The following is a 60,948-nucleotide window of genomic DNA, read 5'->3' as shown; positions in this document are numbered from 1 at the left end:
CATGGTTGGATTCAGGGTCTCTTTGCCTACATCATGCTGCTCTCAGATGAGGTAGCAAAATCCTGTTGCCATTTTTTTTTTAGCTTCCAGCTTACTGCTGAAAGCTGTCAGATATTGCTTTATGTTTCCCTGGTTTAGGTCTGTGGTTCTTTTGGTGGTTTTCTGTTCTGACCTTCACTTTTTTATTGACGTTTCTCGTACCAAACAATTTTGTATCTTTGCTGCCCTCTTGGCTTTGACCCTGCTAAATGTGAAGGCCAAGGCAACATCTGAGCTCTGGGAAACAGAGCGCTTACCCTGTTTGTGGGTAGCATGGTAGCATGTTTAAGCAACGCAGGCTGCTCACAGTAGCATGAGCAAAATAGGACCTGTCATCATAGTGTTGAAAAATGGCTCTTGGGACACTTTGTAAAAATGGCTGCATCACTGTTTTCACAACCAAGTTAATGTAATGCCGAGCTGATAGTGTCCTGGAATGCAGATTAGAGGGGCCTGGCAATTGTACATTATTTCACTCTAAACCATAATCCCAGTAGTAGAACTGTTGTGACCTCCATTCCATCATCCATTGCTATCATGCTTTGCACCACTATAGCAGTTGCAAGAAGTGATGTGAGGTCAATGGAACTCATGTAGCTGGACGTCTATCTCGTAGCTCAATGTTTACTCCAAACACTTTCTGATATTTTGTGTAGATACTGTTTGATGCCTAAAGGGCCTTTTACACATAGCGAGATCGCTAGCGATATCGCTAAAGCGTCACCGATTTTGTGACGCAACAGCGATATCGCTAGCGATCTCGCTTTGTGTGACACGTACCTGCGACCGCCCCCCCCCCTGGATATCGCTGATCGCGCTCGAATGTCCTGGGCTATTTCTTACTCGATGGCATCCCGCTGACGCCGACTAGCGATGCATGGACGCAGGTGGATGTGACAGGTAAGAGCGACTGACGGATCGCTTATCGCTGCTGTGTCGCTGGTGAAATCTGCCTGTTTGGCAGCTCACTAGCAACCATTTAGCGATGCACCAGCGATCCTGACCAGGTTGTATCGTTGTCGGGATAGCTGGGGCATCGCTAAATGTAACGGGACCCTTAGTCTTGGTATGGAACATCCTATTTCACTTGCAATACAGAATGAATCAATCGTGAAACTAGTTGTATAGCCATTTGGTCAAAAGTGTTCAAGGAGACATTTTTGAATATGACAAAGCAAGGTTGTTGCCCAAGAATGAAGACTAAAGTGGTCCAGCTACCGTACATTATGCTATGACAAAACAATGCCAGGTGTAGGACCAATGTGATGTTCCGTCCTGAAGTCCTCCCACATTTCCCGTGTTGGTCTCCATCCAATCTCTGGCTATCATTGCATCCAAGACAAAGGTTGGAGAGGTTGGTTGAAGAGGATAGCTCTCCACTGCTCCATTCCAACCTCCAGTGTCAAACTGGAGACCATGTGGGTAACCCTAAGAAAAGGCCTTCACAAGGGAATGACACATTGGTCCTACTTCTGAGATTATAATGAACCCTGGCCTGACCCCTCTATTCTTTGTTTCAGCTCAGCATTACATTGATTTGGTCATGGAACCAGTGGTATGGCCATTTGTGCAAATGCGTGACCTAAATATGCTTCCACAGTCTGCAGGGTCTCTGGACTGTTTCCCTTTGATCACATCTGTAACGGGAGTGGTGGAACCACTGTGACATGGTCCGAGGAGAGCCTTGAGGGGTGTAGCTAGGTGAAGAGCTGACTCTTCACTAGAGTTAGACTTGGCTTCAGATGGACACCAGTTGCTACACCAGGATAGACCTCAGTCGCACATTAGCTGACTCCCAAGGGACAGGAAGCTGGACCAGCCAAGATGGGAAAGCTAAGCTGGCACAGGCAGGCACGACAGGAATCCAGAAACGGCAAATGCTGGTGGGCTCGGCTGGTAGACAGGCAGGCACTGGCAGGTGCAGAACAGTGATGACTGGTATACAGGTGGGCGCAGGCAGGTACGGTTGGAATACAGGTGGGCACAGGCAGGTGCAGGCAAGTATGACTGGTATACAGACTGGCACTGGCAGGTGCAGGAAGGTATGGCTGATGTACAGGTGAGCACAACCAGGTGCTGGCAGGTACGTCTGGTATACAGTCTGGTATACTGGTGGGCACAGGCAAGTGCAGGCAGGTACAGCTGGTATATAGGTGGGCACAGGCCGATATGCTGGAAGGCACAAGCGGGAACAAGAAGAGCAAGTGGATTCAGGTAGGTACTAGCGGTTATGCGCAGACAGGGGACCTGAGAACTAGCAAGAGTGCAAACTAACTGACTAAACACGTAGCTCAGGCACCTCCCACCAAGTCGAGGTGCCTTAAAAAGTATCTCCCAGCCATCGGCTGGGGACACTTTAGGACGGCACCCTGCCCCTTTAAGATGGTGAGAGCGCACGCCCTAAGCACAGTGTCTGGGGATCTGCGAGCTGTGCAGACTCCAGGCAGCAACAGAAGGAGAAGTGAGTACAAGGCAGGAGCCACAGCGATGAGTAAGTCGCGCCCCTGCCGGGGGAGGGAGGAAGTGTGCAGGGATGGCAGTGGTAATGTGGCGCCCCTGAGGGTCCGGTTGCCACAGGGGTACTGCACCTCATCCAGAGGTATGGTATCCCACTCTCAGGTAAGGAGGGAGCACTACTCAGGACTCTAACACTTGCACCCAACACACACCAGTTCAGTCATGGCATCTGAGTGTACCCTTAGGGAGGATGGCCTCATCCAAGGATGGCTAGGAATGGGTGTTGGGGAGTGAGTCTGGAAGGTAGGAAAAAGTGGAGGAGCTTAGAAGATGAGAGTGAGTCAGCAGTGACAGTTAGTGGGAGGAGTTAGTGCTGAGGTAAAAAGATTGTTCTGGAAGTATTCAGTCAGTCAGAGGGGGGTGAGAGAAGGAGTGAGGGTTGACAGAGTCTGAGGAGAGTTGGTGAGAAGACGGAGAAGGACTGCAGTGGGAAGAGCTAGAGAGAGTTGTGAGGGGAGCCTGAAGGAAGCTCCTGGGAGAACAGAAGGGGTCCTTGGGGCACGGGAAGTGCGGAAGCCACCTGTGGGGCCCATATCCAAAAGTGGAGGGACTAGGTCGCAGCAGGGGAACCGACCCCTAAGACTAGTGGAGGACTACAAAACTCAAGCTAGCATGCCAGAGGCTGAGGTAACTGTACGTACCTCAGCCGCAACCACATCCATTCACCGAACAGGCAGCCATATAGGAGCAAGGGGACTCAGAGAACATCGCCCGATAAGGTCTGCGGCTGCTGGCTTGGGGACACTGTTTGTGAAGGTGCTGGGCAGAAGAAGTGGCAACCAGTACAGTGAGATGGCGAGGAGCGAAGTACAAAGAAGGGAGTCCTGGAAAGGTGTATCCCAATCTATCTGGGAGTTTGCTGGACCCCTCCCCTGAAGGACACGGCACAAAGCAGGCACTTGCGCATGAGAGAACTGTGAGTAAAATATTGGAAATTGCACCCTGCTGTGTCCTCTGTGTCATTCGTGTCTCACCTGCCCTGCACCGCACTCACAACAGCCACCATCTCTAATTATAACATCCTAACTGCCCTGAGACACAGCTCTACCCGTGGAGAGCTTAACCATTTTTGCTGCCCTAACACCATCCCAGAGGATCTGCATTGCAGCGTCGGCTACCCTTACCGAATACCACGGGTGGCATCATGACTAAATCCCCTACTAACTACCCTATCATCATCATTCTTTTATTCATTTTAATGGACGCCCAGGGCCACGGACCGGGTCATTGCTGCCGTGACATCCCCTTTAAAAACCGACCAGTCCCGTTAACCTAAGGCCCTGTGGGGTGCTCCACTTAGGCTATGTGCACACGTTCGGAATTCCCACGGAAATTTCCGCGGGAATTCCGGAATTCCATGCCACGGGAAATACGCGAGAAATCCACATTTTTAATTTCTGCGTATTTCCCGAGAAAAAATAGCGTTTTGCAAGCCTAAGGAGCTTGCAGAATTCTAGCAATTCTAGCGTTTTCCAAGCGATCTGTAGCATCGCTTGGAAAACTGATTGACAGGTTGGTCACACTCGTCAAACATAGTGTTTGACGAGTGTGACCAACTTTTTGCTATTGAGGCTGCCTATGCAGCAACAGTAGTAAAAAGATCTAATGTTAAAAATAATAAAAAAAAAATCGTGATATTCCCCATTTCCCGCGTTCCTCGCAGCGTCCCCGATCCTCGCAGCGTCCCCGATCCTCGCGATGCTCCCGGCAAGTTCCGTTCTCAGGGATGCTTTGCGACAATGGCCTTTGCTGACGTAGCGGTCTTGCGAGACCGCTACGCCATCAAAGGTCATTGTCGCAAGGCATCGCTGGGACTGGAAGATGCCAGAGCATCGCTGAGGCCTGGAAACGCTGCAAGTGACGCCGGACGGTGAGAATATCACAATTTTTTATTTTAATTCTTTTTTTTACACAGGGATATGGTACCCAGGGCCTGGAGGAGAATCTCCTCTCCTCCAGACCGTGGGTACCATCCGCAAATTTTTCGCTTACTTTGCACATGGTGGGCATAGCCACATGCGGAAAGTGGAACAATGCAATCCTATGTGTGTGGAATTCCCGCGATTCCACATAAATAATGAGCATGCTGCGTATTTTTCCACGATGCGATTGCGCCGCGGAGAAATCCGCAGGATTAGCACAGCATTGCGAAAACCCATAGGATTGCATCGGATGTTTTTTTTTGCGGCATTTTCACGAGTTAAAAAACGCCGCAAAAACGCAAAAAAAAAAACGCTATGTGTGAACGCAGCCTAATACATCTGGGATGTCATTGGTTGGAAGTTGCAAAGAGACATGCCAGCAGTTTGCCCTTAATGATTTACATGCCAAAGTGCATTCAGTGTGGTAGAAAATTCCTCAGACAACCATTAATAACCTCAATGACACCATGCCAAGGCAGTTAAGTGGATAAAATCCGGCATGTGTCTTTCATACTTGATACTTGATAATGAATACATTTTGTTTCCATTTTTTAATCATAATTCGATGACTTTTCGATCTTCAGTTTCAATGTTGAGGCGTGTTTTAGGCTGTTAGTAGATATGATGTTTGCATCCATAATGTGTATGTAGTTTTTCTTGCTGGATATATACAAAGGGTTGCTCCGAAACTTTATTTTAAATCCTAAATGCCTATCTATTTAATGTAAGCTTTAAATGTAATACTATAATGTATGATGATGGAGAACAAAGATCTTGATTCAATAAGTGAATATTTTAATTTGTTCCGGCAAGTAAAGGTCCAACGTTTCAACCAACAACAGTCTTTATCAAGGGCATATTGGCATAAATGAGATTAGAACAAACAAGCCAGCAGAATTATCAAAGGATATCATGTAATCACATATGCGTTGAGGTATGGGGAGTGGAGATTTGTATTGTAGAGAACCCAGGTATGAGGTAGATGTGGCTGTGTGTGGGTCTTGGACTCACTTGTACAAATGTTAGTCTATAGGGCCTGTGGAGAACCACACCTCACAGCTCCGCCTGACATCACTAATACATCAGGGGCCACACAGTACGGTCTCCCCACTTTCACCAACGTGACGTCCTGCACCCCCTCGGGGATACGTACGATCAGCTTCGCACAGTTTTACACAGACACTCTGTCCACACGGGCACAGGGAGTGAGAGAGGGTGGCCAACACGACCGCCAGAGTGGCACAAGACTCGATCACAACCCTGACAGGCTGAGAGTCCCTTTTCACTAGCACCAGTGAAACAGAGCCTTGCCAGCCGAGTAGGACTGCCACCAGTTCCTTGTTAGATATAAGCACAGTCCGTTAGTGGGATTATATCGGGACATAAACAAGCACGGTAGCATGTTTCGTTAAACCGAGAACACGGACATGTAGATTCATGGATCGTGATAAAAGTGCAACCCAAGGTTAAATTGGTTATTTATTCGCTTCAAGGGCACACTAGACAAAACACTATAAACACAACTAACACGAGGTCCGCAACCTCTCCTCATGCTAGTAGTACTACTGGAGCGGAAGGCTCAAACATAGCAACCTCCCATTCGTTCTGGATACGATGTGTAATTAGCTGAGGGGGTTTTGGTCCATCTCAATGGTGAATTGGCGCCAATACAAGTAAGGCTGCAGACACTGCAGGGCCCACACCACGACCTGGCATTTCTTCCCCATCGTGGAGTAGGCCACCTCCCTGAGCAGCAGCTTCTGACTCGATCACAAAACTGCTTCTGGCCCATAGAATTGACCTGGCTGAGCAATGCACCAAGGCCAAAGTCACTGGCGTCTGTCTGTTCTACAAACGGTCAAGTGAAGTCGTCTGCTTGTAGTACCAGGAAGCTGGAAGGGGTGGTCCAATCAACTGCTTAGGGCAGTATCTTCTTTGTGAGGTCCATCAGGGGCTTCACCAGGCTAATATAATGGGGAACAAAAATCCTATAGTACCTGACTCTGATCAGGAAGGACATCACCTGTTTCATGGCATCCATGTTCCAAGGCTCTGATTTCAGAGCCCGCCATCTACTTGGTGCCCCAGATAGTATACCTTGTTTAGGCCCAGCTGGCACTTTTCTCGCTTAAAGGGAATCTGTCACCCCCCAGGCGTTTTTAAGTAAAAGAGCCACCTTGTGCAGCACTAATGCTGCATTTTGTCAAGGTGGCTCTGTTACTTACAGTAGCTTCCGTTCCACCGCAGAAATAATCTTTTATAAAATTGTTCAAAAATACCTGAAATTTGACAGGGGGGCAGGTCTTTCCCCCTCTGACAGACGCCTGCATCCATCACTCATTTCGTATTTGGCGCCGCCTTCTCAGTTTTCTTTTGAAATGCGGCGCCTGCGCTGTACTATATCTTCTTGGGCATGCGCAGTTAGCGCTGCCCGGGCTCTCAGATCACATCCCGGCCTTCATAACGCGCGGCCACAGATCCCGCCCCGCAGTCGCTTATGATTTATTCACACTGCGGGGCTGGGAATCTTGGGCATGAGAGCCGCAGATAACTACTCCAACCAGATCCACAACCACCCACCTTCCTGAAAAGCTCTTCATAATGGGCAGAGTTACCAGTGAGGTTTTGGGGTGTGGCCACACCTTCTCCACCCCCTGACAGATGTAATGAAAGACAGTATGCAGCCATATCAACCCCCATCTTTGGCCAGTAGAAATGCAGGGCTAGCCTGGCTTTTGTCTTATTGACCCCTAGATGTGCGGCCATCAGAATCTCATATGCAATTTGCAACAACTCCACTCTGGACAGATAGGATACCACTAGTTCTTACATCACGCCTACAGACAGCCCTGTTGAAACGCCACCTGGTACAGCCATCCGCTCGAAGTCTGAGTCCGAGGGAGACTGTGCCTCATGCTCCTTGAGAGCTGTTGTTAGTTTCCAACACGGCCTGAAACCCCTGACTGGATGTGGCCAGAAAAGACGAAACCACCGCGTCTTCTGTCAGTTCTCCGGGACCGGTCTGGCCTCTTTCTGACTCAGCAGTCACTTGATCGGGAGGGGGGAGAGGAGCCGTCATACCCCTGAGGAACCCCTGAGACCCCAGGGCTCCCACTGCCTGTGACAGCGGCCACAACTGCTGCATCCATGGTTTGTGCCTGCTTCCCTTCCGCTTCTGACCAAGTCGCCAGTCCAGACTGTCAAACCCGGCCCTTTGACATCCCGGTTGTGGAGGAACCCTGCAACGGGGCCTTACCTGGGAGCCCTACCTCTCCTGGGACAGCCCTGTCCTCAATTGCATGATCCCCCTCAGCAGCTGTCCGCCCCCTTTTTTGTCCCCCCAGTGACAACCTCAGAGGACAAAAAGTTCAAGTATGCTTGCTGGCCACAACCTAAGTCATTGGTACAGCTTACTTGATTGATCTCATTCCCCCAAGGGTAGAGCGCCGAGGGACACATTACCTCATCCACTCCCACATCCCTATCAATAGGCATGTTAATTACATTGATGACATAAATTGCACAACAGGCTTTGGACATTACATTGTCATCTGGGGTATCAAACCTTGGGGCTTCAGTGGCCACATACTGGGACACTAGCCACCCCATGTCTCTACTGAGCAAAACACTTGCAGGAATATTTGATGATACCCCCACCTCCCACATTCCCTCTCTGGCGCCCCAGTCCAAAAACATCTTGGTGATGGGCAGCATTGGTTCGACTCATCCAATCTCGTAGACAGTGAGAGGTTTTCCCAGGCACCAAATCCTGTGGGACACCAGTTCAGGCTGACAAGAATCATCTCAGCACTTGTGTTCCGCAGTCCCATGGCCACAGCCTGGCCTAAAGTTGTCAAGGACCCTACTACCAACCCCAACTACACACAAAACAGTTGACTGTTTCTGGGACTGGGACAGGCCCTTCTAGCGGTGGGGACATATTTCCTTGAAGTGTCCCACCTGTTTGCAAAGGTAGCACAGTCGGAGTTCCTCCACCTATGTTGAGAGGAGAGCATGGGCAGGTGCCCCCTTGAGGGCATGGACAGCAGGAACCACATTTGTCTTACCCCATCTCCAGCCAGCAGGTTTCTTGGCTTTTGGAGTCCTGTTGTTGGAGTACTCATCAGCAAGTGTTGTTGCTGTGTCTTCCGGTCACAGAGATGCTGCTAGAGATCCTATGGGTAGTTCCACAAGAACTGCTCGGTTGCGATGAGCTCTTTCAGCTGCTGGACGTTGGTGAGCTCCAATCCCGTAGGCAATTGGTCAACTACTCTCAATAAGGCCTACATATAATTGGGCTGCATACTCTGAATCTTATTACCGCATGTCTCAGGTGTCAAGATGTACTACTGGACTAGAGCCTACTTGATATCCTCATAGTTTAGGCAGTTTAGGGTGATCTCACTAGGCAGGTGCCCAAAGATTTCCAATGCCTTACCGCTATGGCGAGAGAATTAAGAACTGGACCCACTGGTCCTCAAGCAAATGGTACTGATGACAAGTCTTTTCAAATGCTAGCAAGAAGGTGTCCAAGTCCCCTCCTTTGTCCAGCATGGGAAAGTCCTCCTCTGTTATCTTCGGAACCTAGATCTCAGGGGACTCACTACTGCCTGGGGTTGGGCTGCTGGAGTTGCAGCATTTGTATCTGATGCTCGCGCTCACACTGATGTTCTGCAATGATTATCTTGTAGGTGGCCTGGTCCCCAGTCTGGATACTGTCCAGTTTGCAGAAGGCCATCTGAGCCTGCCTGGCTGGGGGTACAGGCAGGTGGTGAGCAGCCCACTGCGGTGCTGACCGCCTCTGACTGGCTCCTTGGGGAGCCTTCACTGGGCTCCTCTTCATTTTGAACATCGCCTTCCACCTCCTCTCCCCTGTCCATATAATTATCCATCTCCTTAGAGCTGCCCCTGTTGCCACTGCCCATCCTTCAAACCTTTGGATACTGACACAGGGCTGCAGGGACTGACTTCGGATTGTCTAGTGCTGAGTTGATCTTAATACCCCAGCAGCAAAAAGCTACTGCTGTTAGTCTTTAGTGTCTGGGAGTATGGGTCCCACACACACTATTATCTTGATCCCACCGTGCTGCCACCAATATGTGAAGAACTGCACCTCACAGTCCCACCTGATGTCACTAAAATGCGGTACTGTTTCCCCACTTTCACCAATGTGACATTCCGCATCTCCTGAGGGATACATAAGGTCAACTTGGCATAGTTTTACACAGTCACCCTCTGTCCACACGGGCAAAGGGAGGCACAGGGAGTGAGAGGGGGGCCCACACGAACACCGGAGAGACTGAGGCTGAGAGACCCTTTTCACTAGCATCAGTGAAACAGAGCCTTGCCAGCTTGGTAGGACTGCCACTATTTCCTCATTAGACATAAGCCCGGTCCATTAACGGAATTATATCAGGCCACAAACCAGCCCCGGTAGCAAGTGACGTTAAACTGAGAACACAGACATGTGGATTTGTGGATCGAGATAAGTTTAAAGGGAATCTGTCACCCCATTTTTCGACTATCAGCTGCCGGCACCGCCATCAGGGGCTTATCTACAGCATTCTGTAATGCTGTAGAAAAGCCCCCGATGTAACCTGAAGGAGAAGAAAAACGAGTTAGGTCTGGGTCCGGTTCGGGTCCAGAGGGTGTTGTGGTCCGGTCTGGCACCTCCCATCTTCTAACGCTCACGTTCTCTTCTTTGCTTCCCATCGTAGTTCCTGCACAGGCGCACTGCTCTGCCCTTTTGAGGGCAGAGCAGAGTCCTGCAATGCGCAGGTGCCGGACCTCTCTGACCTTTCTCGGTGCATGCGTACTGCAGAACTCTGCTCTGCCCTCAACAGGGCAGAGCAGTTCGCCTGCGCAGGAGCCACGACTGGAAGCAAAGAAGAGGACGTCACTATTAGAAGATGGGAGATGCTGGACCGGACCGCGACACCCATCGGACCAAAACCAAACTGGGACCGCCCCTGGGTGAGTATAATCTAACTCATTTTTCTTCTCTTTCAGGTAAAATCGGGGGCTTATCTACAGCATTAGAGAATGCTGTTAGGTAAGCCCCTGATGGTGGTGTCAGCAGCTGATAGTCGAAAAATGGGGTGACAGATTCACTTTAAAATGGATATTTAATTGCCTTAAGGGCACACTAGACAAAACACCATATACACAATGGACATGTTCTGTCCTCACTAAATGAAGCAGAATTTATGTAGCTATACAGGCAGCTAAACTGCTATACCGGAGTCCAATAAGGAGACTGTAGGTTGAGTCTGTGCTTTTATTGAACTGGATGGTATTTGGATGTGCGGTGAAACTACGGTACAAGCACTCAGTCACTACAGGGTACATCAGGAATTCATATACTCTATCCATAATACATTATAAATCAACATCTGCACTAATAGCTAACCAGGGGAAGGACTAACTAACCAGGCTAAAAGGAGACAGGAATTAGATGAAGGAAGCATAAATACATACCAGCAATGCTATCACAAGGGGAGAAGAGGAATGAGATGCTTCCTGAATGCAGGCAGAAGGAAAATGAAGAACTGTAGGGAAATGGAGGCTGAACTAACCATAATGCTTTGCAAAACCTACCAGAATGCACTGCAACAGAGAGAAAAAATACAAGCATCAAAGTGAAAGTAAAATAACACAATAACACTTCGGTTATGACTCTGGTCACTAGAGGTAGCCAAAAACACTGAAAATATTAACAAGCAGATAATCGAGGATTATAAATCAGATGTTGGAGACAGAACAGGATATACATATACTATGGTTAGATATGCAAATACAGGTGGTAGTACAATAAGCATAAGCAGTTGATACAAAAGTCAGTTATCAGTTGGATGTTAGGCTTTGGTGCTGGCAGCCACATGAGGAATGTGTTTCCAGTTTCTTCCAACACTATACACGGCATGACCTCCCTTAGAAGAGAACAAGGGCCACAGCCTCACACAAGCAATTCTTCCCTTGGTGGATCCCTCCCTTTCCCGCTCCCGGAATAGTCCTAGTCACCCACCCTTTGGGTCTGGTAGCTGAAACTCCAAAACCTATGATGGATCATAACTTCTCAACTGAAGGTTCTAGGGATGCTGTTTTGGCGCCATTTGATCCGACTGGGCCCCCATTACACTTGGAGATCAAACATGTCTTCGCCACATAATTTCCACTAGTTGTTCTACGTATCTTCCCACCCCATGGTGCTAGAACAGGTCGAGACCCCGTTCATTCTGCCCATTCCCGAGATCTCGAAAATGTAACTGGAAAACTGCTATAACGTACAATAGCTCCTTATGGAATGATGGCTCCTATACGTCTGATCTTTGAAGCAGTTAAGCAGGTTGGGCTCCCAGCATGGGATTTGTCTTGCCAGAAAGGCCTTGGTACCAGCTAGGCTGCAAGGCGGTGTGAACTTTTCCACTTGGAGCTTTTGAAGATGGACCACTAGCTGAGCCAGGTGTCCTTTCTCAGCTTCACACTTTGAAGAAGGTCTATAATCTTGGACCGGATATGATAGTCGACCGGCATGAAATTATATCCCCCATATTCTTCACAGGGTTGTACACGTCTGATTTTTTTCCCTGGACAGAGTCTGTCTCGGGGAAAAAAAATTGCAGCATGCCTGAGTTTGACCTGATACTCATATAGCACTTGGCCATTCAAGTCAGTCAGTCCATGGAAACCATTGAACTTTACTCAGATGACATCTGAGTACTGTCTGATTTCCATGGACTGATAGAATGGAGGTGATGAAGAAATGTTTTTCTCCATGTTATCCTCATCCTAGAGCAGTGGTCCCCATCCTTTCTTAGCTTAAGAGCCACAGTAAGGTCTGAGAGAGGGTCGCGAGCCACATCTAGCTCTGAGAGAGGGTCGTGAGCCATGTTCAGCTTTGAGAGATGGTTATGAGCCACATCTGGCTCCCACAGTCCCTCACATTAGTGGGAACCAAAGCCTCTTATGGGTATGATGACAGCCAAAGCTTTTTCACAGAAGAAGTATACCAAGATCCAAGGGTTGCCACAATCCCCCCTTCAGTATTCTCCCACCACATTGTCATATCCAGCTTCAAGCTCCTTCTCTGACCATTAGTATCATCCTGTCTCTAGCACACCATCCTTAAATTATCTCAAAACCCCTAAGACCAGTATACATGCATACAGATCTGCTCTTCTGTGCCGGACTACTCACAAAATTCACCATTTTCAGATGGGCTCTTCATAGCTCTTTGTTAGACCTGGAGCTAATGCACTAAGCTGGCAGACAGCCACAATTCATGGGACCGCAAGCCACGTTGCTCATGAGCTACAGGTTGGGGATCCCTGTCCTAGAGAATCAAGTCACACTCTGATCAGAGTGTGATTTGCATAATCTACCCGATTCTCTCAGATTAGATCATCTACGGCTGTTTGCCCTGGGCGTAATACCTATAAATCGGTTGCAATTTACTCCACTAATGCTGGATCACCGAGTGAAAAACTAAATTCCTTAATTCTGGCTTTGAATAATCAAACAGTCTGATAGTCTGGCAATTGTCTTCAGCATTGAACTAATAAGAATATTTGGGGATTTTGTCTGGCCTAATATTTGATAATCCATAATACAGCGGGTGCAAAATTCTGTCTTTTTTTTCTTGTTCTGCTGAATATGGGTGGCTTTATTACTTTTTGCTGTTTGTGTTAGTGTAAGGGGATGGACCGAATCGCAGGTATCTGCATGCCGGGTCCGGAACCGAAGAGGTTGCATCCTCTGTTCCCGGGGGACAGCCTTGAGGAGGAGGACCTTCCCCTGCGGCCTGAGGGAAGCCCGGGGTGAAGACACCTTCCTGTTGATCGAGGGAGGTGGGAGGAGACTGAGAAAAAGGGCGCGCAGCAGCCAGAAGAGGGCAAAGCGCGCAAAACAGGGGAGTTTGGCGCCAGAGCAGTGTGCAGGAGCGCGATGAGCGACGTGCTCGGCTGCCCCTTCCTCCACTGTGTACCGGCATTGCGGCAGGGTCCGACAGTTTAGAGCGGGACCGCTGCCAGAAGCCGGGTGCAGAACAGTGCAGAGCCGCTGCAGGACAGAGCAGAATCGGTCGTGCTGCAGCCGGAAAGAGAAGTGCTTTGTCCGGGAGGTACCAGTGCCCCGTAGACCAGTGACCGTCATTTCCTACCGCCAGCAGCCGAGGACAGAGAGCGAGAGGGACAAACAGTGGGTGCCGGTGAACGAGATGCAGAGCATTCCGTGTCCGTGAGTACTACACACGTGCCCCATACAAGTGACCGAATACAGGACAGACCCTTGTACCCTGACCGTGCCGTTAAACAACTTCTGAGCCACGTGGGGCCCGCATCAGATCGTGACCCCTTTTACCGTCAGACACTTTGGGTTCGCTTGACTGACACTGTGAGGAGAGTTGTGCAGGAGTCTCGTCCAGCTTAGACAGTAGTCGTGGCCCTTACTGTTGCTTGGTCACTACAGTATATGGACTAGGGGCAGTGGAAGGTACCGTAGACCGACCACTGTCACCAGAAGACGGGGTATTGTTGTCTGCTTGACCCCATTAATGAGAATACTGCGTCGGCCGTTGCTGACACCATTGAGTTCGCAGCAGGAGCTGTAGTATTAGGACTTCCTTATATACGCTTGCTAATATTTGAACCATTGTATTGTACTGTACCTTTAATACTGTTTAACTCTTCACCTCCCTGCGTGGAGTATTTCCCCTGTAAATAAACCTGTTAACCCTTGCTCTGCTGCCTGCGTACCGTCACTGTATACCACGTTCCTGCTTGTTATCCTTTACATTGGCTCTGAGCAGTTTTCCAGTCTATTGTTGCTATGTCTTTTTCTCTTGTTCACTGCAAATATCTCTTACTACCAAGTACATGACGTAGCCGTGAAATGACGTGGATGCTTTCCGTACACATTCCTGCTCATGTACAACGTGTGCCCATGTGATCATTGTGCTGAATTACTGGCTGGCACTGACACACATGATAATGACAGGCAGCAGTGGCCCACACTCACACACACACAGGGAGGCGGATGTGACTGGCAAGCATGATCATGTAAAGTCAGCCTGATCTCCCCCCATCTGATATGGCTGGCAGAGGGTGGGCAGCTCATGTGCCTCACTGGTGCCACCCACTGGGAGGGATCTCCTTCAGCTTAAGTATTAGCTACAGTAGCAGAATCAAGCATAGGGACAAGCTGTGCACTGACTCTGTCCTCATTACAGAGCTGTAGGATCTATGCAGGATCCACAGAGGCAGCTGGAACATCTGGGTAAAGGCTTCTCCTCTCAATGAACAGACATTGATCAAGGGAAGTGCTAGAAAAACTGTGGTGCCAGGGCGATCATCACCCTATTGATGGTATAGCATCAGCCTGTTTCGTCACGACACCTAAGATCAACAAGAAGAAGAAAGTCTTCTATGATCTCAGAGCACAGAGAAAAACTGACATCTCAAGGGTCCGAACCGCGAAGCTGATACGTCACATACCTGACCCAATATCGAAAAAGTTATCCAGCTATGGCATCACTGAAGATATGGGATCACCTTCAGGCTGGAAGCTCAGAGGTGGACTGGTGTGAAGACAATTACAAAATTGTCCCCACTATTGCCGAATTTTACAATACGGTTAGTATTAGACTTTGCGTCATTGTTTTTGTGTCTTGATACATATCATATAGCATTCATAGGGTCTGTGCACACACTGCGGATTGTGCTGCGGATCCGCCGCAGATTCTCCTGCGTTGTACGGTACCATTCTATCCCATGTAAAATAAAAAACGCTGCGGAAAAATCCGCAGCACATACACTGCGGGTTCATTTCCGCAACATGTCAATTCTTTGTGCAGATTCCGCAGCATTTTACACCTCTTCCATTATAGGAATCCGCAGGTGAAATTTGCACTAAATCTGCAGAAAATCAGCAGCAAATCTGCACTAAATCCGCAGGTAAAACGCAGGTCATTTTACCTGCAGATTTAGCAAAATCCGCGCGGAAAAATCCGCAATGGAATCCGCAACGTGTGCACGCAGCCTAAAAGATTCCAAATGCAAGAAGATATTTAATTTCTCTTTCAGACAACTGTATTTTTCATCTGAGTGTGATCCAACAAAACATCGGATCTCACTCAGACCAAGGTTATGCTATGGGGCCAAGCACGTCTGATTTTCTCCTCCGACAGTCTGTCCAAGGAATAAAATCACAGCATGTTCAGTTTGTATCCAATTTTCGGATCACACTCAGTCATGCAAACCAGTGAATACATGTAAATCATTGGACTGCACTCGAATGACATCTGAGCGCAATCCGATTTCCATGGACTGACAAAATGGAGAATTTTTTTTCTCCATCTTCTCTTTATCCGAGAAAATCAGATCACACTATGATCACACTCTGATCAAACACTGATCAGGGTTTGGTCAAAGTGTGATTTGTATAATCCTGCTGATTCTCTCAGATGAGAGTAAATGTTGTCATGTGACCCTAGCCTAATAATGATAAAGTTAAAGTTGAGGTAAGATAGGACCCAACCTAGATATATATTAACCACACCTATCTGTTGTTATCTTTGTGCCACAATTCAATATTTATCTATGGTCATCTTTATTATTCCAGAGTTGGGATTCAGGACCCATATCTTAAAGTATTGTCCAGGTTCTTGATTTTTTTAAATTTAAAACTTAGAATGGTACAAAATATCAAAATGAGTCAGACTTATGTTATTCTTCCCTTGCCACTAGCGAATAGCTTCTGATAAGCTTATCCGAATAGCTATGGCACTCACCAAAGAGCTGCATCGGGTACACGGATACCTGGAGCGCTCCCAATAATCAGTTGTTCGGCGCCGCAGCTGCATGTGTCACATGCATGGAAAGCCCAGCAAACAGGCTCTCTCCATACATGTGTTGTGACAGTCAGCTGATCATCGCGAGCGCTCCAGGTATCCGGGTTCCTGATCCAGCTATTCAGAGTTATCCAAAGCTATCCGCTCATCCCTACTTGCCACCACTGACATTGATCTCAGTATCGTAGTCTACAGTGGTGACATTTCAGCATGGCCATATGACGGTGACCTCAGCAGTGACCCGTTGTGTCCACTGTAGCGAGTGCTTACATGCCCTTACATGGCTGCATTCATAAGGCATCTCAGAAGCTGCGGAAGGTAATCGGTAAAATTAAAAAATTACAAGTGGTGGAGCAACCTTTTTGGTGTCCCCTAACTTGCCATAGAGTATGATTCCTTCTGCAGTGCTTACATAGTTGACAACATTTGGGACACATTGTTATTGGCTACCATATCATATCAGAGCAGCATAAAGCAGTGGATCTGACAGTCTCAGACCTTGTCACATGTTAGTTGGTTTCTTCACACAATAGTCTATTTCCAGTGTGCTTAAAGCCATTCATTATGCCTAATTTTACCCATCAGCAGATTCTGTTTACGTGTGTACCATAGATTGTAATAATGTACCACCAGTGCTTAGTGCTTATGGTGACATGTCTGCTTTTGAAGAGATTGTCCCCTTTTCACTAATTTTATCCAACAGGGTTAGTGACATTTAAAATAACAAACTGGGCTCCTCTTAAGCCCCCGTCACACATAGTGATCTCGCCAGCGATATCGCTGTGTGTGACACTTATCAGTGACCGGCCCGCCTGCCAGGTATCGCTGATCGTCCTGGAATGGCCAGGACATTTTTTTTTATCGCTGGTCTCCCGCTGGACAGCACGCGTCGCTGCGTGTGACAGGCGGGAGACCAGCGATCAGCGAGCAGGAGCTGGTAACTAAGGTAAACGTCGGGCCTCTAAGCTGCGCGCAGCGCTTAGAAACCCAATGTGTACCTTAGTTACCAGCTTCACCAGCGATCAGCACCAGCAACAGGACGGTAACAAGCGACGCACGTCGCTTAGTTACCCACTTTGTACCTTAGTTACCAGCGCGCTGGTGCAGGGAGCTGGTAACCAAGGTACACATTGGGTTTCTAAGCAGCACTTAGAAACCCGATGTGTACCTTGGTTACCAGCTCCCTGCACCAGCAAGCTGGTAACTAAGGTACACATCGGGTTTCTAAGCGCTGCGCGCAGCTTAGAAACCCGACTTTTACCTTAGTTACCAGCTCCTGCTCGCTGATCGCTGGTCTCCCGCCTGCCACACGCAGCGATGCGTGCTGGCCAGCGGGAGACCAGCGATCAAAAAAATGTCCTGGCCATTCCAGGACGATCAGCGATACCCGGCAGGGGGGCCGGTCGCAGGTCAATGTCACACAGTGATCTGGCTGGTGAGATTGCTGTTGCCTCAAAAAACTTGTGACTCAGCAGCAATCTCACTAGCGAGATCGCTATGTGTGACGGGGGCTTAAGTGCCGCGCGCTGCTTAGAAACCCGATGTGTACCTTGGTTACCAGCTCCCTGCACCAGCGCTTCTGGTAACCAAGGTACACAGTGGGTAACTAAGCGACGTGCGTCGCTTGTTACCCTCCTGTCGCTGGTGCTGATCGCTGGTGAAGCTGCCTGTTTGGCAGCTCACCAGCGATCATGTAGTGACACACCAGTGATCCTGACAAGATCATATCGTTGTCGGGATCACTGGTGCGTCGCTTTGTGTGACGGGGCCCTTACCCTCCCCAGGTTATCTCTCTGTTTCTACCACTACTCCTGTCTTTCTAGATCGGTTGCAGAGAAATGGTCATGTAGACCGTGCTCCAGCCAATCAATGAGCTAAGTGGCTTTTGGTGGAGCCACTGAATGAAGTGATATGCTGCGGTGCCATTGAAGTGATATCACTTATGCAGTTAATCACCAACCACCGGCGCAACTGCAGAGACAAAAGGCTGGACCTGGGTATAAATCATTGATCTTCTGGACTAAAAAAAAGTTAAAAGAGGACAATGCCTTTAAGGTCACTTTTACTGTCAGGGCAAGCTCTCAATAGTTTGTGTTTGGGAGCTTGCGTCAAAGATATTTCTGTTCCTTGTTTGCGCCCTCCTCACAATAACCTGTTTGTTTCTTGTTTGAGCCCTCTTCACCATAACCTGTTTGTGTCTTGTTTGCGCCTTCCTCACGATAACCTGTTTGTGTCTTGTTTGGGCCCTCCTCACAATAACCTGTTTGTTTCTTCTTTTGGGCCCTCCTCACCATAACCTGTTTTTGTTTTTTTTTTTCCTTTTGGCCCTCCTCACCATAACCTGTTTTTTTTCCCTTGGGCCCTTCCTCACCATAAAATGTTGTTTTTCTTTGGGCCCTCCGAGTCCTCACCATAACCTGTTTTGATTTTTCCTGAAAAGTTTAAGCAGTGAAGCAATAGAAACATGAATGAACTATTAAAAACACAAGCAATAGTAAGGGTATTAGAGCAAGACCACCTCAAGGCTTACTCACATGTAGTTTATTCACCAGACAAATCTTGCACATAATAACGAACCTTGTGCCTCTGTGAACATGGAACCCTGCTCCTATTGCACACACTCTCTTGAGCTCTGGACCGTTTTGTGAGTAGTATGCCCACAGTGGGCTAAAGTTGTTAGTGCCTCCACTTGTTGGGCATTTAGACCAGAACAAACGTACACTAAGTTTTTTCTTAATTTTCTATCAAAAGACTAGTGGTTCTGATAATATACACTTTTCTACCCAATCAGAGATGGTGGTATCAGGCAGTTCCTGCTCCTTCAAATTTGGCAACTTACATGATCAGCTTAGCGAAATGCACACATACCTCCCAACCTTTGAAGAAGGGAAAGAGGGACAAAGGCTGCGGCGCACGCATCGTACCGCTGCAAACTGCAGGCCATGCCCCAACCACACCCATTTTGCAACTAGTCACACCCATATCTACGCCCAGCCGCACCCATTTAGCACTGCTGATCACACTGACTGGTACTGAGGGCACAGTGGTTGGCATTATGGACACAGTGGCTAGTACTGTGGGCACACTGACTGGTACTAAGGAAAAGAAAGAAAGAAAACAGAGAGAGAGAAAAAAGAAAACGGAGAGTGAGAGAGAAAGAAAGAATGAACAGAGAGAGAAAGAACAGAGAGAAGAAAGAACAGAGAGAAAAAGAAAGAGGGGAAAGAAAGAACAGAGAGAGATAAAGAAAGAGGGGAAAGGAAGAACAGAGAGAGAAATAAAGCAGAAAGAAAGAACAGAGAAAAATAAAGAGGGGAAATAAAGAAAGAACAGAGAAAAAGAAAGAAAGACAGAACACAGAGAGAAAGAAAGGGAACAGAAAAAAGAACAGAGAGAGAGAAAGAAAGAGGGGCAAGAAAGAACAGAGAGAGAACAGATAGAAAGAACAGGAAGAGAAAGGAAGAACAGAGAGAAAGAAAGAGGGGAAAGAAAGAACAGAGAGCAAAAGAAAGAACATAGAGAGAGAAAAAAAGGGATAGAAAGAGCAGAGAGAAAGAAAGAGGGGAAAGAAAAAAAGAAAGAACAGAGAGAGAGAAAGAAAGAGGGGAAAGAAAGAACAGAGAGAGAAAAAGAGGGGACGAAAAAAAGAACAGAGGGAGAGCGAAAGAAAGAGGGGAAAGAAAGAAAGAACAGAGAAAGAAAGAGAGGGAAAGAAAAAACAGAGAGAGAGAGAGAAAAAGAAAGTGAGGGAAAGAAAGAACAGAGAGAGAGAATGAAAGGGGAAAGAAAGAACAGAGAGAAAGAAAGGGGAAAGAACAGAGAGAGGACAGATAGAAAGAACAGAGAGAGAGAAAGGGAAAGGAAGAGCAGAAAGCGAAATAAAGAACAGAGAGAGAAAGAAAGGGGAACAAAAGAACAAAGAAAGAAAGAAAGAGGGGAAAGAAAAAAAGAAAGAACAGAGAGAGAAAGAAAGAGGGGACAGAAAAAAAACAGAGGGAGAGTGAAAGAAAGGGGAAAGAAAGAACAGAGAGAGAAAGAGGGGAAAGAAAGAATAGAGAGAGAGAAAGATAGAAAGAGGGGAAAGAAAGAAAACAAAGCGTTAGAGAGAAAGAAAGAGGGGAGAGAAAGAAAGAGAAAAAAAGAAAGAACCAAGAGAAAGAAAGAAAGAGGGGAGAGAACAGAGAGACAGAGAAAGAACAGAGGGCGAGAGAAAGAAGTAAAGAAAGAACAGAGGGAAAGAAAGAAAGAGAGGAAAGAAAAAGAAAGAAGGGAAAGAACAGAGATATATAGAAAAAAAGAAAGATTAGAGAGAGAAAGAAAGAACAGAGAGAGAAAGAAAAAGAGAGGGAAAGACAGAATAGAGAATGAGAAAGAAATAGAGAGAAAGAAAGAACAGAAAGAAAGAAACAGAGAGAAAGAAAGAAATAAAGAAAGATTCTATAAAGATACTATAGCAGCCCAGCTCCCATTGTAATGCCCACCTGAGCCTCCCAGTGCAGGACGTATCATGATCCCCTCGCATGGCCAGCATCCCCGATTCCAAGGCGATCCAGCTGTCCGCCCTGTCGAAGAAGGACATGGTGATGTATCTGAAGCATTCCTGGTTCCGTCACAATCTCCTCATGAAATTACCTCATTTCCGGTCAGCTTCCAGCACATCACTTCCGGTGGACCATCATGTGCGAGTTTTAAAGTGCTCCTCGGGGCTCCGCGGTTTACTCCTGTGTCCGCGGGAAAAGCCCGCTTTGTATGCCTCGTACACACTTGGCTCCACTCTGTACATCCTAAATACATATGGTTCCACTCCGTACACACATGGCTCCGCTCTGCATACCCCATATACAAGCCGCTCCACTCCGTACACCAAGTACACACACGACTCCGCTCCATACACCTCATACACGCACGGCTCCGCTCCGTACACCTTGTACATGCGCGGCTCCGCTCCGTATGCCCCGTAAACGCGCGGCTCCGCTCCGTACGCCTCATACACACGTAGTTTCGCTCTGTACACCTCATACACACGTGGCTCCGTACACTTCGTACACACGCGGCTCCGCTCCTTACAACTTGTACACGCGCAGCTCCGCTCTGTACACCTCGTACACACATGGCTCCGCTCCATACACCTCATACACGCACGGCTTCGCTCCGTACACCTTGTACATGCGTGGCTCCGCTCCGTATGCCCCGTACACGCGCGGATCCGCTCCGTACGCCACATACACACGTAGTTTCGCTCTGTACACCTCATACTCACGTGGCTCCGTACACTTCGTACACACGCGGCTCCGCTCCGTACACCTTGTACACGCGCAGCTCCGCTCTGTACACCTCGTACACACATGGCTCCGCTCCATACACCTCGTACACACACAGCTCCGCTCCGTACACCAAGTACACACGACTCAGCTCTGTACACCTCGTACACACGGCTCCGCTCTGTACACCTCGCACACACACACGGCTCCGCTCTGTACACCTCGTACACACAGGGCTCCGCTCTGTACACCTCGTACACACACGGCTCCACTCCATACACCTCGTACACACACGGCTCCGCTCCATACACCTCGTACACACACGACTCAGCTCTGTACACCTCGTACACACACGGCTCCGCTCTGTACACCTCACACACACACACGACTCCGCTCCGTACACCTCGCACACACACGTCTCCGCTCCGTACACCTTGTACACACACACATGGCTCCGCTCCGTACACCTCATACACACATGGCTCCGCTCCGTGCACCTCGTACACACAGGGCTCCGCTCCGTACACCTCATACACACATGGCTCCGCTCCGTACACCTCGTACACACACACCTCTGCTTCGTACACCTTGTACACGCGTGGCTCCGCTCTGTACACCTCGTACACGCGTGGCTCCGCTCTGTACACCTCGTACACGCGTGGCTCCGCTCCATACACCTCGTACACGGGTGGCTCCGCTCCGAACACCTCAAACACACACAGCTCTGCTACATCCACACTGTAAACCCCTCCTGACCCCACACAGAAACTTATCCGCATCCAGCAGTGCACCATGACAACCGGCACGGCTGGTGAGAGGAAACCATCCAATTTGAAGGAAATGGAGCAGTTTTACCTTGAGGAATGGGCAAAAATTACAGTAGCAGATGTGGAAAGCAACTTGCTGCTGGAATTGCCGCAAAAGGAGGCTCTACAAAGTACTGATTATAGGGGGGTGAATAATTATGCACACTGAAGTTTTCAGTAATTTTGTCCTATATATTGTTTGCTTCACAATAAAAAGAAAAACAAATGTTAACATGAACTGATGCAAACCCTAAAAATAACAGTGAAATTCCAGGATGTGAGGTAGCAAGACATGAAAAATGCCAGGGGGTGAATACTTTTGCAAGCCACTGTATGCTCTTATATTAATATTGCCCTTCTTCTTACTAGCCGCAGGCGTGCACGGAGTGCACAATTTCTTGATGTATGTGTACAGGTAGTAGTTTTTCCATTCCCACATTGTAAATCACTTCTTCCATACTACACATGATATTCATGTGAAACAAGAATAACAGGTTTTTTATTACAAAGTATCACGACAATAAGGCATTATTAAGCACATATAATCATTTTATCGAGTTGATTAGGTCATTCATATAATCGATAAAAGCCCCATCGGGGACAGTGATGATAATGTGTGCAAACTGTAAAGCGCTGCAGAATATGTTAGCGCTATATAAAAATAAAGATTATTATTATTTGTCGCTTAACCATTTCAGAGCTCAGCTTTCAGTTTCTTAGGCCTGTTTCACACTTCTGTTTTTGACCATCAGTCAAAATCCGCCGTTTAAACAAAAAACGGATCCGCCATTTTTTTGGCGGATCCGTTTTTTTCCCCATTGAGTTGCATTACCGGCGGACCTTGACGGATGGCCATCCGTTTGATCCGCCAAATTTTTTGCATCCGCCGACATGCCCGGACGGACCCTGCAACATTTTGTTTTTCCGCAGGATCCGCATTTTACAGTGCGCATGCCCGGAGGAAAAAAGTCAGCCGGAAATTTAACCCTGAAATCATTTCTGGCGGACGGAAAAAATTCTCTCTCTTCAGCCTGTCTACAAGTCGCAAATCGTGTAGCTGAGACAACGAAAAATAATTCTCTGAGCACGCCAAAATACTCGGAGACCAGCCGAGCATGCTCGGGGAGACCTGAGCAACAAGTATACTCGCTCAGTCTGGACCTGCAATGGAAAATGCAACACTACATCCAGTGCACTTTGTGCTAAAGTTGGCCCGGCAGAAAACCAAGCCTAAAACTCAACAGCTCAAGACATTAAAAAAAAAAAACAGGCAAACTTGACTCTATAGCGATACACCCTTTAACAGACTTTTTCTCCTATTTTTCAGTACTGTGGACATGGCCTAGCATCCCATTTATCGTTCTGTATCGATACTGTACCAAAATCTGCAGAGAATACAGTGTTATGCATGCTAATGTGCATATATAACAAATTTCATGGCTGTAAGATGAAGAATTTTCATGCATAGTTTACTGATCTTGGCTAAGTACTAGCTTGGATGTGAGCTATGTAGACTGTACATTTTTAGATTAATGCAGTACCTCTGTTTAACCACTAGGTGGAGTCACGTTTTAGGGATTTCTCATAGAAGGAGACATTTAGAACTTTGATGTGATTAAAAGATTAGAAACGTCTCTTAGAAATTATTCATACAGTGAACAGTGTTCTGCTCTTTGTGTCCTTTATGTCAGCAGAGCCACAGGAGTTACTTTGTGATTTTATCAGCTTGGCTTTATACCAGATAGACGACAATTGATATCAATGTCAACACTTCCATGGATTTCTTCCTGCCCAGTTAGCCACAAGTTATTTTCTAAGAAAATGACGTCAGCTTGTGTTGTGACTGCTCTGCATTCTTGTCATGAACAGAATCTCAGATTCTATTTAGTAAGAATTATATGGGACCATAATGTACTGTTTTGTCTATGAAGGGTGCGGGTTGTCATACATTACCATGCTTTTTACATGCATAAAGTAATATGAAAGTTATATGCCTTTGCAAAATGAAAATACATGGTAGCTAACACCATAGAGCACTAAAGCACAAAGTCATAATGGTAGATAATAATAGGGTCACATGGCCGTCGATTCTCTCATGCGAGAGAATCGGGGCCGATTATACAAAAACCTTAGAATCAAACTTTATCTGAGTGTCACCTTAGTGTGATCTGATTCGCTAGCATGAGAGAACTGCACCACAAGTGCAGAGAAGACAGAGAAGGGAATGTCTCCATCGCCTTTGTCCACGGTAATTGACTGCACTCGTATGATGTCCGAGTGCAGTCCAATGTTTCACACTCCCCCATACAAGTCTATGAGTCGGTACTCACAGCCACTTGCTGTGATTGTTCTGTCATGCCGAATTGGTGTGAGAAAAAAAAATCACAGATCTGAGCTGCCCCATGGAATAATACTGAGTGCTACGTGATAAAACATTGTGTAGCACTCGTCTGTGCTATACGCTCGTGTGAGCGAGACCTTGAAGGGGTTATCCAATCATAGGCTATATGTCTGCAGTCACTCTTTATAACTGCACGCTGTGAATCCTCAAGTCGCTCACTGCGAGGATTCTCTGGTCCCAACACCAGGAGCAGTGGGCTCGTGACCGAAAGTATATGATTGGCATACATGCTGTCACATGCCGACCAGATGGGCACGGCGTAGCTCAATGCGGGTGTATTGAGGGATGCCTGACACAGTTTAGTCGTAACGTGGCCAGATGTAAGATCACAGGATTAGCAAAAAATTCATAATAGGCTCTGGAAATATATGGGAAAATTATTTCTGCATTTGTGTACTGTTATGGAAACAGAAATAAAAAAATATCACCATTGCCACTCAGGACTGTGGAGTCGGAGTCATGGAGTTGGAGTCAGTGTTCATTTTGGTGGAGTCAGAGTCCGTATAAAATGAACCGACTGATTCCTAAAATTTATGATAAATTGGGTACAGTAGTACAGTGCAGGATGTGCTGTAAATGTTTTCATAAGAATGTGGGAAAGTTATAAAATGTCCTATAAATGTCTGTTCTGTTCCTGATCTAAGAATCGTGGCTTTTAGCTGAGATAAATCTGTGCTGCACTTTCTATACATGCTCAGTAGTGAGGCGGCGCTGCACTTTCTGTACATGCTCAGTAGTGAGGCGGCGCTGCACTTTCTATACATGCTCAGTAGTGAGGCAGTGCTGCCCTTTCTGTACATGCTCAGTAGTGAGGCAGTGCTGCACTTTCTATACATGCTCAGTAGTGAGGCAGTGCTGCCCTTTCTGTACATGCTCAGTAGTGAGGCAGTGCTGCACTTTCTGTACATGCTCAGTAGTGAGGCAGTGCTGCACTTTCTGTACATGCTCAGTAGTGAGGCAGTGCTGCCCTTTCTGTACATGCTCTGTAGTGAGGCAGCGCTGCACTTTCTGTACATGCTCAGTAGTGAGGCAGTGCTGCCCTTTCTGTACATGCTCAGTAGTGAGGCGGCGCTGCACTTTCTGTACATGCTCAGTAGTGAGGCAGTGCTGCCCTTTCTGTACATGCTCTGTAGTGAGGCAGCGCTGCACTTTCTGTACATGCTCAGTAGTGAGGCAGTGCTGCCCTTTCTGTACATGCTCAGTAGTGAGGCGGCGCTGCACTTTCTGTACATGCTCAGTAGTGAGGCGGTGCTGCCCTTTCTGTACATGCTCTGTAGTGAGGCAGCGCTGCACTTTCTGTACATGTTCAGTAGTGAGGCAGTGCTGCACTTTCTGTACATGCTCAGTAGTGAGGCGGCGCTGCACTTTCTGTACATGCTCAGTAGTGAGGCAGTGCTGCCCTTTCTGCACATGCTCAGTAGTGAGGCGGCGCTGCACTTTCTGTACATGCTCAGTAGTGAGGCAGTGCTGCCCTTTCTGTACATGCTCAGTAGTGAGGCGGCGCTGCACTTTCTGTACATGCTCAGTAGTGAGGCAGTGCTGCCCTTTCTGCACATGCTCAGTAGTGAGGCGGCGCTGCACTTTCTGTACATGCTCAGTAGTGAGGCAGTGCTGCCCTTTCTGTACATGCTCAGTAGTGAGGCAGTGCTGCACTTTCTGTACATTATTAATAGTGAGGCAGCGCTGCACTTTCTGTACATGCTCAGTAGTGAGGCGGCGCTGCACCTTCTGTACATGCTCAGTAGTGAGGCAGTGCTGCACTTTCTGTACATGCTCAGTAGTGAGGCAGTGCTGCACTTTCTGTACATGCTCAGTAGTGAGGTGGTGCTGCACTTTCTGTGCATGCTCAGTAGTGAGGCAGTGCTGCCCTTTCTGTACATGCTCAGTAGTGAGGCAGTGCTGCACTTTCTGTACATTATTAATAGTGAGGCAGTGCTGCACTTTCTGTACATGCTCAGTAGTGAGGCGGCACTGCACCTTCTGTACATGCTCAGTAGTGAGGCAGTGCTGCACTTTCTGTACATGCTCAGTAGTGAGGCAGTGCTGCACTTTCTGTACATGCTCAGTAGTGAGGCGGTGCTGCACTTTCTGTGCATGCTCAGTAGTGAGGCGGCGCTGCACTTTCTGTACATGCTCAGTAGTGAGGCAGCGCTGCACTTTCTGTACATGGTCAGTAGTGAGGCAGCGCTGCACTTTCTGTACATGCTCAGTAGTGAGGCGGCGCTGCACTTTCTGTACATGCTCAGTAGTGAGGCAGTGCTGCACTTTCTGTGCATGCTCAGTAGTGAGGCGGTGCTGCACTTTCTGTGCATGCTCAGTAGTGAGGCGGCGCTGCACTTTCTGTACATGCTCAGTAGTGAGGCAGCGCTGCACTTTCTGTACATGGTCAGTAGTGAGGCAGCGCTGCACTTTCTGTACATGCTCAGTAGTGAGGCGGCGCTGCACTTTCTGTACATGCTCAGTAGTGAGGCGGTGCTGCACTTTCTGTGCATGCTCAGTAGTGAGGCGGCGCTGCACTTTCTGTACATGCTCAGTAGTGAGGCAGTGCTGCACTTTCTGTACATGGTCAGTAGTGAGGCAGCGCTGCACTTTCTGTACATGCTCAGTAGTGAGGCGGCGCTGCACTTTCTGTACATGCTCAGTAGTGAGGCAGTGCTGCCCTTTCTGTACATGCTCAGTAGTGAGGCGGCGCTGCCCTTTCTGTACATGCTCAGTAGTGAGGCAGTGCTGCCCTTTCTGTACATGCTCAGTAGTGAGGCAGTGCTGCCCTTTCTGTACATGCTCAGTAGTGAGGCAGTGCTGCACTTTCTGTACATGCTCAGTAGTGAGGCAGTGCTGCACTTTCTGTACATGCTCAGTAGTGAGGCAGTGCTGCACCTTCTGTACATGCTCAGTAGTGAGGCAGTGCTGCACTTTCTGTACATGCTCAGTAGTGAGGCAGTGCTGCCCTTTCTGTACATGCTCAGTAGTGAGGCAGTGCTGCCCTTTCTGTACATGCTCAGTAGTGAGGCAGTGCTGCACTTTCTGTACATGCTCAGTAGTGAGGCGGCGCTGCACCTTCTGTACATGCTCTGTAGTGAGGCAGCGCTGCACTTTCTGTACATGCTCAGTAGTGAGGCAGTGCTGCCCTTTCTGTACGTGCTCAGTAGTGAGGCAGTGCTGCCCTTTCTGTACATTATTAATAGTGAGGCAGTGCTGCCCTTTCTGTACATTCTCATTAGTGAGGCAGTGTTGCCCTTTCTGTACATGCTCAGTAGTGAGGCAGCGCTGCACTTTCTGTACATGCTCAGTAGTGAGGCAGTGCTGCCCTTTCTGTACGTGCTCAGTAGTGAGGCAGTGCTGCCCTTTCTGTACATTATTAATAGTGAGGCAGTGCTGCCCTTTCTGTACATTCTCAGTAGTGAGGCAGTGCTGTGGGGTCAGAGTAAAGGGAAATTGAGGAGTCGGAGTTAGAATCGGAGTCGGGGTTTCGCTTACCGTCTCCACAGTCCTGATATTGCCATACCCTTTAAATGCCCAACACCAGCGACTCTCGATATACACTATTGATGTAATGTGCGATCATCATGCTTCCATCTTGGTGACCTAATAGTGTGGGATGTTGGCTTGTTTGGGAAAAAATAACGGAATCTGCAATGTGAACAGAGCCATATTTGAAATTATGATATGTTCCCCACAAAAGGCAATTCTTCGCTGTGTTAGTCAGCACTGAAGCAGTTTATGAGCTCATTCAGACGTCCAATTTTTTTCATCTAAGAGAAAATTTGACTGATTATTCTGATCAGACTCATCTGGATCAGAATGTGGTCTGATTATTGTCCGATTTTCTCAGAATGCAGTCTGATTTTTTCACAGACCAATTGACTTGCATTGCTGATTTTGATCCAACCCTCACAGGTACGAGTGAAAAACACGGAGAGCACTCCTACGTGAAAATCTGAGGTCTGAATGAACCCTAACAGATAATATGGCACTACATTCCATTTCCATGCTTCTATTTTACTACTTTATTCCTATTATTTTATTTGCTTTAGATTTGTTTATTTGCTTCACTTTTTGATTTTGACTTTCTATCTTATATTATAGATCAGCAACATTTTGTTTTTTGTGCTGCCTCCCATATGCATGTACCTGTTCCGACAATATGCAACTTGCTTCAACAGTGGGATATATTTAATATGGACCCTGCTCGTAGTAGTTGGTAAGTGTGACGCTGGGTGTCGTCTAAACATGACGTGTTTGGGAAAAGATTTCTTATCAGCTTCCTGTTTGCTACGTTTCTCCCATGCAGATATCTCAGGAATGGATTAGTACAGCATGCAGGCGGGTCAGGGTTTACATCCTGGACTACAGTACAGAAAATTCCAGCAAAACAATAGTTCTCACATTGTCTCCTTAGAAGTTCCTGGGTATTGTCAGACTCGTATATTTGACCCAGTACATACGACATGTGACATCTAATGACATCCTTTTTTTATTATTATTGACGCAGTTTCATTCATCACTTGTTTTTTTTTTTGTTACCGCTTAGTAAAAGTATACAGTCCCTTTTCCTTCTGTAATTAACTATTCACTTTCGCAAATTAGATCGTAGCACAGACTGGACTAGGTTTGTTAGGTGAAAGCCTTCAAAATGTCAATGGTTCATTTATATAGTTTAGCATCATTAAAGGGTTTGGAGGACCCCAGCTTAATCATTTGAAGACCCCCAATAAAAAAAAAATAAAGACAATACCGTCTGCAGAGATGCAGTTGCAGCAATGTCTGTGTCGCTGTTCCTGGAGAGTGACTTGATGTGTTGGGTCGTGTCCTGACATGCAGTCAGTCAGTGGCTACAACTCATCAGTATTCCATCATGGTGAACATCCACTCTGATGAAATAGTAGAAGCTGCAGCTGACAAATCTATCCAGAAAACTAGCCTAAATAGCAGCTGAATTCTATTTGAGCGCGTCGCTAGCATAGATTTAATTTTCTGGGCCCATGGATAGCCCATGGACGTGCCAGATTTCTTTAGAGGTGGATTCCAGGTGGCCACAAGTTGTAGTGCAGTGCTGTAAAGCATTATCCTCACAGTGATACTTACATCTTATGACTTGATGATGCTACATATTGAGCTTCAATAGGTAGTGACAGCAACTTGGTGCTTATAATGTATTGCGTCTAATGTATTAGGTCTCTGTGTCCTATGTGTGCGCCACACCTCTGTATACAGAAATACATAAAAAACAAAAAAAATAAAAAACAAATCTGAACTGAGAAAAGTAAGTTAATGTGTATGCACAATGTAAGTGCATATCAACACATAACCATTAACCAGAGAAAACAAAAAGCAAAAAACACAAATATCCTGAACTAAAAAGTAAAAAATGTATACTGCAAATAATGCATAAAGGTAATAATAATAAGGGTATTTAGTAAACATAATTTTGATCAAAATAATGTACAAGCCATCCCGCCACGTCACGGCAACCCTTGTGGGACAGTCTAAATACCCTTATTATTATTACCTTTATGCATTATTTGCAGTATACATTTTTTACTTTTTAGTTCAGGATATTTGTGTTTTTTGCTTTTTGTTTATACAGAAATACATGTCTGCCTGTCAGACATTGCTACATTGGGACTTACCTGACAAGAGTGCAGCTCGTGCTTTCTGTACATGAGGATATATGGAATTCCTGCGACAAACTAGTATGTGTCTTTTGCTTATACAGGCATTGGGTCGGTTTACTTTCATGCAACCCTTAGTTTTCTGGGACAGATGCTTGATGAGTTGGCTATCCTCTGGGTACTTATGTCTGCATTAGCAATGTGGTTTCCTAAAAGACACCTTCCAAGAGTTTTCCGTCATGACAGGTAACTAACAACATAGATAACAGAATTTGTATCTTTACCTTCAATCTCCTATACAGAGCGTTTGCATGTACAGATGACAGTTAACTTTGCTATCCGCCATACTTGCACACCAATTCTAAAATGCTTAATTGGAAGTATTTCCAAATATATATTTGTCAAACATACAAGAAACCACCGCCTATCCATGGACCTGGGATGATTCAGTGGGGTTAGGTTCCAATACAAAAATAAGATTTAGCCATCTTTAAAGCACGAAGGGTCCAGCATGGAGCAAGCACACATATGCAAGTGGTGTAACTAGAGTCCCATGGATACCAAGGCAAAATTTTTACTTGCCCCCTCCCATGCTCCACTCGCATGTTGCTCAGATGTATGTGCCCCAGTATGGTTGATAGATTCTAAAACGCATAACGTCTTAATTCTGAGAGTTTCCTAGGCAAAGCCAGAGGTGTTTTTCTTGAAGCGTCTTTACTGGCGGGTAAGCCGTCATTTCTTGAAGCTGCTCTGCTCATTTCTTTTTCCTATGCTTTCAACTATTAAGAAAGGGTAGCTTCTTAGGGTAAGCTGCCTGAAGAATGAATGTTACTTCTTTTAAAGGCAATCTGTCACCTCATTTTTGGCCTATGGAATGCGGCCACTACCATCAGGGGCTTATCTACAGCATTACAGAATACTGTAGATAAGCCCCTGATGGCGGTGGCTGCATCTCATAGGCCAAAAATGAGGTGACAGAGTCCCTTTAACAGCTTTCAAACCCTAAAGCGGTTAAAAGAAGTAACAAAAGACTGAACATGTGCACAGCAATGTCATTTTGCAGTGCATTATGATTACTTTTGTGGCACTTTTTCAAACGGGTTCCAGGTGGAAACTGCAAATAAAGACATTGTGCGTCCATATTCCCCGATAACTAAATAATACATTTTATAAATGTGAAAGAAAACCATGACGATAAGATAATTTTTAAAGTAATACATCTAAATAATAAAGTCTATAGTTACCAAATAAATATTATCCCCATACTATCGCTGAACAAAGTTCACGATACCCAAACAAATAACACCACATATAAGAGAAAAATACCGCCACACCATGACCATATATAATCATTACATAGTGTCTGAAAATATCTAACCTCCTGTTACAGAAAAAAATCCACAATATAAAGACCAATATACCAAAAATATCACATAGAAGGGATAAATATTGCCATAACATGACCACTCCATAGTGACCAAATAATACCACCATACTGATTATTAATAAAAATCTCTTTAAAAACACCAATAGTATCTCATACAATGACCGAATAGTGGAATCTATGAATATATACATTACTGGTAACTGAAGATACTCACCGGTGACATCTCCAATTGAAGTAATTAATTTTCACTTTTCGGCACACATGGCTATAGTTTCTTCCAGCGAGGACTTGTCAGTGCAAAATGTAACATACAGATATCTGTATCTGATCACTTCTTTATCACCTCTTGCACTTTCCCCCACTTCTACAGTGATGGTCCCCAAAAATAACATATAATATAGGAGTGATGCTCCCCATGTGTCTCACATAAAGTAATAATGATTATGTTCCCTTTTTGCCCAAATACAGTAGAATTTACCCCACCACAGTAACCATATAGTATTTTCCACATATTATACCACCATATAGATGTAATGTGCCTCTTTATGGCCCAAATGTAGTAGGAATTTTTCACTTTTGTCCCATTCATTACTAATATTTCTCTTATGTGACCCCTAAACAGTAATAAAGTCCCCTTATGGAGCCACTGCTGCATGTTTCTGGAAAACACCCATGAGGTCAAAATAGGCATTACTCCTGTAGATAAATTCCCAAAGGGTATAATTTCCAAAATGTGGTCACTTGATGGGGGATTCTCCTCTTTTAGCACTTAGGGGCTCAGTATATGAAGTCCGCAAACTATTCTAGGAAAATCTACACTCCAGGATGCAAATAGCGCTCTGTCACGTCCCTCCCTGGTCTCATCTTATGGCTAAGCAGTACTGTACAGCCACATATGGGGTATTTTTACCTTCAACAGAAATTGTGGGACAAATTTTGGTGCCATTTTTACCCATTTTCTAGTGTGAAAATATAAAGTCTGTGGCTAAAACAAAAGTTTGGTGGTAAAAATGTAATAAACAATGGTATAAAATTCTGTGACACACCTGTAGTGCCAATATGATCACAGCACCCTTAGATGAATTCATTGAGAGGTGTAGTTTTTAAAATGGGGTCACTTATGGGGGGGTTCGGCTGTTCTGGCATCTTAGGGGCTCTGTCAATGTGACATGGCACTCTCAAACCAGTCCTGCAAAATCTAAATTCCATGGTGGTTCTTCCCTTCTGAGCTTTGCATTGTGCCTCAAAAGTACTTTTCGATTACATGTGGTGTATCGGTGTACTGAGGAGAAATTGCTCAACAAATTTTGGTGTCCATTTTCTCCTGCTATCCTTGTGAAAATGAAAAGCTTAGGGCTAAAACAACATTTTTTTTTTTTCATTTTCACAGATCAACATTGTAAATTTCTGTGAAGCACCTGTGGGTTCACAGATCTAGATAAATTCCTTGAGGGATCTAGTTTCCAAAATGTTGTCACTTGTAGGGGGTTTCCATTGTTTATGCACATCAGTGACTCTCCAAACGTGACATGGCGTCTGCTAATGATTCCAACCAATTTTGCTTCCCAAAAGTCAAATGTGCTCTTTCCCTTACAAGCTGTGCTGTGCGCCCAAACAGTAGTTTTTCTCCACATATTAAGTATCAGCGTATTCAGGAGAAATTGCACAACAAATTGTATGGTGTATTTTCTTCTTTTACCCTAAGATACTCACCACACATCTAGATGAGTTCCTTGAGTGGTCTAGTTTCCAAAATGGAGGGTTTCCACTGTTTAACATACCATAAGAAAATAGCCTCACCAAAACCTTGTCAAATGACAAATGCACTGTCAGGATGCAGCAGGCCGCCACTGATAAAGGTAGGGTGAGCAAGGGGGATAAAAAGTGCAATAAAAAATGAAAAAATTAATGCGTATGATAAATACATTAAATGAGGTATTGGTTAATATTTTGGCCAAAATAGATAAGCTTGCAACCCAATGTCAATGGTCCTCAAACTTGCGAGTCCTAACACTAATTTCAAAAACAGCTAACATAGAGAAATTCAGAAAAACATGTGACTGGCATTCTATGCAAGTCCTATTTGTGTGCATTTTTGCTACTAGGCAGCCAACCCCTCCATAATTTTCTAGGTGTGTGGGTGGCTGTTCTCATCAGTAGTTTGCACCTGTACTGCCCCTGCCTTTATTAGTGGGGGCCTGCTGCATCCTGCCAGTGCGTTTGACATTTGACAATGTTTTGGTGAGGCTATTTTCTTATGGCATGTTTTTCTGAATTTCTCTATGTTAGCTGGTTTCCACTGTTTAGGCACATCAGGGGCTCTCCAAACGTGACATGGCATCCATTCATAATGATTCCAGCAAATTTTGCATTTGAAAAGTCAATTGGCGCTTATTCCCTTCCAATCCTTGCCATGCACCCCAAACAGTAGTTTTCCCCCACATACAGGATATTGGAGTACTCAGGGTGAATTGCACAACAAATTTTGAGGTTCATTTTCCCCTGTTACTCTTGTGAAAATAAAAAAATTGCGTCTAAAGTAAAATATTTATGAAAAAAGTTAGATATTCATTTTTTCCTTCCACATTTCTTCAGTTCCTGTGAAGGAACTGAAGGGTTAATAAACTATTTGAATGTGGTTTTGAGAACCTTAAGGAGTGCAGTTTTTAGAATGCTTTCAATTATGAGAATTTTCTGCCACTTACACCCCTCAAAGTCACTTCAAATGTGATGTGGTCCCTAAAAAAATGGTTTTGTACATTTTGTTGTAAAAATGAGAAATCGCTGGTCAACTTTTAACCCTTCTAACTTGCTAACAAAAAAAAAATTCTGTTTAAAAAATTGTGGTAATGTAAAGTAGACATGTGGGAAGTGTTATTTATTAGCTATTTTGTGTGACATAATGCTCTAATTTAACGACATAAAAATTAGTTTGAAAATTGCCAAATTTTAACAATTTTCACCAAATTTCCGATTTCTTCACAAATAAACACAAGTCATATAGAAGAAATTTTACCACTATCATAAAGTACCATATGTCACAAAAAACAATATCAGAATCAGTGGGGTCCGTTGATCCTTTCCAGAGTTATTACCACATAAAGTGACAGTGGTCAGAATTGTAAAATTTGTCTTGGTCAGGAAGGTGAAAACAGACTTTGGTGTGAAGGGATTAAGATAATGATATTCTCCAGTTCTACCCCCATATGATAATAATGTTCTTCAATTCTAGACCCTTAAGATAGTAATGTCCTTCAGTGTTGGGCTCCATAAGATAATATTTTTCAATTCAAGGCCCCATAAAATAATAGTTAACTCCCAATGTTTTACCCCATAAGATAATTACCGTATGTCCTCCAATTCTGGGCCCCGTAAGATAATATTCTCCAATTCTAGCCTAATAAGATAATAATGCCCTCCAATTGTGACCCCATAAAATAATAATGTCTTCCAACTCTGGGCTCCATAAGATATTAATGTTCTCCCACTCTGGGCTCCATAAAATAATACTGTCCTCCAATTCTGGCTCCATAAGATAATAATGTCCTCCTTTCTTTGCCCTATAGGATAACATTCTTGCCCCATAATGTCCTCCAATTCTGACCCCATAAGATAATAATGTCCTATAACTCTGGGCTTCATAAGTTAATAATATTCCCCAAATCTGGGCTCCATAAGATAATAATGTCCTCTAATTCTGGGCTCATTAGAATATAATGTCCTCTAATGATGGCCTGATTTAGTACATTTGCCCACTCAATCCATATGGCCCACTCTGTGCCCCAATAGTTCTCCACTACTATAAAAAAAATCCAAACTCTTAGCTGTACCTGTTCCCACACCAAGTGATCCAGTCCTCTTCTACCGTTTGGTGGGTGGCTCACTGTGCCTTTCTTACTATGCAGCCTGTCAGAGACCCACGCCTGCATCATGTTGCATAATGGTGTTACGCAAGCATCAGATCGCAAGCCCCACATGCAACGTTGAATTTGCGCCAGAATGCTTGACAGCTGCTGGTCTTTGATAGGCTAGCGGCTGTGGAATAAACACAGGACAGGCCAGTACTTTGCTCCACAATAGTTTTCAGCTATACAGTAGGTGCATCTGAGAGTGCACCTTCAATAGAAAATAGTGCTGAGCCCTGTAGGCCCGCCTTACTCATGTGCCAGTTGACAGTTACATCCTTCACCCTTCATGTGTGGTTCACCTCAGATATGACCTGCAATACTGATGGTATATAAAAAAAGAGTTTACATTATAATTAAAAGTTCTACATAGCTGGAAAAATCAGAATGTTCCCTACTGAGTATAAAATTCTCCATAATCCTAAAAAAAAGGACTTGTCTGCTCTCGTGACACCTCCTTTTTAGTAAATACTTGTATGACTCATAAAATAACAGTCCTGAAACTTTTCTTATAGCTCTTTGCTGTGCTGTTAAATTGAGAACTGGATATTCGCTATTTCCGTGTCTTCTTAACACAGTCCGCACTAACTGGAAAGATCATTCAGTGCCATGCCTACCTGGTTACAGCTAACTGTAAAAGAAATGGCATATTGCTAAGTCTGACCCCCACAAAACCCTACAATAGAAAGGCCATGGGGCTAGATAAGAGATTAAAGGGGTTGTCTGATAGGTGATCAATATCTGATCAGTGGGGCCGTGACCCCCAGCTAACCTGCTAATCAGATGCACCCGGTGTCGGCGGCAGCCGGATGTACTCTGTTGTCGAACTACACTGCAAAACCTTGTCAACTGTATGCTGGCTGTGGTCCGGATAGGGGGCAGATGTGCAATAACTGGCCACGGCCACCACGTAGTTCATGAAGCTGTGTAGATCACCTTCAACCACCATTAGCACCAGGAACAGCTTATTGGCGAGAGTAGTTCCAGGTGTCACACCTCCACCGATTAGATGTTTATGACCTATCCTAAGGATAGGCAATCAATATAAAACCCCTTGAAAGCATCTTTCCAACATAAGCACCATAGCCAGAATTCAACACATCCCCATTTACCTGAATGGAGCTTGAGTAGTGTTTGGTTAGGATTGGAACAGTGGGGCCTGATTCATCAAGACTTGCATAGGCCAGTGCGCTATACCAGACATTCTGGAGGAAAAGGCACCAAGTTCATTAATATCTGCATGCTACTTAATGAATTTGTCGCCTCTTTTTAGTGGCGTGCATCTCAGTGCACCATGCCAGAAGTACTACTCTAGTCAACATTTCTGGTATACAAAAAAGGTTGAAACATTTGATGAATTAGATGGAGTGGCGTGACCCATTTCGGTTACGCTGATTGTTTAAATTGTGAAAACTCCATAAACTGCAAAATTTTTGTACAAATCCCCATTGAGCAAAATTGGTCTGACTTTTCAAAGCTTTTATGTTACTTTTCTGGCGCAAAAGCTTTGATAAATGGGACACTGTACCTTTAAAGAAAACAAAGGGTCTGCAGATTAATTATTCATTTGCGTTCACTAAACCCTAGTATCAGATGGTTATAGACGTTGTTTGTATAAAATAAATAGTAACAACATTTCTTCAAGGATGATTTTAACATTGATTTTTTTTGTCATAGATGGAGATTTAAAGCTGTTGTTGGAGTTCTCTCTGGCATCACCACAGTTTTGGCATTTGTCAAACCTGTAATTAATAGTATATCTCTGATGACATTGGGAATACCTTGTACAATTCTACTTATTACGGAGCTTAAGAGGTGAGTATACCTATAGCATCCATGTTGAAAACTGTTGTTAGTGATTTTTTTAAGAGGTACAGGCAGCGTCGGACTGGCCCACCGGAGAACCGGAGTATTCTCCGGTGGGCCCTGGCATCTGGTGGGCCCTGGCACCTGCTGGCATACAGGGCCAGCAGTTGCCTAGGGCCCCCGCTGCTCCAGGGGCCCCCAGACAGTGGTGTGTCGCACACCACGCAGCTGCTATGGGGGCCCCTGCCAGCGGAGCAGCAGCGGGTGTCAGGAGGCAGGAGCCCCTGTCCCCGCTGCTAAAGAGAAATGAATATTCACTGCGAAGCAGGTCTCCACCCCCAGAGGCCCCGCCCCCAGCCCAGTAAGCCGCTCTGCATCAGGGCCGGCGCCGCCCTCAGTCCCCTCTGCTCCTGACTCACAGCCAGTGCGCGATGACGTCACTACATCGCGCACCCGCTGTGTGTCTGGCAGAGGGGGCAGCTCCTGACACTGAAGCCGGGATCAGCGTGGGAGCGAGGAGGAGAGGTGAGTATTGTGTTTTTTTTTTTTTTTTTTTATATCTCTCTCACTCTCTCTATCTGTCTCTCTCTATCTATCTCTCTCTCTCTCTATATATATATATATATCTCTCTCTCTATCTCTCTTATATCTATCTATCTTTCTATCTCTATCTATTATCTATATCTATCTATCTCTATCTCTATCTATCTATCGCTCTATCTTTATATCTATCTTTCTATCTCTACATCTATCTCTATATCTATCTATCTATCTATCTATCTATCTATCTATCTCTATATCTTTCTATTATGTCTATCTATCTATCTATCTCTATATCTATCTATCTTACTCTATCTATCTCTATATCTATTATCTCTATATTTATTATCTATCTATCTACCATCTATATCTATCTATCTTTATCTATATATATCTCTATCTAATATCTATATCTATCTATCTCTATACCTATCTATCTATTTATCTATCTGTTATCTATCTCTATATCTTTTCTCTGTATCTATCTATCTCTATATCTATATCTCTCGCTATCTATCGCTCTATCTCTATATCTCTCTATAGCTATCTATCTTTCTAACTCTACAGTATATCTATCTATCTCTATACATATCTCTATATCTAGCTATTATCTCTATATCTATCTATCTATCTCTATATCTATTATCTCTATATCTATCTATCTATCTATCTATCTCTATATATATCTCTATATCTATTTTTATTTATAGCCATCTATCTATATATATTTATCTCTATATCTATCTATATATGTCTATATTATTATTATTATTATTATTATTATTATTATTATTATTATTATATCTGTATATCTCTATCTATTATCTATCTCTATCTATTATGTATCTCTATCTATATATCTATCTCTATAGCTTTCTATCTATAGCTATCTATCTCTATATCTATCTATCTATCCATTATCTATTTTCTATCTATCTCTATATCGATCTACCTATCGATCTATCTATCTATCTATATTTCTTTCTATATCTATCTTTATATCTATCTCTATCTATCTCTATCTATCTCTATGAATCTTTCTATCTATATCTATCCATTATCTACTTTCTATCCATTATCTACTATCTATCTCTATATCTATCTATTTCTACATCTATCTTTCTATCTATATCTATCTAACTCTATATCTATATATCTATATAGCATTATACCCTATGAGGGGGTGCATTATTCCCTATGAGGGGGGCAGTATTATACCCTATGAGGGGGGCAGTATTATACCCTATGAGGGGGCAGCATTATAACCTATGAGGAGGCAGCATTATACCCTATGAGAAGGGCAGCATTATTCCCTATGAGGGGGGCAGTATTATACCCTATGAGGGGGGCAGTATTATACCCTATGAGGGGGGCAGTATTATACCCTATGAGGGGGGCAGTATTATACCCTATGAGGGGGTGCATTATTCCCTATGAGGGGGGCAGTATTATACCCTATGAGGGGGTGCATTATACCCTATGAGGGGGGCAGTATTATACCCTATGGGGGCAGTATTATATTCTATGAGATGGCTGCATTATATTCTATGAGATGGCTGCATTATACTATGTGAGGGGGCTGCTTTATATTCTATGAGGGGGCTACCCCAACTCCTGCTACATAATTAAGACATGTACAACCTTATATTATACCCGGATATTAGCGTGTTTTACCGCATAATTGGTGGTCTGGTATTTAACTCTATGCAGCTACATAGTGGGCCCCAAGAATGATTTTCTCTGGTGGGCCCAAGGTGTTCCAGTCCGACGCTGGGTACAGGTACTGGCAATGTCACCGGACATATTGCCTAGATGGATTTAAAGGGGGAGCAAAATTTGAAGATGCCCTAAGATATGTATTATAGATGAATGTAAAAAGGTTTAAGCCTCTTTCCATATGCTGGCACAGGACATAGCCTTGGGAGACAAACAGAACATTAAATCACAAATATGGTGCAATACGACAAGTAAAATCAATGGGTTTTTGTTATAATGGGTGGCCATGTGTTCTGTTACCCAAACAGTACTAGAAAGTATGTAAAACTATGTAAAAACTAGAGAGAAATTGCAATACAGATCCCTATACAGATGGACAGAATATGTGTGTTCCCATTTCTGTCCTGTAGTACAAAACCTGGCCCGTAATTGTGGGACATTTTTTATTTTACCGTTAGGACCCCTTTCTTCTATATGCGCCACTGATGATACATAAATGTAAATACATTCTCCTGGCGTTGTGGCATGGAATGATGCATTTGTGGATTTTGACAGAACCAGAAAAGTGAAGAAGAAGAATGGTACTGCAATGGAACCGTTTGCACTGTGGTTTCCATTTCCCATATGTTATTATGGTAGTGTACACCCCGCAGGGCCAAAACCGCTGCGGATCCGCAGCAGAATCCGCAGCGTGTGCACACACCCTAATAGTCCCACCTTTGGAGATAGGAAAGCGAGCAAATGATAATTAAATATATTCTTATATAAATATCATCTTTCACATATTGTGTGTGCTGCTAAAACTAGTTATGGAGTAAAAAACAGAAACAATAACATGCATGCCATGACTGGGAAGCATTGCTGATAAAGCTGCAGGCTGCCTTCTTCCGGTGTGCGCAGCCCTGGAGATGCTGATAAATATTGCAGTTTCAGCACTGTCATTGTTCACAAACATGTGGCCTCATGTTTCCTGGAAAAGAGACATCTGATGCTTCATTCTGTCCATTTTACGCAAAATGTCAGATATTGCTTTCACTAGATATACAGTCTTCTTAGAATTTTCTCCACATACGTCAGTTGCTTTTTTTTTTAATTTTTTTTTATAGTAATCAGTATGTACTAACCTACTTGTGGAATAGATTTAGTACAAGAGTTGTCCGATGAGTGGACTGAAAGCAAAACTGTATTTTTCAACAGGGTAAATAAAGATTTCAGTGGTTCATTTTTGTAACATCTGTTCCATTTCCTCACTCCGTTGTTCCTGCTTCACTGAGCATCTCTGAGTCTTTTTTGTGGGCGCCACAAAACAGACATAGTCCTAATTTATTAATAGGACTTTTGGTGACGCTAAATCAACGATCTACTGAGATCATTCTTGTCGGGTTTTGATTATGTCTTTGTAAGAGTCCCAGGAAAGACTATCTGCTATTTAAACCCCTGAACCTCTGGCTTCCACTGCCAGTCAGCAAGTCGCACTTACCTGGTCTATAGTCCTATTCCTTGCTCTTGTTGTGCCTTCCTGATTTATTTCATTTTATGACATTGCTTGTATTTTGATCACCCAATTGCTTTATGTTTTTGTCCCTGTCATGACCTCTTGGTATTGGCCCCACATGACGACCATTATTGCTGCCAGTGTGCTCCACCGGTCAGCAGCTGTCTCTGTGGCCCTAGCCCAAGTGTACTTGTGTAAGGCCAGAGCCTTGCACAAGGGACAAAGGCTAGGGCACTCCTTGGAATCTGGTAAATGGAGAGGTTTGCGTTAAACTTGACCATGGAAGCTCTATTAACAGCTGCCAGGCTTCCTTGAACTGTTTAACCATGACAATTTTGTCATCAGATAAAAGAAAGCCAGAACAAAAAAAAAAATCAACTTTAATTTCCCATTTGTAGTTTGATTTTCATTGTAGGATATCCATTGTAGAATAGAAACACCAACCACTTTGTTTTTCCTTTCCTCCAATTTATTTTGGAGAGAAGGGAACATAACCTTTTGTTGTTTGCTGTTACTGTGATATACTGTATATGTAGAATGGTAATACTTGGCAGCATGGTGGCTCAGTGATTAGCACTGTTGCTTTGCACCACAGGGGTCCTGGTTTAAAATCCCACTAAAGACAACATCTGCAAGGAGTTTATATGTTCTTCCCATGTTTATGTGGTTTTCCTCTGGGTACTCGAATTTCCTTCCACACTCCAAAGGGGTTGTCTAATACTGCGAAGAGCCTTTCTAAGGCCGTGGCCACACTTGCGAGAAATTCGCATGAGTCTCACATCTCAATACCCGGCACTGCCGCTGGCACTCGGACCGGAGTGCTCAGCTGTATAGAAATACTTTCAGCCGTACACCCCGGACCCGAGTGCAGTGCCGGGTATTGAGATGCGAGACTTGTGCAAGTTTCTCGCAAGTGTTACCCCGGCCTAACTATTAATATAGCTGACATTTGTAGTTGACTAATATACTGTACTTTGATTACCCACAGTGTCTTGTTTGTCTGCATCATTATTTTGATCTTTGATTTTTTTTGATCCTTCAACACTGTGGCTGATGTCATGTCTGGATGCCCCTTGAACCTTTGCAGCATGCAAACATATCATCAGCAATGTGGTTTGCCAACCAGTCACCGGACGTCTTTGTTGACATAGCATTCAGATGCCGCAGTGAAGGATCCAAACACTGTGGTAGTTACGTGGTCTGTGGCTGTTTTATACACAGGGGACACCGGTGCAATCAAAGAATATACAAATATGCAAGATAATATAATGTTAGGCTCATCATAGTTCTGGACAACTCTTAATAAATGTTAAATGGGTTGTTCCACAAACAAAGTACATTTTTATCAATATATTTTGGAATAATAATAAGTTCCTCAGTTAAATATCTTACCTATGAAAGCAGCAGCTATGAGCCACTGCTTTGTTTTCTGTATACTCACTTATCATAAGTGATTTATGCTTCCTCACCTGGCCAGAAGCTTTGGTAGAAGCACTGTATGGTCCGACACAGCCATTTCTAAGATTATCTCAGCATACAAACATTTTTTTAACACGCCCAATTGTGGAACTTGTTACAAGATCTATTAATTAAAATATACTTTGTGCGACAACTTCTTTTAGTTATGGGGTGCTAGACAGGTGTGCTTTTGATGGATAGTATAGTCAGATTAGTTGCATAAGTCAGAAATAATAGTTTAGTGGGGTTATCCGACGAACAAAAGTTGATTTTAATCAACAGAACTTGGAAAAATAATAACTTCCACAATTAGATGTGTTTAAATAAAATGTCCCTGTGCTGAGATAATCTTATACATGTGCCTCTGCTGTGTACTGTGTAATGGCTGTGTCTGACTGTACAAGGACATGGTCTGATCACACCACAGCTCCTGGGCAGGGGAAGAAGCAAAAGAGAGTATACAGAGAGGACAGCAGGGGATCACGGATGATTCTTATTGTGAGGTAAAACACTTTCTTGCCGTTTTATTAAACAATATTTACCTCAAATAATCATGTGTGATCCCATGCTGTAATGTCTGTACCCTCCTCCCCCCACCCTGCCCAGGAGATGTGGTATGGTCAGACCATGTCTCTGTACGGTCAGACACAGCCATTACACAGCACACAGCAGGGACACATTTATAAGATTATCTCAGCACAGGAACATTTAATTTAAACACATCCAATTGTGGACTTTATTATTCCAAGATGTATTGATTTAAAATTAACTTTTCTTCATGAGTACACTCCTTTAAATCTTCTGTTATATAGAATTCCAAGTACCCAAGGGGCATTATCTGTGATATGTTTTAGGCTCTTTGCACTGAATGTTTCACAACCTTCCCCCTCTGCCGTTAAGCAATTGCTCTAGTAAGCTCCTAGGTGAATGCCACAGTTGTCACTCAAGAGCAGAGCAGTTAGAAAATTTGGAATCCCAATGTGTGACCGATTACCTGATTAATAAGATTTGGATGACATTAATGCCGTACGATCTCATTATTTTTACCTTCTAGATGTGACAACATGAGAGTTTACAAGTTGGGGCTTATGTCTGGCTTTTGGTGGACATTAGCTTTAGTCTGCTGGATCAGTGATAAGGCGTTTTGTGAAATGTGGGCTCATTTCAACTTCCCATACCTCCATTGTGTATGGTAAGTAGTTTCACCATGTAATAGATTGATAAAGTGATTAAATAAAAAATCAACACACCTCTGTTAAAAAGCAGGTTTTTTTCATGTAAAAAAAAGTCAAACCAAAAAGAATAATTTCAGAAGTTTTTCCACCGTTAATGCCACCCATAACCTATACAAATCCATTGAGAATCAAACTGAAATAATTTTGACGTGGGAAAATAAAAATAAAAAAACTAAAATAATGTTGTTGCATAAGTGTCCTCTTATAATTGGGGATGTGGTTGTATTCAGAATTAGACAATCACCTTTAAACTGAAGTAAGGCCTCATTCAGACATCATTTTTTCTCACGTAAGAGAAAAACAAATAGATTATTTTGATCCGACTTTGAACAGACTATGGAGTTTCATCTGTTTTTCTAGTGCGTGGAGAAAATAAAAAAGTTTCTCAACCTTATCCTATGTGACAATCCTTCAAAATGGGATCACACTTGAATGCCATCTGAATGTGGTCCGATTTTTTTTTTTTTTTTTTTCCATGAACCCATTGACTTGCAATGCTGATTTTTATCTGACCGTCTGATCAAAATCTGACATGTCCCTATGATTTTCCGCAGACCGGATAGAGATACATAGATAGATATTAGATAGATTGATATGGGATAGATAGATATGGGATAGATAGATATGAGATAGATAGATAGATATGAGATAGATAGATATGAGATAGATAAATATGAAATAGATATAGATAGATAATATGGCATAGTTTACAGACAGAGTGATCCAAACATGTCAGACTAATAGTACTACTTAGACTAATAAACCTAGTGATAGGAACAGTAAATGGCCTCACCCCATAAGCTGACTGCTTCTTTGCTTTCATATGTATTCTGTTACATTGAGAACGGATCTTCCAAACCTTTTCAAAAGAATGTATAATTTCCAGTTTAATATGAGACCTAATATATCAGATTTTAATGACTGTGAGCTGAGCTCCAGAGCTGGCCTTTCATGAATGATAAATAGAGAGCGGTATCGGGGCGGAGAGTTTATTCCGTTTCTTTTGTCTTGCAGGCACATTCTCATCTGTCTGGCCGCTTATCTTGGCTGTGTTTGCTTCGCCTACTTTGATGCTGCATCTGAAATCCCAGAGCAAGGACCTGTCATTAAATTCTGGCCTAGTGAAAAGTGGGCTTTTATTGGAGTGCCCTATGTCAGCTTACTCTGCGCTCACAAGAAATCACCTGTGAAAATTACATGAACCACCGCGAGACAATAATGAACATACAGATCCTTCTACGGTGCAATCACTATGGAGATTTAGTGGCATTTTCCACAGTCAGGAGTCTCATTAGGCTTGTCTTCTTTTAATTGACTAAGACTATAGATTCTGCCAAAATGACAAGAAGAGAATTTGCCTCTATTTCCTGCAAATACAGGGAATCTTATTTATTGATGTATTTATATAATGATATTTCCTGCATTACATACAGTAAAATCTTTTCTACACGGAACTTGTGATATCTGTCACGTTGAGGCGGAAAGAAAATGAAGTGAAGACTTGTATGCTATTCCAATCAGGAGTCGGAGTGTAAATATTTTATGTTGTGTTCTGTCTAGTTCCTGTCATCTCTCTTATAATGGAAACGTACAAGTCCAGGGAAAGAATTGTGCACTTCTGGGCTACGGAGAAATTCATCGCAGTGTAAGGCTCCATCTGCTTATCAGGGTTAAATGTTCCATAGTTATCTGTTTTTCCATTTTTTTTTTCTAGTAGGACGTATGCATTTTCTTTGGATGTTTTCTGTGACGTGGCACTGTTTCGGAGAGGTTCTAAAGCCCCCGTCACACATAACAATGTCCTAGCGATCCCACCAATGATCCGACATGATGGGATCGCTGGGACATCATTAGGCTGATCGCTGGTGAGCTGTCATATAGACAGCCCTAGCGATCAGGACCAGCGACGCTGGAAGCTAGTTTCTAATGTAAAAGTCGGGTATCCAGGAGCCGCGCGGCTCCTGGATACCCGACGTTTACATTATAAACCAGCGTCGCTGATCGCTGGTCTCTCACTGCCACACGCAGCGATGTGTGCTCGGCAGCGGGAGACCAGCGATTGAAAAATGGCCCAGGCCGCTTGAGCACGATCAGCGATAACCGGCAGGGTGGCCGGTCGCTGATCCCCGTCACACACAGCGATCTCACTGGCGAGATCGCTGATGTGTCACAAAATCAGTGATCTCGCTACCCTTAGATGCTATTTTTCAAGATTTGAACATCTCACTAGTCAAAGTATTGTATAAATTCATAGTTTTTCTGCATTTTTAATGAAGATCATGTTACATCCTCATCAAATGTTACCTTGTTAATTCCTTTTTAAACCAATCCCTTATGGTTATAGTTTTGGCTCTGTCCTCATTTAGGTTTTACCAGTCTTTCTTTAGCGTTTCTATCGAGAATAACATCTTTTTCAGCGCTAATGTAATGATGTTGGACAAGATTATAGGTAAATGGGACACTATTCGCCAATATCAATAATTTTAGTTTTGTTTCTTTTTTAATATTGCATTTTAACGAACCACCAGAATAGATAATATTTTAGGTTGCAAACTACAGAGTCCTAAAACGTCGGAACCCATTCTCCTCTAACAGTTTATTTTTAAGTCTTCTCTTAACCTGTTTTGTGAATTTTTAGGACAAAAAGTCACAATCCCTGTTCAAAATGTCACAAAAATGACTTCAAATTTTCAGCTCTATATACAATCATTCAAGAATGGGGACTGGAGATCAAATGAAAAGTGTTGGGTCGAAAACATCTGTAAACCATATACTCTGACTACAGTAGCAAAATAAAAAGTAAAAAACAAACTCATAAAAACTGTATTTTAAAAAAGGCACAAACTGAAATATGAACATGGTGCCAAACACTTAAAATATTGAGAAAAAAAACAGTTGCAGATACAATCCATGAATCGGACCCTTTGTGCCTTCAAGTATTACTCCGGGCACATACGTCACATATTTCATGTTATCTTCAGTGCCATAGTAAATCACGTCTGGGTTTTGCTAATCATCTTTCTCCTAATTTCTTTGCCATTATTCTAAAGGACAAAGTGGAAACTGCTCTACTGAAAAGGGTGTGTGGCAGTGGCACCTGCTACACACGTATGTCGGTCTGAGATACGTGGTTGACTAATGATTGGATCCCATTCAAATACTGGCATTGAATTTCTATAGTGTTATCTTATATAATGCTGCGCTGTGAGATGAGAACATTATCTTTGTAAAATCCATATTCTTGTCCTGACTGGAGTTACTCTTTATTAACATAGTTTAATAGTTTCAGTAGTGAGGAGCATTCAATTTGATAAGTCATTATGAATATTGTATTATAGAAATGTGCATTTAAATCTCAAATGATAAGAACACTTTCCACTGTCACAGTGCTCTCTGAACTGATGTAAGTGGCTGGATTTTACATTGTTACTATGCTCAGGTAAGATAATCAGAAATATCTGATATTTGCATTAATGAAGGCTTTTCAATAAATTAATTTTCATTGTGATGGTTGTCTTTAGTCTTATTGCTCAACTATTGATGCGACAGGCTATACGTACAATAGATAAGGGGAATCTGTAAAATGGTGGCAAAAAATTATATTTACACTGCTCAAAAAATAAAGGGAACACTTAAACAGCATAACTCCAAGTAAGTCAAACTTCTGTGAAATCAAACTGTCCACTTAGGAAGCAACACTGATTGACAATCAATTTCACATGCTGTTGTGCAAATGGAATAGACAACAGATGGAAATTATTGGCAATTATCAAGACACCCTCAATAAAGGAGTGGTTCTGCAGGTGGGAACCACAGACCACATCTCAGTACCAATGCTTTCTGGCTGATGTTTTGGTCACTTTTGAATGTTGGTTGTACTCTCAAACTCGTGGTAGCATGAGACGGACTCTACAACCCACACAAGTGGCTCAGGTAGTGCAGCTCATCCAGGATGGCACATCAATGCGAGCTGTGGCAAGAAGATTTGCAGTGTCTGTCAGCGTAGTGTCCAGGGGCTGGAGGCGCTACCAGGAGACAGGCCAGTACACCAGGAGATGTGGAGGGGGCCGTAGGAGGGCAACAACCCAGCAGCAGGACTGCTACTCCGCCTTTGTGCAAGGAAGAACAGGAGGAGCACTGCCAGAGCCCTTCTAATGACCTCCAGCAGGCCACAAATGTGCATGTGGCTGCACAAACAGTTAGAAATTTAAGGGGGTTTTACACATAGCGATATCGCTAGCGATATCGCTATAACCACCGATTTTGTGACGTTATAGCGATATTGCTAGCGATATCGCTATGTGTGATACTTACCTCCGACCGGCTCCCCCGCTATCCATTTGCTGATCGCGCGAGAATGTCCGGCTCCATTTCGCTCGTCGTCACAGCAGGAAGCCCCAGCAGGAAGCTGACGACGAGCGACGCGTGGAGGCCGGCGGGAGGACGTCTTCATCGCTGTGTGTGAAAGGTGAGTATCGTGCGCTGCGTCGCTGCTGCATCGCTGTGAGATCTTTCTGTGTGAAAGCTCACTAGCGATCATTTAGCGATGCACCAGCGATCATGACCGGGTCGGATCGGTGGTCGGATCGCTGGTGCATCGCTAAATGTAAAAGGGCCTTTACTCCATGAGGATGGTCTGAGTGCCCGACGTCCACAGATGGGGGTTGTGCTCACAGCGCAACACTATGCAGGACGCTTGGCATTTGCCACAGAACACCAGGATTGGAAAATTCACCACTGGCACCCTGTGCTCTTCACAGATGAAAGCAGGTTCACACTGAGCACATGGGACAGATGTGACATACTGGAGACGCCATGGAGAGTGATCTGCTGCCTGCAACATCCTTCAACATGACTGGTTTGGCAGTGGGTCAGTATTGGTGTGGGGTGGCATTTCTTTGGAGGGCCACATGGTGTTGGGCTGTGCGCACAACCCCCATCTATGGACGTTGGGCACTCAGACCATCCTCATGGCATAAGGTCACCCAAAAGCAGTGTGAAATGCTGGTAGAACGCATACCAAGACGCATGAAAGCTGTGATTAAAAATCATGGTTATTCCACAAAATATTGATTTCTGAACTTTTCCTGAGTTAAAACAATAGTATTGTTGCTTCTAAATGATTATTAACTTGTTTTCTTAGCATTATTTGAGGTCTGTAAGCACTGCTTTGTTTTGTTCTTTTGACCATTTCTCATTTTCTGAAAATAAATACAAAATTTAGCACTTGGAAATTCGAAGTCATGATGTCAGTAGTTTATAGAATAAAAGAGTGATTTACATTTTACTCAAAAATACACCTATAAAGAGAAAAATCAAACAAACTGAAAATTTTGCAGTGGTCTCTTAATTTGTGCCAGAGCTGTATATAGCTCTGGCAAAAATTAAGAGACCACCACATCAAAACCCTGTCATGGGCAGCCCATTCTCCAGACCTGAACCCCATTGAAAACCTCTGGAATGTAATCAAGAGGATGATGGATAGTCCAAAGCCATAAAACAAAGAAGAACTGCTTACATATGTGTACCAGGAGTGGCATAAGGTCACCCAAAAGCAGTGTGAAAGACTGGTGGAAAGCAGCCAAGACGCAGGAAAGCTGTTTTTAAAAATCATGGTTATTCCACAAAATATTGATTTCAGAACTCTTCCTGAGTTAAAATATTTGAGGTCTGAAAGCACTGGGGTTTTTATCTGAGGTAAAACATTAGTACTGTTGTTTCTAAATGATTATTAACTTGTTTTCTTAGCATTATTTGAGGTTTGAAAGCACTGTTTTTTTATTTCGACCATTTTGCTTTGTCAGAAAAAAAAATACAACATTTGTTGCTTGCAAATTCGGGGACATGTTGTCAGAAGTTTAGACTAAAAGAACAATTTACACTTTACTCAAACATATACCTATAAAGAGAAAAAAATCAGACAAACTGAACATTTGAAAGTGGTCTCTTAATTTTTGCCAGAGCTGTGTATATATATATATATATATATATATATATATATATATAAATATTACATAGATAGGTGAAAAGCCGGCAATTCAGCAGCCGCGTACAGTAAAATCATAGCAGGACCCGACAAGATATAATGGACTGCATACAGTAAATACACATAGAATAGATAGATATGCAGATGTCAGTGACATATACAATTAGTACAGTGCATGTGCATCTTATTGTACATGTATTCAATTATTAAAAGATTATTTTTATGAAAAAAACCAGCAGAGGGAAACCCAACGGCTGGGGGCACATGTTTATAGCTTGGGAAGGGGTAATACCCATGGATCTTCCCAGGCTATTAATATCAGCTCACTGCTGTATACTTAACCTTTACTGGATATTAAAAAAAATGATGTCGGGTCCCCCTATAATTAACCAAGAAAGGGTCCCCCTATAATTATAGGGTCCCCTTACAATTAACCAAGAAAGGCTAGGCAGACAGCTGAAGGCAGATATTAATAGCCTAGGAAGGGGCCATGGATATTGCCCCTCCATGCTAAAAACATCAGCTCTCAGCTGCCCCAGAAAAGGCACATCTATAAGATTTGGCAATTCTGTTACTTAGCCTCACTCTTCATACATGCCCTGATGAGGTGGCCAGTGGGGTAATAGTTGGGGGGTTGCTTTCACCTTTGTATTATCAGGTGACATCAAACCCCGAGGTTAGTAATGGAGAGGCGTCTATAAGGCACCCCTTTTATTAACCCCATAGTCATAGTGTATAAAAACACACACACAGAATAAAGTCCTTAAATTGAAAGAATGACACAGACTCCTTAATTAAACCATACTTACTGCATCACCCATTCCAGTGAGGCCATTGTCCCCTGTAAGAGAATTAAAATAACAAACAACAATATTTCTCACCTGTCTGCTGAGAAGATGATAATCCATTTGTCCCACAATGGGTCTAACTCTGCTACATCTAGATGTCAGGCTGCATAGATGCATGATGTGACCATACAGCCTGCCATCCAGCAGAGACACTGCTCAGCGTCTGCTACTGCTTCTCAGTGTCTCGTGGTGTACTTCTATAACCTGTCTGACATCACCACGAGCGTGAGAACATTCTTGCAGTGCCGTCAAAAAGGTCCTGGGAGTTCATAGCCAATGAACTCACTTCACATTCAACTGATGTCAACACAAGCGCCGTTAGAAATTTTCCACGGCGCTCGTGCTGACGTCAGGTGAAGGAACTGTGAACTCCCAGGAGTTTTTCTTGCAAATGAGTATGAGCCCTAAAACACAAGAAGTGAGAGCTGCCTCTCTCTCACTTCCTTCAGATGTCAGGTACGTCCAAAGGAAGTGACCGTGAAGCAATCTCTGTTTGGCATAACAACATCACACGAGCACGAAAGACCTGGTGCCGATGTTGCTGGAACAACGCTGGCATCATAGGTGAATGTGGGTTTACTTTGGGAAATATTGCAATTGAGAAGGAGTTGTCCAAATAGTGAACAAGCAATTCAACCTAAGTACATACCCAGAGATCCAGACCGGCTGCGGCGCTGAGGCTATTGGATTTAAGTCAGGAGACCCAATATTGTAGTTCATACTCGGGCTGTTAGGGTATGTATACACAGATTTTTTTTTTCTTGCAGCGTTTTTTTCTACATGAAAAACAAAGAGTGTTGGCAGAAAAAATACCGCATAAATTATGAGCTTTTTAATGCTTTTTTTTGCATTATTTTGAATGTGTAATAAAGAGCAGCAAATTTGGCATGCAGCGGTTTTAAAAAAATTACTCCACAGCTCAAAGAACACCAATAAAAAACGCACCGGGTGAATTAGAGTTTGGAAATCTTATTATTTTGCAGCTACTATAAAACGCTGCATTTTTCCCGTAAAGAATGCAGCAAAAAACAGTATGTGTGAACAATTCCTTAATCTCAAGAGTTGGAACCGACTTCAATCCTATTTTTGGAGTTCAGGATAGAAGTGTGCGTAGTGCTTATGCTGTGTACATCAGCTGTATGGTTTGGAATGGTTTTCAGCCCTTAAAATGTAAATGGATGCTTTCAGCAAACAGAGTTCTCACAATTGGTAACTTAAAGGGGATCACAGAGAAATGTAATAAAATAAATAAAATAAATTATACAAATTTAAATATTAAACATTTTTCTAATTTTAGCAAAAAGGTAGGCTTAATCTAGGGCACTCTGTCAGGATTTTAAAGATAGCAACGGCCAGCTATATCATTGTGCTGCCCAGTCCTAGATTTCAGAAAAGATTGATTGCTCTCAGTGGGAAAAACAAAATAATAATCTAGTAGTTATGATACCTTTTAATGGCTAGCAAAAATAAAATACATGATGTTACAAAGCAAGCTTTCCGGACTTCTTAAGTCTCTTCATCAGGCATGATATAAGAAAGTATCTAAAGAAATACAAATATACGGTATACACAAAAAAAAAATGAGGCTCGGCATGATAAATGATCTTACTCAGGGCCTGACTGGGACAAAAAAGCAGCCCTGCCACACAAATCCCACCAGCCCACAAACTATAACACTCATCAGCCCCGATCAGTGAATTTTTGCTATACTTTGTCATCCCCTCATCAATCTCATATAGGAGCTATTTGAAGAGCCACATGTTAATGGCGTCATAGTGCGTATGATTGGACCACAGCTCCATTTACATGATGCTCTTCAAAGCTACGTTTCCCAGGATCATGGGGGTCCCAGCGGTCAGATCCACAACAAACAGAAAGTCATCCCCTATCCAAAAGATAGGGGAGAACTTCCGAATTTGGATAACCCTCCATACAGTATTATGGGCACCACATAGTCCTCCATACAGTATTATGGGCACCATATAGTCCTCCATACAGTATTATGGGGATCACATAGTCCTCCATACAGTATTATGGGCACCACATAGTCCTCCATACAGTATTATGTGCACAACTTAGTCCTCCATATATTGTTATTGGTACCACATAGTCCTCTTTACAGTATTATGGGCACCATATAGTCCTCTATAGAGTATTCTAGGCACCATATAGTCCTCCATACAGTATTATTGGCACAACATAGTCCTTTATAGTATTATGGGCACAACATAGTCCTACATACAGTATTATGGGCATCACATAGTCCTCCATACAGTATTATGGGCACCACATAGTCCTCCATATAGTATTATAGGCACCTCATAGACCTCCATACAGTATTATGGGCACCATATAGTCCTCCATAGAGTATTATGGGCACCACATAGTCCTCCATACAGTATTATTGGCACAACATAGTCCTTCATAGTATTATGGGCACAACATAGTCCTACATACAGTATTATGGGCATCACATAGTCCTCCATACAGTATTATGGGCACCACACAGTCCTCCATACACTATTATGGTCAACACATAATGCTCCATACAGTGTAATGGCCCCATATATTGCGCCATACAGTACAATGGACCCCACATACTCCTCCATACGGTAAAATGAGTCCATATAATGCTCCATACACTATTATGGGCCCCATACATTACTGGACACAGTTTTATGGGCCTCATATAATGGTCCATACAGTATAATGGGCCCTCATACTGTATATTACTTCAAACAGTATAATGGGCCCCATATATTACTTTATACAGTATAATGGGCCCCATATATTACTTCATACAATATAATGGGCCCCATATAATACTTCTCCCTGTCCCCACTGCTCTGGTCTCCTCAGTGTATTCGGATCCTCTCCACTGCTTGGCACAGACAATTCGCTGTAGTGATGTCATGGCACCCTCTGCACTAAGACGCCACAGAGCTCAGACGCAGAGGGGGAATGATGAGAGAGGGAGCATCAGCAGATGGCTCCCTCACTCATCATTGTTTTCAACTGTGTCGGCGCTGGCACCGGAGCCCCACTACTTACGAGCCCCATAGCGTGCCAAGTCCCCGACGGCACTTGCCCGCTTTTGCCGCGTGGAGATGTCAGCCTTGATATGTGTCATAATTGAGCACCACCAAATATTAAGCAGTTGGCAAAATGCAGATTTTTAGTAAATCGCTTCTGTGAAGATTCAACAAAATGGCAACTACTGTTTCTGAACCATAAGAGGTCATCAAAATGTTGCAAAGTAAAAAGCCACCACTTTACTCACCGCTTCGGCCACTCTTTTCCTCACCTCCAGTCGTCTGTTCTTTGTTGCATTTTCTGGATCTGCGTTGATAGCATTGAAATTCCAGGCTTTTCGATTTATCAAATTCCCAGGAAAACCCACACGAACAGGCAAATTAGAATCTTGCCTGATCCACTCATCTCTAATAATCACACATACTGACCCCATCCAGTAGTAATGTTCCCTATCCTGTAATAATGTCCTTCATACTGGACACCTATATTGCAATAATATCATCTGCCTTAGCCCCCATCCTGTGATAAAGTACTCATTTTTGGCCCCCAGCATGTAAAAATGTTCTCAGTTCTGGGCCCCATCTTGTAATAATGTCTTCATCCTGGCCACCATCCTGTAATAATGTCCCCCATCTTGTAAAAATATCCTCCATCTTGGCATCTATTCTGTAATACTGTACCCCCTCCTGTAATAATGACCCCATCATGTAGCAATGTAATAATGCTGTTTTGTGTCACCCATCCTTGCCCCATCCTTTAATAATGTCCCCCATTCTGGTCCCATGCTGTAGCAATGTATAGTAGAACAAGTCACTCCTGAATGAAGGTGCACAAGTAGGGGCCCAATCCGTAATCCAATATATGAAGAACTTGGCACTCAAGTATAATGCAAGAAAATAATTTTAATTGCAATCTACAGTAAAATATATGACATCTTGATTTGTTGTAGCCTTGACTTGCATAGGTGCCATACCTGCAGTGGGATTCCACTATCACCTTGCGCTGCACTTCCTACAAGTTCTCAGCACATTTTGTGTCACATACTCTATGGGCAATGTGTTTGTCTGAAAAAAGACTGAAACGTCACATATTTGACTGTGGATTGCAATTAAAATTATTTTCTTGCATTATACTTGTGTCATAGTCCAGTCCGGAGTTTATCTTCTGCTGTCTTCTCTCTGGACTGGTCATGCAGGGGTTTATCTCCTCAGCCTCGTTCTGGAGCTAGCTGGGCTATTTCAGTCTCTCACGGCCTGCTGACCAGTGTTAGTGATAGCTCAAGCTTCCAGTTTAGAGCCTCTGACCCTTGTACCTTGGTGATCCTCCTGCCTTTGACTGATATTCACGTGTATAACCCGGACTGAGCTCTGACCCCGTCTCATGGTATTCGTCTCTGCTGTTACGTTCCCTCTCTGGCATCTGACCCCCCGGCTTGTACCCCGACCATGTATTAAGTCTCACGTTTTGGACCCCGTGCTCATGTTATGGCTTTCTGACTCTCGGCTTGGTATTTTGACTACGTGTATTGCTGCTCCTTCTGGTACGTCTGCTCCTGCTAGTTTCTGACTATTCTCTCTCGTTACCTGTGGCACCTGTGCTGTTGCTCAGGGTTGCTGCTCTTAGTGTGTAACCTCTTCCCTCACCAGCTCCCCCTGGTGGAGGTTTCACTACATTATCACTAGCCTATACATTTAAACGGGATTTTGCACTTTTTTTTCTTTGGTCATGGATCTGCTGCATAACTTGGCAGATCAAGTGTCCAGTTTGACGCAGATGGCGCAGGACTTTTCTGGGAATTATCAGTCCCTTGTCATGTCTCATACCCACTTACAGAATGAACTGACTGAGACTATTAAGACCATACAGGGACTCACCTCTCATATTGTTTGTCCACCAGGTGACTCTGTAGATGTTATTTTGCACTCTCCTGAACATTCAGTTAAACTTCCTGACACATTTTCTGGCGAAAAGGGCAAATTTCACATATTCAAGGAGTGTTGTAAATTATGGTTTTCTCTTAGACCCCGATCGTCTGGGGATGAGACTCAGCGGGTGGGGATTGTTATCTCCTTACTTAGGGAGGGTCCCCAATCCTGGACTTTCTCGTTGCCCCCTACTGCCCCTGAACGGATGTCGGTAGATAGTTTCTTTGAGGCCCTAAGACTTATCTATGACGAACTGGACCATGTTAGGGTGGCAGAGGACACTATTATGGGTCTAGGGCAAGGGAAGCACTCAGCCGAATGGTACAGCTCCGAATTCCGTCGATGGTCCACTGAGGTGTCCTGGGACGACTCCGCACTGAGATGTCTGTTCAGGAAAGGACTGTTGGATTGCTTGAAGGACGCTCTGGCTCTCCATCCACATCCCAGCTCATTGGAGGAGGCTATGACTCAGGATATCCGTATGGATCGGAGACTGCGGGAGTGAGGTGTTACTTAGCGAGGGTTTCCTTTTTTCCCTGCTAACCCTGATGTTTTGCTTCCATCTGAACCTATGGAGGTGGGAGCCACCAACCCCCAGGAGAAGGAGAGGAAACGGCGATGTGATGGAAAGTTGTATTTTTACTGCGGAGATCCCGGACATTGGAAAAAAAGACTGCCCCTTCTGTCCTCCGACTAACAAGCGGCTGAGTCTGGGTGATAATCATGGAGGTCACCCAGACTCTCAGGTACCTTTTTCTTCATTTTCAAAGATACTGCTAAAGGTGGAACTTGGTGTTGAGAACGGCTTTTTCCATTCGTCGGCTTTTTTAGACTGTGGGTCATCCCTGAACCTGATTGACTCTAAGCTGGTGGCTCGCTGTAGATTAGGGACAGTTAGGTTGGGGACTCCCTTAAAAATTGTGGCTATTGACTCTACACCCCTCACTAAGGATGGTCTCCATTTCATTTCTAAAGAATTCACCCTCAGGGTGGGGGCCCTACACCAGGAGCGCATACCATGCTTTGTTTTGGATAACCTCCCTGCTGGCCTGGTGTTAGGGTTTCCCTGGTTGCAACGGCATAACCCAGTTATTGACTGGGGGTCCCGGGATATTGTTAAATGGGGACCAGGTTGTTCTGAAAATTGTCTTGCTACTGTGTCTATGTCATCCGTCAGTCTGGAGGATATTCCGGAGTACCTGAAGAATTTTGAGGATGTGTTCTCCAAAAAGGAGGCTGAGGTTCAACCACCACACCGCCCATTCGATTGTGCCGTGGATTTTGTTCCCGGTGCCAAATTGCCCAAAGCCCGGCTGTACAATCTCTCCGGCCCTGAGTGGTCTGCTATGAAGGAGTATATCTCTGAGAGCCTCCGTAAAGGGCATATACGGCCATCTGTCTCTCCCATGGCAGCGGGGTTCTTTTTTGTAAAAAAAAAAAAGGATGGTGGTTTACGCCCATGCCTCGATTTTCGAGAACTGAATAAAATAACCATAAGAAACACTTATCCTCTCCCACTGATACATGATTTGTACAATCAATTGTCAGGGGCCAGGTGGTTCTCTAAGTTGGACCTCAGGGGAGTGTACAATCTCATTCATGTGTGGGAGGGGGATGAATGGAAAACTGCGTTTCTCACCTCTTAGGGTCTGTTTGAAAATTTGGTTATGCCCTTCGGTTTGACTAACGCACCAGCGGTATTTCAGAATTTCATAAACCATGTTATTTCTGATTTTATTGGATGCTTTGTAGTTGCTTATCTTGATGACATACTCATATATTCTTCTGATAGACAAAGTCATATGGGTCATCTTCATGCGGTTCTCCAGAGGCTCAGGGAGAACTCACTCTTTGCCAAATTGGAGAAATTTTCATTTTTTACTCAAGAATTGTCCTTTCTAGGGGTCATCCTGTCCACTGAGGGGTTTCGTATGGACCCTAGGAAGGTACAGGCCATTGTGGATTGGGTGCAACCCAGAGATCTCAAGGGTCTTCAGCGATTTCTGGGGTTCGCCAATTATTATAGAAAATTCATCAAGGGGTTCTCTCAAGTGGTCAAACCCCTCACTGATCTCACCCAAAAGGGGGCGGATCTCAAAAACTGGTCAGCTCCAGCTGTGGCGGCGTTTTCTTTGTTAAAAGAACGTTTCATGACTGCTCCGGTACTGGTTCAACCTGACTTGTCTAAGCCATTCATCATAGAAGTGGATGCCTCTGAGGTGGGAGTGGGGGCTGTGCTGTCCCAGGGGCCCACCACATTAACTAACTTAAGACTCTGTGCCTTCATCTCTAAAAAATTTTCCTCTGCTGAAAGAAATTATGATGTGGGTAACCGAGAGTTGTTGGCCATTAAATTGGCTTTTGAAGAATGGAGGCATTTTTGGAGGGGTCTGTCCATTGTATCACTGTCATTACAGATAACAAGAACCTGTCTTACATTGAATCCATCAAACGTCTGACTCGGAGACAGGCAAGGTGGTCACTTTTTTTTCCCGATTTCAGTTTTCCATCACTTTCAGACCAGGTTCCAAGAATGTGAAGGCGGATGCCTTGTCTCGCAGCCTAGATCCGGTATCGCCTACTGAGCCTCTTTCCTCCATTCTTCAGCGCGGGGTGGTGGTGGCTGTGGTGTCCCCGAGATTGGAGCAGGAGATTCGTGAGGCCCAATCTCTTGCTCCTCCATCCATTCCTGAAAATAAGCTCTTTGTGCCTGTCCAGTATCAGTTAAGGGTGCTTCAGGAGTTCCACGACTCAGCTCTGAGTGGGCATCCTGGAATCTCGGCCACTCGTAAAGCCATCACTAGGCTGTTCAGGTGGCCCTCGTTGACTTCTGACGTCACTGGTTTTGTGTCCTCCTGTGAAATTTGTGCCCGCGCTAAAGCCTCCCACAACCGGCCGGCCGGGGAATTGGTGCCACTGTCAATTCCGGATAGACCGTGGACTCACCTGACCATGGATTTCATCACCGATCTCCCACCCTCTAATGGCAAAACCGTGATCTGGGTAGTGCTGGATAGGTTCAGTAAACAAACACATTTTGTACCATTAACGGGCCTTCCTAATGCTGAGACTCTATCTAAACTATTCATTGAGCATATGATCCGATTGCATGGTGTGCCTGTCAGTGTGGTGTCTGATAGAGGGGTGCAATTCGTGGCAAAATTCTGGAGAGCTTTTTGTAAAAGGCTGGGCATCAGTCTGACCTTTTCATCGGCCTACCATCCCGAGACCAATAGTCAGACTGAAAGTACCAATCAGTCTTTGAAGCAGATCCTGTGGTGTCTTGTCACATCCAGACAGGATGATTGGTGCTCTGTGATACGTATAGCGGAATTTGCTTTCAATAATCGTGGCAATCAATCTACTGGCACTTCTCCTTTCTTCTGCAACTATGGGTTTCACCCTCATTTTGGTGAATTCTCCAGACTAGATTCGGAGTGACCAGGGGCTGATTCGGCCTTTTTGCGGTTGGAGGAGGTTTGGAGGGAGGTTCAGAGAAACATTGGGGAGGTTCAGGGCAAATATACATTTTTTGTGGATAAACGACGCTCGGTGGGGCCAACTTATCAGGTGGGGGATAAGGTATGGTTATCCACCAAAAACATAAGGCTGAGAATTCCCACTGCTAAGTTGGGTCCCAAGTTTATTGGTCCATATGAGATTTTAGAGGTGATTAATCCTGTGGCCTTTCGCCTGCGTTTGCCTCCGTCATTACGGATTCCTAATGTGTTCCATAAGGCGCTTCTGAAGCCATCGGTGCCTTCCTCTGATGAGTCTCCCTCGCAACCGCCACCTGTTATGGTAGATGGTCAGACTGAGTATGAGGTGAAGCAGGTGGTGGATTCTCGCATGCTCCGTCGTTCACTTCAGTACTTGGTCCATTGGAAAGGATACGGTCCTTAGGATCGGTCATGGGTGCCGGCGCGTTCGGTCCATGCGGATCGGTTGGTCAGGGCCTTTCACACTCGTCATCCAGGGAAGCCTGGGGGTTCAGTGGCCCCCCATTGAGAGGGGGGTACTGTCATGGTCCAGTCCAGAGTTTATCTTCTGCTGTCTTCACTCCGGACTGGTCATGTGGGGGTTAATCTCAGCCTCGTTCTGGAGCTAGCTGGGCTATTTCAGTCTCTCACTGCCTGTTGACCAGTGTTAGTGATAGCTCAAGCTTCCAGTTTAGAGCCTCTGACCCTTGTACCTTGGTGATCCTCCTGCCTTTGACTGATATTCACGTGTATGACCCGGACTGATCTCTGACCCCGTCTCTTGGTATTTGTCTCTGCTGTTACGTTCCCACTCTGGCATCTGACCCCCCGGCTTGTACCCCGACCACGTATTTCGTCTCACGTTTTGGACCCCGTGCTCATGTTCTGGCTTTCTGACTCTCGGCTTGGTATTTTGACTACGTGTATTGCTGCTCCTTCTGGTACGTCTGCTCCTGCAAGTTTCTGACTCGGTTTGTCTGACTATTCTCTCACGTTACCTGTGGCACCTGTGCTGTTGCTCAGGGTTGCTGCTCTTAGTGTGTAACCTCTCTTCCCTCAACAGCTCCCCCTGGTGGAGGTTTCACTACAACCAAGTTGTTCATATATTCCATCCTGTAGCAATGTCCCCTATCCTGTAATAATGTCCCCAATCCTATAATAATATCCTTCTTCCTAGCTGCATCCTGTAGCAATGTCTCCCTTCCTGTAAAAATTGTCTCCCATACTGTAATAACACAGGGCTGCAAGGGTAAAATTGATTGAAAAGTAAGAAGTGATTTTTATGTACTTTTGATCGCTGAACTCAGTAAAAATATCTAAAAATTTCCATCATGTACAGTTTTTTCACAAACACTAACTACATAGACTTTTTCTTGCTCCATACTTTGACACCTTTGCGTGACCTTTGGTGGATGATTTTGGTGTCATTAGATTAGTTATAAATTTTTTTTATGGTACAGCAGCAGAGAAAAGGAATTCCTTCCACATTTTTCTGAAGACGGTGCTCTACTCTATTGCAGTGATGTTCCTGGGCTGACGGAAAAAAATAATATTGAGTACAATGTGAACAAGTGGAAATTCTATTGATTCATCCAAAAAAAAGTCTGAAAACTGTGCAACTGCACAATGGCAGCAAGTATGATTCAGTGCATGTAGTTCATTCTGTGCTATGAGAATTTATACTTTATTCTCAAGAACCTTAACTATTTAGGATCCAGGATGGTCAATATTT

The 60,948-nt window shown here is 44.3% G+C and overlaps 1 protein-coding gene across 1 annotated transcript; it reads left to right on the top strand.

The window, feature by feature from the left end:
- The first annotated feature begins 14,516 nt into the window (after positions 1-14,516).
- ACER2 (alkaline ceramidase 2) lies at positions 14,517-47,453 on the top strand. Its single transcript, XM_073542711.1, has 6 exons — positions 14,517-15,106; positions 28,878-28,992; positions 30,508-30,649; positions 37,373-37,510; positions 43,765-43,902; positions 44,960-47,453. Exons 1-6 carry the CDS (start codon positions 14,999-15,001, stop codon positions 45,144-45,146), a joined length of 828 nt encoding a protein of 275 aa, XP_073398812.1. The 5' UTR covers positions 14,517-14,998; the 3' UTR covers positions 45,147-47,453.
- Positions 47,454-60,948: the final 13,495 nt, after the last annotated feature.

The sequence above is a fragment of the Dendrobates tinctorius genome, unplaced genomic scaffold, assembly GCF_039654945.1.
Source record: "Dendrobates tinctorius isolate UK_male_01 unplaced genomic scaffold, ASM3965494v1 ptg000128l, whole genome shotgun sequence".
Lineage (NCBI taxonomy): Eukaryota > Metazoa > Chordata > Amphibia > Anura > Dendrobatidae > Dendrobates > Dendrobates tinctorius.
The sequence above is the reverse complement of the archived record's forward strand: the minus strand, read 5'-3'. Positions and strand labels throughout refer to the sequence as shown.

Bases quoted from the DNA above. Each gene is read 5' to 3' on its own strand.
- ACER2 (XM_073542711.1), top strand. From the start codon at position 14,999: ATGGCATCACTGAAGATATGGGATCACCTTCAGGCTGGAAGCTCAGAG. The intron at 28,993-30,507 runs GTAAGTGTGACG...TTGCTTATACAG, and splicing joins GACCCTGCTCGTAGTAGTTG to GCATTGGGTCGGTTTACTTT. The intron at 37,511-43,764 runs GTGAGTATACCT...TTTACCTTCTAG, and splicing joins CTTATTACGGAGCTTAAGAG to ATGTGACAACATGAGAGTTT.